Source organism: Diabrotica undecimpunctata, chromosome 3 (genome assembly GCF_040954645.1).
Source record: "Diabrotica undecimpunctata isolate CICGRU chromosome 3, icDiaUnde3, whole genome shotgun sequence".
Classification (NCBI taxonomy): Eukaryota; Metazoa; Arthropoda; class Insecta; order Coleoptera; family Chrysomelidae; genus Diabrotica; species Diabrotica undecimpunctata.
In genome coordinates, this window is record NC_092805.1 from 52,822,518 (window position 1) to 52,894,606 (window position 72,089).

The 72,089-nt window shown below is 31.5% G+C and overlaps 1 protein-coding gene across 14 annotated transcripts; it reads right to left on the reverse strand.

The window, feature by feature from the left end:
- Nucleotides 1–7,043: 7,043 nt before the first annotated feature.
- Nucleotides 7,044–50,954, reverse strand: wupA (troponin wings up A). Of its 14 annotated transcripts, none has more exons than XM_072525915.1 (9): nucleotides 50,835–50,947; nucleotides 48,080–48,116; nucleotides 42,678–42,695; nucleotides 42,037–42,165; nucleotides 41,062–41,185; nucleotides 33,159–33,259; nucleotides 19,449–19,492; nucleotides 15,938–16,079; nucleotides 7,044–7,289 (listed from the first exon to the last, which is right to left on the reverse strand). In XM_072525915.1, the coding sequence occupies exons 2-9, from the start codon at nucleotides 48,092–48,094 to the stop codon at nucleotides 7,230–7,232; spliced, it is 633 nt and encodes a 210-aa protein (XP_072382016.1). In that variant the 5' UTR covers nucleotides 48,095–48,116; nucleotides 50,835–50,947; the 3' UTR covers nucleotides 7,044–7,229. The 14 variants fall into 14 exon arrangements, with proteins under 14 accessions (XP_072382016.1, XP_072382014.1, XP_072382013.1 ...); XM_072525913.1 differs by lacking the exon at nucleotides 33,159–33,259 and adding an exon at nucleotides 39,851–39,951; XM_072525912.1 differs by lacking the exon at nucleotides 33,159–33,259 and adding an exon at nucleotides 28,882–28,982 and having other exon boundaries at nucleotides 50,835–50,946.
- Between the last annotated feature and the right edge of the window lie 21,135 nt (nucleotides 50,955–72,089).

The window sequence follows — 72,089 nt, forward strand, 5'->3', positions numbered from 1 at the left end:
CAGATTCGTTGGTTTCAATAAAATATTTATTATCCCACTGTTCTGCTACCCTTTATTATATATGCTGCGTTTTAGCTATTTATTTCCTATCTTCTCTTTTAGAGTATCACTGTAACTCATTTTAACTTACGCTATATTTTTAAATCTGCGTTATTCCCCAACATTTGTTAGTAACATCTGTTTATTTTCTTCTGTCATTTTTCCTTTCCTCTCCATATATTTGGTTTGTATGCAGAGGATATTTCATATGTTTGTTTTTCGAAAGATATCAACATTTTTTTTAACTCTTTCCTTGAAATTGTTCGAAATACCAGATCATCTACGAAGCCCATGAATTTTGCTTATTTTTTAAATAGGGCCAATGTTCTGGATATTGGCAAGAATAATTATTTTTTATTACCCTCTTTAATTCCTTTGTTGATCGGAAACTGGTTTATAAAACGTTCTTGCACTATAAGCCAACTAGTTCTATTGGTTAGTGTCATTTTAACTGTTTTTCTACAGCACTGATATTCTCAGGACAACACCTTTCACTATTTAGAGTTATGTGCCCTTTAAAATTAATGAAAAGTGTAATCATAAATTTTGTTTATAACTAATATTTTGTATTAAAACCCTTTCAGTCATAGAAGAATTTTAACTTTGTTTAAGTAAATATTACAGGATGTTTATGGTATAGCAACAGTGTAGTTATCTTATAACATTCAATATTAATTAGATTTAAGATCAGTAATACAATCTTTTAAATTTCAGTTAAACTAGTAAGCAGTTTCTCTGTTTACATTCATAACGGTTTATGAAAGCTATCGAAGCTACTCAAATTATTATATTTTGTGCCCTTCTAAAACTGAGATAAGTTGTATTGGAAGCTTATAGGTGCAAATAATATAATTAAATAATAAGTAAACTTCAAAATTTACATGTCAGATTATTTTTTTGAAATTTTATGTCGTCATTTGACGACAACGTGACTCAACGACTTGAGTAATAAACATTTTCGCGGTTATTTTTAGATCTAAAAATGAGTCAAATATAGAGATTAAGGCCCTTTTCCTATTAGGATTTGGTAGCGATTGTTGACGAGATGTCTGATATAGAATATTTAAGTGATGACAATGAACAGGAAAAAAATGAAAGCGATATAAATGGTAATATTTTTGGTCCTGCTTTTTTTCATTTTATTTTCACTTCCCATTTTAGATATTCTTCGACAAAATAATGTAGACAATATAATAAGTATTGAATATAGTGCAGAAATTGTTGACGAGCTTAATGACGTAACTGTACAGTGAGGAGATACATCTATAGACACCCTGGTTTCTGAAAATGTTAATTTAGAAAATAGAATTAGCGTATCTGATTTTATGGGAGTAAATGATCTTACTTTAAAAAAGGATATAATTTGGAAGACCAATGTTACCTTTCTCACTCCTAGAATTTCTTGGCACAAAAAGAATATAGAACAACATGTAGACTTAGACAGTCTCTTGAAATTCTTTTTTAGATACTTTACCGATAAACTTTTTGAAGAAACGGTTGAGTTTACAAATACTTATGGTATTCAACAACAGAGTAAATTTAAAAGTACTACCACAGAAGAAATGAGAAATTTTGTGGGTATTCATATTCTAATGGACAATCTGCACTATCCCCGTGTCCGTTTCTACTGGGACGCAAATCTTCGAATATCCCGAATTGCTGATTGTATGCCGATAATAATAAACCGATTTTTTGCCGTTCGCCGACACATTCATTTTGTAGATATTCATAAAAAAGAGCCTAACAACAATGATCGTTTTTGGAAAGTAAGACCACTGTACACGGCAATTAGAAGTAGATGTACTGCTTTACCATTAGAAAGTGAATTATGCGTTGATGAACAGATGGTTCCTTTTAAGGGAAAGTTGAACGTCAAGCAGTATGTGAAAAATAAACCCTCTCCTTGGGGAATAAAAATTTTTGCATTATGTGGAAAAAGTGGTACCTATAGTGTACAATTTTCTCATATACCAAGGATCGACAACAGAGTTGAATGAAATAGAAAAAAAAAGTTTTTGGTCTTGGAGGAGCTGTAGTTACAAAATTGTCTGAAAGAATCGATGTCTCTAATGTTCAACTTTACTTTAATAATTTCTTTTCAAATTATAACTTATGTATTATAACAATATTTAAGAGATAAATTTATTTATGCCACATGCACTGTTCGAAAAGATAGATTTAAACAGCCCCCATTTACATCTGATAAAGAAATGGTGCGTGGATCAATGAAGGAAATTATTAGCCATGGTGGTGAGATTATTATGACAAAATGGTATGATAATAAACCATTGTATATGGTATCAAGTTTTATGGGCCTCGGATCCGTAGATAACTGCCGCCGATGGAATAAAGCGACGAAGGAATATGTTAATATTCCCAGACCAGAAGTGTTGTAAAAATATAATTTGAACATGGGCGTTGATAAACTAGACTGTATGATTTCTTTATACAGGTCTTTTATTAGTTCCAAAAAGTGGACTTTGCGAATGTTTACACATGCCATAGATCTAGCCTGCACGAATGCATGGTTTGAATACAAACAAAAAGCTTCAGACATGGGTATGTCATCTAAACAAACTTTAGATTTAGTTCATTTTAGTGCCTATATTGCGAAGCTTTATTTTCATGTACCATAGGAGCTAGAAAAAGAGGGCGCCCGTCAAATGGAACTAAATAAGAACCGTTGAAAAAGAAAAAGAACCAGGAAAACCGGCCTATTGATGATGTAAGGTTTGACACGATAGCGCATTTTCCAATGCATGAAGAAACGAAATCTGCAACACGATGTAAACTCCCAGAATGCAAAGGAACTTCCCGTATTTTTTGTCAAAAATGTAAAGTACATCTATGACAAAAAATAAAAATTGTTGTTAATATTTCATATACCTTAATATTGTTCATATAATCATTAAAACATGTTTTTTAAAGTAAATAAATGTATTTTTATCCTACTCTTTATTTGTAAAAGTATATGTAATACTTCATAAGTTTGTGACCAGTTAATCACAATGTCGTCAATTGACGACATTAAAAAAGAGCCCTATTTTAGTTAAAAATGCCAATATTCCAAAATACATTAACAATACCATAAGTGGGTAGGAATTAGTAACAAAATATTTTTAATTACACTAAAAAAAGCTTGACCGAAAGGGTTTTAACCATAGTAATAATGTAAAACTTTAATCAGTTGTTGTTCAAGTTGTCAAGTTCACTACACTAAATACAACCTAAAATTTCCATATTACCTGCGCTTTACATATTTTTTAACCTTTTTCTCATAATTTTTGCTAGCACTTTGTATATACATATACTACTCATGGTCTGGTAAAGGTTTATAAGCTTTTTTCATAAATTGGACATATTATTTCACTTCTCACAGATATCACTTATCATAATCATGAATGAAGTTACAACTCTTGGTCTTTGGCACTTTTGTGATTGCCTTCTACTCCTATCGTTTTTGGTACTATTTCAAACTCTCTTACCTATTTTTGTAAAATCTTCCGTCTAGTTTTTTCCAAAGTCCCTCTAGTTTGTCCCTACTTTGCATCACATGTACTGCTCATCTTATTAGTTTTCATGTCTTTATGGAAGAGATTATTCAATTCATTATTGTATCTGCATCTCGTGTGTCATGTTACGTTTGTAAGGGTCGTATATAACTCAAGGGATGTTGCGTTTCAACACCAGTAATTTAATAATTTTTATTTTTTGGTAGTGTCCATGTTTGACTTCTGTAAGTCACTGTGACGTATAATATGATTTTCTAGATTCTCATTTTGGCACCTGGGCTATTTCAGAAGTTTAGATCTCACTGGATGTCGAATTTTAAAGAAAAAAGTCTTTTACGTCATTAGTCGCATTTCAACTTCCCTTTCTACTTTGTCGTCGTTGGTGATTGTTGCTCCTATATATCTAAGTTATTTTACTATTTCATTGGCATGACATTTTTTTGTCATACGTTTAAATAAATGGGACTATTATTTTTTGTTGTCTTGCTCCTCCTTCATACCATATTTGAGTTGGTCCTTAGCTTTCTCCTGCGCTTTTAATGTTATTTAGTTCGTTAATTATTTTTTTAATCTTCTTCTGTTGGATATGGTATTTGTTCTTAGTAATCTTTTTCTATTAGTTGTTTTCGTGAATAATTCGCAAAAAAATATTATAAAAACGTAACAATGCCCATTGTTATTTTAGAGCTATAATTCTAAATCTTTGGCGATGTTTCAAAAATTGGATATAGGAAAAAAGATTACTGCATGTTCTATTTTGGATCTATGATTATTTTGAGGTAATTACCAAAATCTCAGTTTATATTTTTTAGCTATAATAAGATATTTTAAATCTTTTATTAAATTACAAAATTGTTATACACATTAATATACGGAGAAATATTGTAAAAACATCTTCTGGTCTTATTTTAAAGCCCTGAGTATTTTGGGCCTATTTCTAACAAATCAGGTGTTTTTTTGGAGTCGTTTATTTCCATTTTTTTAGATTACCTTTTTTATGGGTACTATTAGTAACACTTTCCAATCTTTCGGTATATCATCATTTTCCATATTTTGTTTCATTATTTTTAGTAATATTGATTATGGCTCTTCAGTTTTTAAATGTTTTGTATAATTTCTGTTGTTATCCTATTTACTACAGGACCTTTTCCACACTTCAACGTTTTTGTTGCTTCTTCTCGTTCTTCCCCGTTTATTGAGTTTTCTGCGTTATCTTCTTATATTATTTTGTTTTTAATTAATGTCGTCTGAGTTTATATCCGCTAGCAGTTCGTCGAATTGTTATTTTCATTTTTTTAGATTACTTTTTTTCTTTTTGCTACAAACTTTCCATTTTCTTCTTTTTATAGTTACATGAGCGTTATCGATAGTTGGATATTATCTTGGCTACCATATTTGCTATCGTGACTATAATAACAGTGGCTCTAAACACTGATGTAGTCAATTTTCCGTACAATGTCTTGGATCTTTCAGCCACGACGTTCTTTTTCTACTAGGACCACGTTTACTGATTCTGATGAAATGAATATGTTCATATCTTTCAGGATGTTTGATAATATGCTTAGGTATTCCAGCTTGCGTCTCTTTATAATATTGATTTCCAACTCATTTCTAACTCTGTCAACTCAGCTTATCTTTGGTATATCTACATCTGAAAGGCGTTTAAGCATGGCCTCACTTAAGAGTCCACGCTTCCAGTCCATATAGTAGCACGGGGAAGAAATAACAATGCGTCATTCGAACGCGAAGGTCAATACTAAGATCGTGGCTACAAAGTACGTTCCTTATTTTTAGACATCTCGGGCTCGTTCTACTTGACTTTTACTTTCTACGGTTGGATCCTAGTTTTTATTGATATAACTGGCAATATACATGAATGAAGCTTCTCCACTCTGTATTGTACAGCATCTTCGACTTTTATACCGTCGTTTTGTATGTAGTTTTGTTTGCTAGCTATCACATATTCAGTTTCCTTATCCTTAAGTTTTAATCCATACTCATCACAGGTATGTATACTGATCACAACGTATCGTCGGCATATCTAATATTGTTTACAGTTACACTATTAATAATATTACCTTCCGTTTTATTCATTAAGTGTCCTTTAACATTTCCTCTGAATACAATTTAAAGAGTAGGGGCGAAAGTATACAGCATTGTCTCACTTCTCGTTTTATATTTAATTCATCCGACAGTCCTTGTTTAACTTTTATCCTTATCTGTAAGTTCAGTTGGTTCAGAAGTTAAATGAATATGATCCTGATAGAAGGCAAGAATTCTGTGAAATGATGATGGAGAGAATGAAAGCAGATTTGCAGTTCATAAACAAAATAGTTTTTTATGATGAAGCGACGTGTCATTTAAATGGAACGGTTAACAAACAGACTGTAGATATTGTAGCAGAGAAAATCATCACTGGATGTGTGAGACTCACACGCAATATCCCAAAAAAGTTAACGTTTGGGCTGGTATCATTAATAATAAAATTATTGGTCTTTATTTGTTTGAGGACACAGTTGATGGTAAGGTTTATCTAGATTTTTTTATTAACTTTTTAGCGCCTACATCATGAAAAGATTTTTTCCTGATGTGAATCATCCAAACGAGATAGATCGATCTATTTACTACCAACAAGACGGAGCTCCACCGTATTTTACACATATAGTTAGAAATTATTTAAATGAAGTTTTTCCTAATAGGTGGATTCACTTCGGACTACCACACTGTCTGTTCCTTTGTTGAGTCTTCTTTACTCGTTCCACATACTTCCTTAGCTGCATCCAGTAGGAGGTTTTTGTAGATGTTTCATAGAATGTTTATATTATTATTGTTGTCTGTTTCTTTTATTGTTCTTACTGTTCTATTGATTTTAGTTTACTTTTTTTCTCAAATATTTTTGCCTTAATGTTTCTTTAGTAATTGTGACAAATTTCGACTAATTCAATTAGTTGATAATACTCCAGTGTCATAAATTCTGTTGAAGAGACCATACAATGCTTTCATCCCACTTTCTTCCAAAAACTGAAGTATTTTTCGCTAACTTTCTCGGGGCCAAGTATTTCAATTTTTTTGCAGTTTATATTGCCCATCTAATCTCACTTTGTGTTGTGACCTGATTATAAATTAACCTGTTGCGACAATCGTTGTATATTCTTTGAAGATGAAAAACTTTTTATATCTTTTCTATTATAAAATATTTATCCTTTTTGCTTATGAGAATGTCAGGCCCTTTTCTAAACCACTTCACTGAATTTGGACAGATACTTTGTCCCCCAATGATCTTCAGAATGTCACACTTTTTGATGTACATAAAATAAAAATAAATAAATAAAAAATAATAAATTAAAATAAACAAAAAATAAAAATCAAAACAGGGAGCAACTCTTTTAGGGAAGGATAAAGTTATTAAATAAAATAAAACTGAAGATTAAAAAAACAATAAAAATGCAACAAGAAAAATTATAGGGTAAATGGGTAAACAAACATAACATATACAATACTTCACATTTTTTAATAAGTTATACATAAACAAATAATATACATGCGGACAGACACTCTTTTAGTCTGGAAAGTAATGAATAAAATAAATATATTTAAAATATCGAAATCACGATGGGATCATCGAAATAACGAAATATCCCTTGATGTTGACAAAAGGGCTTTAACAAAGGAGAAAAATCATGCTTCAGCCTCTTGTACCTTCTTTTCGTCTCCCTTCTTTGACCAGTCTGGTTTCTTCTGTAAAACGAAATAAAAAGAATATTAATACTTAGTAAATACTTGACATTAAGTTGCAGTAAGTCTCAAATATAATGAGGATAAAATCGGGAAGAGGTCTGTATGGACCACTTCGTGTATGATACTCCCTAAATCTACTGGAGCTTCCTGCAACCCAATGGAGATAACATAGACTGTCATTAAGCACCAAATATCATTTATTTTGAAACAAAAGTTACTCAATTATTGAAGTTTTTGCACATTACTATTTAAGAAATTATTCAAATTGAAGAAAGCAAATTATCGATGATAAATTTATTTATTATCAGAAATATTTAAACCATATACAAAGTACAATAGGTATTTAAATGTTACATAGTCCATTTCAAAATAAAAAACGTCTTCTAAGAAAAGAGAACCGCCAACATTAAAGGATTTTAGCATAAAGGGTTTGAAGAAATTTCAGAGGCGACTATATTGGAGAATAATAAAATTATTATGGTTTAGACGAATCATCAATGGTAGAAATTAAATTTAATTGTATTTTTTTATCGAACAGACAATATTTTTCTCAAACGCCTTTTTAATAAAGTTTCAACAAGGAAATATAATTCAACCTTGAAGTTTGTTCATGATATTTTTATCTAAAATATAAATATATGGTAAGAAAGACATTAATTAAATATTAAAGATATATTGCACCAGAATTTAGATACTGATCAAATGAGATCCAAACAGCTACTTTTTTATGGTTAAATCGACATTATTTTGATTATCTCTTATTTTCTGGGATTACTTTGACATGTAAACAAAGCAAACATGTTAGAGTATAAAACATGCTTTAAAGATGATCACCGATTAGACAATGCTTATAACAGGAAAGTTCTAGATGCTTAATATACAATCAGACGCTTTATATAAATATATTGAATTTTAGTGCTTAGTGCTTGGTCCAAGTTTACACAGCATACATTAAAGTGTACTGGCCATTCCTCATGTGTGTAACAAACAAGTAAGTGTATTGGTTTATCGTCAATTGTAAGAAAAGTGCAGACAGATACAGACGGTGCAGGTATATGCTAAAGCTTAAGTGCAAGTGCAAAGAAGCTTATGTTATGCGGAAAAGTGAATTTAGCTAATAGATACAACTGTTACAGGTTAGCTGAAACAGCTGCCGAAAGAATACAGAAATCGAATTTAAAAAGTTGTATTTTTGCAGAGACACTATCAACTAGAGAACAGAAAGTTACTTTAATAAAACTATTTAATTAGTATCAAAATATAAATTAAAATATTGTAGATATGCAGATGATTTCTAGCGAAGTTATGTTTAAAATGGTATATTATTTTATTTAAACGATTATTGTATTTATTTTCTAGATCTTTAGTAATACTTTTTATTATACTCGTACTAAAATAAAAATATTTCATTCCCTAAACAGATGGCATAATAATTGTTACATCTGGTGGTCTGATAAGTAACCTCCCTTACCGACTAGGGCACCAAATTAAAAAAAAACATTCCAGAAAGTCTAACTTTGTTAGACAAAAAACGTCAAATTGACGTGTTTTAGAAATTGACGCACATAAAAAACAACGATTTTCGATCTCTCATTAAACATCATTATTTGAGAAAGAAAACGGCGAATAAAACAAAAAAAAAGGTAAATAAATATTATGGGATTAATGCTCCATCAGACTGCACTGTCAAATTTTGCTTCCATGAATTTCGCAGTATTCATATATCTACATTGCATGAACCACGTACTGGATAACCCTCCATTGCAGTAACACCAGAGAATGTAAAGAAAGTCGATAGAATTCATATTTTGAACGAAGTTTTGAATATGAAAAAATATGCCTGCCGATGGTTGCCGAGTTTGCTGCACATTAACCAAAAATAATATGAACATATGACCACTTTTTAGTAGTGTTTGGACCTAATGAAGCGCAACCCCTCGGATTTCAGGCGTCGATTGGTAACCTTTGATGAAACCTGGATCCACTACTCTACACCAAAAAATATAATGAACGCAAGACAGTGGACTGAAGCCGCAAAATTGCTCCGAAGCGGCCAAGAGTAGCTCAATGGGTTGAAAAGGTTACAGACACCGAATTTTGGGATTTTAAAGGCAGAATTTTATTTGACTATTATATTGAAAGGGTAAACACATTAATACCCAATATTACTGTGCATTATTGGACAAACTAAAGTAGGAAATCATAGAGAAACAGCCGCATATGCAAAAGAAAAAAGTGTTGTTTCTCTAACAGAATGCACCATCTCCCAAGAGCGTAATGACAATGGTATAAATAGAAAATAGCTCGAACAAAAAGATAATATATAAAACAAATGCTTATTTTGTAGAGCTTTCAGAATATTATTATTATTACGGCATAAAAAAGTTAAAAAATCGATGGAATCGTTGTATTGAGGTATGAGGAGACTATATTGAATAAAATAAAAGAATTTTCTGAGAAGAAAATGTTTTTCCTTTCAAAGGATGTTATTTATCAATCCACCTAGTAGCCCACCAGTAGCACTTTTTATTAGATTACGGTACAAAGCAAACATTAATGTGCTTTTTCAAATATCGGCATTAACTAATTAAATTCACTAAAAATGATGGGCATAAATTTGTAAATATGGATATATCTATAATTCATATCAATAAACTAGGAAAATATTTATAAAATTTTATATTTTTATAAAATATGGATATATCTATAATTCATATCACACTATAAATAAGATTTCTAAGAATCTTGGTATTGCTCAGGAGAATACTAGTACTCCTTTTATTGGAGTAAAATGTTTTATTGCAGTATACAGATACTGGAATGATGGCCTATTATTCTCTAGTAATTTCTCAGTAATTTGCTTCATGACAAATATTTCATCTCTATCTGATCGTTCAGTACAAAAACCGTGTTGATTATCAGCTAAACTTATCTTCTTATTCATTAGTTCTGTTGTAAGTTTTGGGCTAGTATTGAACAAGTTTATACATCTGTATTGGTTCTCGTTTGGTATTTCGTCTTTACCTTCAGCTTTTCTGTTCTTCAGCTTTTCAAATGTTTTTCGAACTTCTTGTGTGTTTATATTAACTTCTTAATTTGTGGTAATTTCTGGTGTTTCTAGCTTTAGATTTGTTCTTTCTCTGCATAGAGCTTTTTAATATAGTCAATCCACATATCCTTTTCTATATGTTTTGGTTCTATTAGTTTCTGTACCTTTGTTCTTTGACCTCTTATAAAGCCCCATATTTCCTTTTGCAGAAAATCACGTTCCATGTCTTTTGATGAATGTTACCAGTTAAATGTACTCATTTATTTCAGTAAAATAGTAATGCTATTGCTATTATAGCTATCAAATTTTTGACTTGGAAACAAAAATTTTGGTAGTACGGTTGTTTAGTATTATAATTTTCATTTTTATTTCTACATCTTTATGGTATAACATCTGTGTTTATTGATAATTGGTACATATTAGATATAATATAAATAAAATATTCTTTTTTCAATCTCGTGGTGGTACAAAAATCAAAATATTTAATTATAAAATATAAGACAACTGAACGCATAAGGGAATTCTTCATTTTACTTACGAGTATAACAAAAAGGTAACTACAATTGTTATAATATGAAATGGAAATATGCCAAGTGGTTATTGTTAACCATTACACTACTTTGTACTAATCTTATTTATAAAGCCTTAATATGCTTGGAACTACAACTGGTATCATTTGCTGAAGTTAGTTAAACAGGAAAACTAGAACTTATAACGTTAAAAAAGCTACAAGCAAATACTAGGGCTAGATTATTTCGATTCTTTTTAATTTTGGAAACTTTACTTTAAACATTTTTTATTTAGTTACAAAAATGGCTATGATACTTTAATAAATAAAAGTAGATTGTTCTAAAAAGGAATGTACCAAATATTTACATTTTTAGTTAAACTTATAACTAACTTTGTTATTAAAAACTATATTGCTTGCATATTAAAAGAGCCAATTTTTGTAACTTTAAACAAAAAGAAATTTGTACATTTTAACAAGATCATGCTAAGTTAAAATTTATAAAAGCTATGAACTAAATTGTAAATAATAAATAAAATACAGAAAAATCTGGAACAAAATTGCTTCACATGCTTTGTAACAAAATAAGGCGTTCCAAATAATGACCTGACGACTGGATAAAATATACAATAACGACAATAAATAATAAAGACAGATTCCTTAAATACAACATTTATAGAACTATCTCCTTTATTTCACATACCAGCAAAATAATGCTACACATAATCAATAAGAGGCTAAAAACATAAATACCTCAAGAGCAATCTAATTTACTAAAGGTAAAGGTACTCGAGTTTACTTTCTGAAAATAAGGAGTTCAATATCCCACTATTTATTTGTTTTATAGATTACCTCAAAGCATTCTAAAAGAAATAGGTGTACCACAACACTTAACTTTCTCTTATAACTTAACTATAGGAACACATTAATGGAACAGTTAAAGTCCTTGTCACACTCCCAAAAGCATTCCATTCGGAACAAGTTGTTAGACAAGGATGTATACTGTCTACATATATTATTTAATATATATGGGGAGCAAATTATTAGAAGAGCGCTTGAAGGATGGGAAAAGGGCGTTTCAATAAATAAACAACCTACGTTTTGCAGATGATATAGCCCTTCTTGCAAATAACCAAGAAGCGTTAATTGATCTCATACGACTGGTTGAAAGCGAAAGTAAAATATTTGGTCTGTAGTTAAACATATCAAAGACAAAGATCATGCTCTTGGATAGAGTGGTTGACTGGTTTAAGGTTGTGACCTCAAACTTAAATCTGGGTCATAGTTGACCCCAAAACAGGGTATCTACAGGAAAAAATTAAACGTAGCTGTGTTGTCTAGCAAAAGTCGCCGTAGAAAAGATGGCCAAAATATGGAAGGACTGATGAATGATTTTTAAAAATGACGTTGATAAAACGTCTGACGGGTCAGAACTGAAAAAAGAGACCTATAAAATAAAATGTAACGAAATAAAATGAAGCATCTACATATTGAAGATCTTAATATTGACAAGGGAATAGAATGAAGGTTATGACTCAAGGCCTATTGTCCGGTACTGTATCTGTATGGTATATGCGTGTACAACAAGCATTGTTAAGAACAGCCTCCTTTATTGGACGCTCCAGGTTCTAACAAGGACCCACAAACTAACAAAACTAGTTCAGAAAAACGTCCAGCAGATATAGGTACATATATGTACATTGTGTGCTCCTACAGAAAATACCAAGAGACTTAGATTAGTATTGCCGAGGTATTTCCGGACCTACGTGTACAGGTAAAAAGTGTAAACATGACGGAGCACAATATTGACATTACAAAGGTCGTCATACTACGGATATACTACGTATATCGTAAAAAGTAGAACTCGCATTTTTTTCCCACAGGATTACAGTGGTGAAGATTAAATACTTCTCTTATCTAGGTAGTCTGTAAAAATTAAAGTATGTAGGTATGTGTCTGTAGGTAGTCTGTGAATAATTAAAACAGCAAACTGGAAAAAATTGAGAAAAAATATGGATTTTTTAGCATGTCCAAAAGAATAATAGAACTAACAGAAATAAGAAAACAATTTAAATTAGGCAACTAAGAGATAAAGTGGTGCATTTGTAACAGATATAAATCAGAAAATGCAGAGATGGATACAATATATAGCACAACTTTTTGAAGATAAAGAGAAAATAGAAGTACCGAAAGAATTTAGATATGATACTGCACCGGGCATTACACGAGAAGAAATCGAATATGAAATGAAGCAAGCTAAAAGTCGTAAATCTCCTGGGCCTGATCCAGATCCCATCAAATTACTCAAAATTGTGGACACTGAATCTATTGACCTTTTGGATCTATTCATTATCATATAGAAAAGGTATAATACCTAAAGAATGGCTCGAAATTTATACTTCTTTCCAAAAAAAGCCAATGCAAAAGAATGCAATGAACATCGCACCATATAATGAGTCATCTCTTGAAATTGTTTTTAAAAGTAATTCACAGTAGAATACATAAGAAATTTAATGAAGGCATAAGTAATACACAAATGGGATTTAGGAATGGTCTAAAAACATGGAATATACTGTTTGCAGCAAGTGTTTTTTCGCAAAGATGTCTAGATATGAATCAGGAAGTATATGCCTGTTTCATTACTTTTGAGAAGGCGTCTGGCAGAGTGCAGCATAATCGCCTTAAAAGAAATTTGTTAAATAAAAATATAGACAGTAGAGATATTAGAATTATATGTAACCTATAATGGAATTAAACAGCGAAAGTGAAAGTTGAAAATGAACTGCCTGAGGATATCCAGATTCGCCGTGGTGTGCGCTAAGGGTGTAGTTTATTACTATTGTTGTTTAATGTATACAGTGAAGCCATCTCAGAACTAGCAATAGACGAAGTTAATGAGGATCTAATAATAAACGGTGAGCCACTTAAGATAAGATAAAATATGCTGATGATACCGTCCTTCTAGCGGAAACACTAGAAGAACTGCAACACCTTGCTCAACAACTAAATATACATTGCAACGATTATGAACCAAAAAAAATTTGAAATAAACAAAGTTTATGGATTTACAAAAGAACAAAATATCAAGCTAGCAATAGATAATACAGAAATTGATTAAATTTCTTCGTACAAATACCTTGGAGTATGGATCACAGAAGATACTGATCGAATAAAAGTAACAAGATGCCGCATTGAAATTGTGTGGTAAAGTTTTAACAAAATGAGAAAACTTTTCTGTAATCGCAATATCAATATAACGCTCTGGATAAGAATGCTTTGAAAATATAATCAATTTATCGCAAAACAACCGAACAAGTTCTCGAACAACTAGGACAACAATGCGAAGTTTTATTTTCCACAAAAATCAAGAAATTAGAGTACTTGGGGTACATCATGAGAGGTGAAAAATACGAACTATTAAGCTACGAACTATTATTATAATATAATGCAGTTCAATTAAACTATTTATGCACGTAGCCAACAAAATTATAATTGCCAGAATGATTTCCAATCTCCGATAGGAGCAGAAAGAAGAAGGTAGCAAAGCTGCATGAGGTCATCGATGTGAAGGTAGTCGACTTAGGGATAGTCAGAAGAAGTCCTTCACGACCAAGTGGCAGAGATAGCCTTGCCTAAAACTAGTTGAAAAAGGAAGGTAGCCTCACGTCTCTTGTATTTAAAATGCAACCCCTAATAGAAATACTTATAAACACCAATAAAATTTTCAGGCTCAAATATGTTATTATAACTTAAAATCGAGTTATCAAGTACATCTTTTGAAAGCGAACAGGAAGTAGAATAATATGGACACACCGAGAGTACTAGATAAAATAATATACTCAAGGGAGTATAACACGGTATAACCCAGAGTGTAAGGGAAAAAAACAGAAAAAAACTAGTGTGTTGACAAATATATACTATATTAAACTATGACAGTTACTGAGGTTTTAGTAATTATTATTTTTAGCAAATTTTGAAATGTACAAATTCAATATGTTTAAAGCTGTATACCTACGGGAACTGATCTAAAACTGTCGCCACAACAAAGCTAAAGCGTAGCTCACCTTGTTCTAAAGGCTTATTTCCATTAAAAAAGAAAAATTATAAAAGCCCAAAAATAAAAAAGGTACACGTGTGTGTGTCAAAAATATCAGCCGGGTGCTGTTTGAACTACTAGTAAAAATACGTAGTAGAGTTTTAAAATAAATTTTATTAGTGTAGTGTGTGTATAATCCAAAAAAGTCGAAACATGTAAAATTCAAAAAAATAACGGCGATTAACTATGTAGTTCATTTCTTCGTCTGCCACTCAGCTTTATCAGATTTCTTGGTCTGCGAAAAATAAACTCATATTCTAGCAAACTCTAGTGGTAGATATTTTTTCTGTTCATCAAGGTTAACAACTCATAACTAAAGACAGACTACTCGAGAATCCTAAGAGAATATTAATAATAAAGTGGCAACGACAGTGTTAAAGATTTCTATTAATTTTAGCTACATCTAACTTACAAGTTAGGTCGTTGGGGTACAGACTTTTCTCCCCTAGAAAATGAGTAGGTACGTTGGCCCCTTTGTTTGAAACAAAGACAGTTGATTATTAAAAATGTTAATTTGACAAGGACAATATGAAAAGTGCTGTACTTAAAATGATATTTAACAAATGCCTTATTGAGGATATTAAGTTTTCATTCCAACATTGTTATTTTATGAAACTAGCAGAACAATGAAGATCAAATACTTTTTAATTATTTTTGTTTACAATATTGTAATAGTTAAAAGTAAGTGATTAAGTAGTAATTTGTTTTATTTTTTGTTACATAATATGTAATTGGTTACTAAAATATTTTCAACAAGACATTATTTTAACAAAAAATAATGATTCGATCATATGAGTTGTAACCTAGGTGAACTATATATAATCGCATATATAATATAGAAATATCTTTTTGGTACTTTTTTTTTATTATGTTTGTTAATTTTTGTTTGAAAATTTATTTATACCAATTTTTCTACGATTATTTTAGTCATTTATACTCCAACTTTTTTTTATTTACATCCAACAAGAGAGTTTCAATAATATGTATGTACTTACTTCTTTGTCTTCTTCTTCTAAGGTGAATTCTTTCTTCTTGACAACTTTGAGTTGGTTACGGAAGTTAAATTCAGCTGCCTTCTTTTGAAGTTTGGCGAATTTGTTTTCGTATTTGGATACCTTCTTCAAGGTTGGTTTGACGCTAAAATGATAATTGACATTTATAAATACCAAGTTGACAATATCATTGTAATACAACTCTTTTGAATCTTTTTCTGAGGTTCCCTTAAATTGTGACAAAAATGCCTCATTAAGTATATGTACATATTGACATTTAATGGCCACTATTCTATTGTAATAAAAAAGACTTTAATGGCATTTGTTGCATTCGTGTAAAACGCCGTCTACACTCTCGATCTTCATACGAATCTCTGATCTGAATCTTTTATTGAAAATAGTACCATTAGCGGATAGGCGTTAGCTCGATTTTTTATCCCATATTTTCCTATGTATAAATATACTTTCTTCTTTTCTTCCTATAGGGGAGCTTTTTTTTTCTATACAGGATTTCCATAAATGCTTTTTACAAAAGAAAACTACAAATTTATTGATTTACTGACGGCATTACAAATATTTCACGTAAATTTCGTTATAGAAAAATGCTTCCTATGGTAGTGAGAGCTCTTTAATATTCAAATACTTTTAAAACGGTTGTTTTTTAAATCATAGCATTTGGTATATTTAATAAATGGAATGTGTTCAATGGTTTGGTGGGAATAATTTTTTGTAAGTGCAGTCATAAGCCACTCGTTTTGGAGGGGTATTAGATATTTTTATTTCTAACTTTTTTGCCACTAAAAATTTCATCATTTTGACATAATATTTAACACATTTATCTGTTTATAGAAAGTGATGCTAACATCTGAAGCCAATATGTCGCATCATTTTCGAGAAAAATCGATTTGTATCTTTTAAGTATCAATGCATACGTTTCCACTGACTAACAAATCCATTTCTAATTGTGAGAAATGGATATGGAAAATACACTAAATAACAATAAAATTGTGTTAATATTAGAATTTTACAAATATGTACGGGCATATAAATTGCTATATAGTATTCTGAAGTTTAAAACAACTAGGTTACGTTCAAGACTTTTGTCAAGTCACTTAATACTCCGTTGTATCGGTTCATTTAGTAGATTTGTATTACTAGTACATTAAATGTTCTTTTTATACAGGGTGGTCCCTAAGTAATTGTACAAAAAGAAACAGTATTTAAGCCAAATTGCTTTAATAAAATATTGATATTAAGAAAGATACAGGGTGTTAAAGTGCAAAATTAAAATTTTATTTTTCACTATAACTTTCATGTTTGTAAACATTTATGTATAAAAATTTACAACTGGGTACTTTTAAATATGAGAAATTATAATTTGATGCACACTGTGATGTAACTGATAGAGGGCGCTACTTATGCTACATATGTGTTATAAATTTGCACTTAACTTTTTTGCTCTTTAAGTTACCTGTATTTGGGATAAAAAATATTAAAGATACATTATTTTAACAAAAAAAAGATATACTTGTTAATAACTTCAAAACTCAACAGTTTTTGAGATAATCGCATTTTAAAAATCAGCTGCATAATTCTGATCCAAGGCAATTACTCCAGGCAACGAAAAAAAAATTGACAAAAACATTAATACTTCTGAATTTTTTTATAAAATACCTTTAACTAAAGTTAATAGTTAACGAAATATTAAATAAAATAAATATATTAGCTGGATAATTAATAATAGGATTTGACAAAATAACAGAATAATAGGATTTTACATCAAACATTTTACGTTTTATGTTAAATTAAAGTCATAATCAAAACATTTTGTTTACAAACCAAATTAAGAAATAGTTAAACTAAATAACATAACTTCTTGTCAAAGAAAGTGTTCGATATGTCCACCATTTTCTTTAATTCATTTTTCAATATATTCCATAAAAGATCGTCTCATATTAAATAGCATCATTGGTTCTAAAGAAACTGCTGCAGTATTTATTTCTTCCCATAGTTGGTCGCGAATGTTTATGGGATTCTTATAGATACGTTGTTTTAATGCGCCCCATACACCAAAATCAAGCGGATTAAATTCTGGGCTACGTGGTGGCTGTAATGTATAATGGATGAATATATTATTTTGGATACATATCCAAATCTTATGGTATATTATGGAACTACATCTTATTTGTCGCAGAAGTTAAATAATGTATTAAACTGTGATGTATCTCGTTCATTGGTTACTTATATACACACGGAATAACCTATCGATGACATTACTTATTTATATGATTACGTTACAGCTTACGAGTAACTATAATTACATCTCGAACAAATGTACTATTATAACTTACTAACGAACTAATATTATGCTGAACTAAATTGCCTGTGTGTTTACTATATTTATAACAATATCGGTTATTAGGACAACGATGATGTTTTTGTAAAAATGCTGAGTCTTTCAGGTTAGATTTGTAGCAAAAGTATTATGAAACAGGACACACATGTGTTATTCAATACCTGTGCTCTAGTTTCTATTTGTGCTAATAAAAATGGGTAAACAATTTACGTAATGAACAATAAGTATTCTTTTCGGATTTTTTATGAATTACATAATTATATCAATATCTTACCACATTGCCAAGGAATATGAATACCACGACCAATCCAACGTTCAGAAAAGTTGTATTTAACTATGTTCTAACTGCCTTCTCTCTAGAATGTGGTGGTGTACCATCTTGCATAAACCACATATTTTGGGTTTTTAGCATTTTGCAATAGAGAAAAAGTAATACAACGCCATTATAGAAACTTAAGAAGCGATAGCAAAGGGAAATTGTAAACATGATGACGGCCAACGTCTGAATACGGACACGGCACCTAAAGAAGAAGATGAAATATCTTTTCTCCAATAAGACATTTAGTACCCATAACAAAGCATTTTGTGATGTTACATTATCATCATTGAGTTATTTTAATAAGAATAAACTATGAATTATGCTTATCTACAGGTATTCAGTGCTTTACCGCACAAATATCAAACTAAGAATTATTGTGCAGCTGACTTATAAAATGCATTTATCTCGAAAACGGTTAAATTTTCAGGTTACTAACAAGTATACCTTTTCTTTGTAAAAATAATGTATCTTTAATATTTTTTAACAAAAATAGAGCTAACTTAAAGAGAAAAAAAGTTAAGCACAAATTTATGCCACACATGTGGCATATGTGGCGCCCTCTATTAGTTACAATAAAGTAAGTATAAAATTATAATTTATCCTACTCAAAAGCATCCAACTGTAAACTTTTGTCCAAAAATATTTACAAACGTAAAAATTATAGCGAAAAATAAAATTTTAAATTTCCACTTTAACACCCTGTATCTTTCTTAATATCAACATTTTATTAAAGCAAGTTGGCTTAAATCGTAATATTTTAAAGCGAAGAATCTACAGTTTCTGTTTGTACAATTACTTAAGGACCACCCTGTATATAATATTACAAAAAATATACTTACAATTTGCCTCTAAGGTCGTTTACTTGGCTGTTCAATTCGGAGATCTACAGATAAATAAACAATTAATAAATAGAAAAAGTTACAATAGTGAAATTATGCTACTTTTACTTTTTGTATATAAACTACTAGGTTGCTACCAGACTAGAGTAAAGAACTCTTCTACGAGAAAAAGTATAAGTAACAACCAGAATAAATATAGAACTAATATTAGTAAGGTGCGTATGTGATGAAACAAATAATACATTTATCAGGTAATCCACAACGAAAATACAAACGCAAAGACAGCCAGTTAGTAGAAAATATAAAAATGGAAAATTAATAAAGCTTGCACAGTCAGAACATTGACAGGAATAGTGGAGACAAAAGAGTAAGAGTTTTGATCACCCTTGAAATATATTTAAAACATGTCCATTAACTGAATCTTATAAAAAAGTACCATAATTTGTGGTGACTATGTAACAATTTTTATAATACTTTATATAACGAATACCGTTTTTATATGCTTTTTTATATAAATACTTAGTTCAAAACCAGCAATCTTATCATAAAATATTATATGACAAGGATCATTTTATTACAACAATTTTATATTGACTACAGAAACAGTACCAAAAGTTACTTCTGATGATCATAGGCTTACATGGAATACTCACATTCTAAAAACCACACAGAAAGCTACTATGTCCTTGGGCAGATGTAGGAGAATGTGCGGTAAGAATTGGGGACTTAACCCCAAAATGACTCTATGGTTATATACAAGGGTTATTAGACCCATGATAACCTATGGCTCGGTGATGTGGTGGACAAAGACGCAGCAAGTGGGAGCAATAAGGCTGCTAGGTAATACACAAAGGCTAGCATGCTTGTGTATTACGGGGGCCTTAAAAACAACTTCTACTGCATCGCTGGAAGTCCTGTTGAATCTACCACCACTTCATATCTTTATACAGGGCGGAGCCAGATCCGTGATGCACAGATTAATCCATAGTCAGCGACATATAAGCCAGATGCATAATACTGACAACAGAAAGCTAATCGAGGAGCTAAAAGCCGATATTGTGATGGGGAAACCTATCGATGCAACACTTACGAGATATAGCTTTAACAATAAGTTCACAATTAAGATACCAGGCAGGGAAGACTGGAATAAAGGTGTACCCATACAAGCTGCTGCTACCTGGTACACGGATGGCTCAAAAACATCGGAGGGTGTGGGAGCCGGCATAGTAGAGACAAATCAAGGGATAGATTTCCCGGTAAGTCTATCTAAGGATGTGACAGTTTTCCAGGCGGAAATAACTGCAATCCATCACTGCGTGGAAGAAATAGAAAGGCAGGAAAGAACGTTCTGTTCAGTTGCCATCTTCACAGATAGTCAGGCAGCGCTTAAGGCACTCAATTCTGTAGAGGTCAATTCTAAGCTAGTATGGGATTGCGTGTGTGCCCTAAATAAACTAGTAGGAGACCGTAGCAAGGTTACGGTAGCCTGGGTACCGGGGCATGAGGGTCATAAGGGCAATGAAAAAGTAGATGAAATGGCCAAACAAGGCTCATTAAAGCCATTCATTGGACCGAAACCCTTCTGCAGCGTTGCATAGTCAGTAACAAGAACGGCTACAAGGAAGTGGGTAACTCACAAATCTCTGGAATGGTGGAGAAATTCACCAGGACAAAGACAGGCGAAACAGTTCATTACAGAACATTCGCCAAAATTTACGGCAGACCTAATAAGCAAAGACAGGAAAACAGTCAAGGTCATAGTAGGTCTTCTAACAGGGCACTGTAAGCTGAATAGGCACTTGAAGTTGATGGGATTATCAGATAATGACCTGTGCAGATTCTGTCACCTCGAAGAAGAAACAGCAGAGCACATTTTATGTCAGTGTGACAGTCTGGCAAATGTGCGGTTCTTTGCATTAGGAGAAGAAAATCTACCGGCAAATAGCTACATGGAAGGTACAGTCTCGAAGCTACTAGACTTTATAAAAAGGGTCAGGCTAGAGAATGTTATCTAGGACTAGAGGACCACAATAGATCTGAAAAGGACGCAGTGGAATAGGCCGAAAGGCCACCTCTCTTAATCTAATCTAATCTACTTCTGGCACATCTGTGATAAGATACACAGAAGAAAAGTAGGTACAGTAGAAGCAATGAAACAAATAACAAAATAGATTTAAATAGATTACCTAGATTTACATAGATTAATTTAAATATTAAAGTTGGTCTGTAGTTAATTGATAATTACTCTAAATATATATGTAAAAAATGTAAAAAAAGTCGACTTATGGATTTGTACATTATAGAATACAGATGGAAAAAATCTACGCAGGCTATGAATCCAATAAACCAAAGCATACGACCTCGACTTTCATGTATAAGATCAAAGAGGAATCCAAACAGACGGAAGAAACGTCACAGAGAAAATAACCTATTTATCAAAATTGGGGCATTAGCAATTTTTGGAGATGAAAGTTGCTTGCTTTCATTTAAAATACCAGACTTAACGAAGAAGTTTAATGAAATGACAGGGTTTTATACAAATATCTCATAACTAATAAGTGCAAGGGACAAGTAATGCCTTACCTGAGTAGATGAATAAAATCAATAAGAGGAATATAAAGTGTGGAAGGCCAGAAATAGATAACAAAAAATTAACTGCAGAGAGTCAAGCTGAATAAACCGAATGCTATTATTGTCAAAGAATACTTTGTTAATAATTTACAATTGCAATTTATCTTGATCTTTGAGGATGTCGTCCTATTAAGATAAAGTTTATCTGACCCTCATACTGTTTTGTTAGACTACCAGTTTTTCAAATTATTTTCGTATTTATTATCTTAAACAAACATAATATTCGTTATATTTGTAGTATTGCTAATAGTTTGTATTAAAACATGTTTTAAATACATTCTTATAGTGAAACATAGGAAGCCTCTTTTTCAGAAAAGGCCCAAGGATTGTATAAGTCATTGTAGGATTCGACAATACACAGGGGAAAATATAATCGTACTGCTTCTACAAAAATATACACAATATACAGGTGGAGAAACATCAAAAATATTACTATTTCTCTCAAAAATGTAAAATCGGTCTAAGGAGCTACAAAAATTCGCCTCCTTCCTTCAAAACGGGATGCGTTGATCGGGAACCAGGATCTAAACTAAGACAAACCTCTGGCTGGTTTCGTCCAGTTGTTGGGTTGTTCTATAAGCTAATATACAGAGAGCTACCATCCAATATGTGCTGTCCATTTGGATAATACTTCTTAAGAAAAAATTTAGTTTCTGAAAATTATATTGATTGATTCCATTAAAAAATATTTTTTTATAAATAAGTTTTTTAGTAAATAATCTTTCAGTAACTAAAAATTTTTCTTTTATAAATTATATTATTAATATTTTATTTATGTCCATCTTATTGCCCTTCCTATGATGTCTACTAATCTAGAGCTGAGTTGAATCATTACGGTTTATTTTAAATATTAATTAGAGAAACATAGAGAAACATAACAGATTAAACTCTACTATTTGATTTTGTTAATGTAAATTTAATGAAAGTAGTTTTTAAATTAAAAATATCGTGTGTCAAATTAATTATTTGTCCATTTTTACCTATAAAAAACTAGCTTGTTACATTTACGGATGGTATAATGCTGCTTTTCCGATAGCTATTGTAAAAATATTCTAAGGAGTACAGATCTTTTTATACCAAATTAAATGGAAAATTTTATTTCACGAGAAACCGTCTGTTGCATAATACGAAAAAAACATAATACGAAATAAAAATGTCACGTTGATTGCTGATCGATAATTGTACATCCGATTTACCACGATGAATCATTGTAAAAGTTCAATTGTCTTTATTTAAAGACAATTAAATTAAATTTAAAATTTAAAACCTTTGACGGTTCAGTATTAGAATATATCGTATAGAGTTTTTTATAGTCCTGCCTGCGTCTGCGAAGACAGCATTTTCAGCATCCCCTATAATAAATTGTGTCTGGGTTAGAATATTTATTCTTTCCCATAAATACGTGCACATTCCCTTATTAAACTATAATACTCAATTGTTAATCCTACCCATAATCTCTCTCAAGATTTAATTAGTTCTGGCACAATTAAGATAAAAATTGTAAATTTTCTTATGGAAACAAACCTCCACTTTGAACACAACTCTACACCCCTTTTAAAATTTATTTAGCTTTTCCCCAAGTTAAAAAGGAAATAATACGACTTATCTTCGGTCAGTCAGCTTTTAGTCTTCCATCGAAATTCATTGTGACGTTATAAATATTAGTTGTTTAATTGTAGTGAAACTAACATTTTTGTGCTAAGAAATATCAACTTTTATTTATTCAAATAATCCCAATATTAAGAAATAATTTCTTTCCGCCCTTTAGCTACCATCTGGCTATTGACGACAACGAGGTATGAAGAGATTGTGAGAGCATCAATCCTCATCCCTTTTCGATACATTTGTTTCAGACAAACCTCGTTCCTGTTTTTGGCTGTCAGGGGACACTTTCTTCGAATGCCATTGAACTGTTAAAGTGAGTGTTTATGCGTTATTGACTATTGTTTTGGTTTTATATTTAGTTAAGGAATATTTTTAATAATAATTACATATAGTTTTTTATATATCATTAAATCAAAGATGTATGTATATAAATAAATTTATATCAAACTTATTTCTTTCGAGAGTTACAGAGTCCTATTAATTACTATATTCGGTGTAAAATTTAACGATAGGATTTATAAATATCCCTTTTTTGTACTATAGTACAGTATACTCCCTCTATAACGAACACGGTTATTACGAGGTTTCGCTTATAACGAGATACATTAGATGTCCCGTGAAATTTCTATTGAACTATAACCGTCTATAGCGAGGCAAATTTGGTTATAACGAGAGAGAATAATTTATATTTAAATGGAAATAAGCCACAATTAAAGGTTAAAATACATAAAATTAAAATATAAATTAATTTAAAATGCCACAAGAAAATAGCTTCAGAACAATAGAGAGAGAATAAGATTCAAAAACGTGTTTTTTACGTTTTTGGTCGGGTCGTGGCTATAAATAAATACCTTTTCAAACAGCCCCTCAATAAACTTAACTGCAGCCCGCAATAAACTTCTTTGCAATGAATAAATACAACTGTTTCACATCTTTAGAAAATATGATAGAATGATACTGGACCATTTAAAGCAGTTAAAAATGACAGAGTTCTTAAAATTGCAGAAGCAATAGTTTATGTTATCCTTGAAAATACGCTTTATACATTATGTAGTTGGAAACAAATATAAGTACAGATTTTTTGTTTTAACGTATATCATTGATAATAAAAGTAAACAACTCTTTTATGTTTTAATATATTTCATTGACAATAAAAGTAAATAACTTTTTTTCAAAAACGCCATTCAAACAATATGTATTAGCATCTTATATTGCTCCGAATGGCTTCACTATAGGAAGTTAATGGTTTAGAAAACTACAGATTTATATGTATGCACAGTATTATTATTGTCTGATATAACAAGATCGGCTTATAACGAGGTAATTAGTCTGTCATTTCAGTTCTCGTTATAGAGGGAGTCTACTGTATTAGGTATGAACCAAAAGCTTTTGGTAAAACCAAAAAATTGAGGTCTCCTTTTCAACTTTAAAATTTTAAATAATGACTCATTTGTTTCTTTAAGAATCACCCGTTCTTTCAACTAATAGTGTGACCATACTTTATTTAGATAAGTTCATTGATGATATTATATTATGTCTATATTTAATAACGACTAATAAATGCGTTTTTTTGAGGTTTATTGCTTTTTTATGATCTTCTTTTAATTAAGTTGAATAATATTATTTTAAAGACGACATAACTTATTCGAAATATTTTATTGAAGATATAATTTTTCTTTTAGTTTATATGTAAATATGTAGATTCTTATAGTTTTTTATTGATTATTCTCTAATATTTTCTGACGTGTTTTTCCTGTCTTCGAACGAAATGTCGATCTAATATAATTGATATAATTTCGAGTCTCTCTATAAGTCTCAGGTTAAGGCTTATTGGCATCCTAATTTTTGCAGTTTAGCTGCATTTAATATTTCTTTTTTTCCTAATGTCAAATTATTTTCTTTTTTCTATCTACCTTTTATTTAGCTACCTGTTATCTACCAATTAAAATTTATGTGCCACTTCTATATCAACTATATCCTTACCCATTCCCAATAGATATCCCGATTTGAGCAACGTGATCTCCGTAAAGTTTTTGGAAACGAGCGTAATAAACACGCAGGTTACGAACGAATCGTAGACGCTCCTAGAAAAATTATACCCAACGATTTCCTTACACGAGTTTACGTTTAATAATAATCATCGCTCATATATAATTGTTACAATCGACCCAACAAAAAGTAAGCTTTGCACACTTTCAAGTTGTAAAGATATGGTGTATAAAAATAAGTCCCATCGGAAGGGACTTATTTATATAGAGAAGATCCAGAGAGCGGCGATAGAGCGAAGGACGATAGATAGAACAAACAAGTGCTGTACTGGAGACCCTGGCACACCAATCTGGGAATCAAAACGACTCAAAGCAAGACCACAGATGAGGTGGACAGATGATTTAAAGAGACTGCAAGTCCAATGTCGATGGAAATCGCAATGGACAGAGAACAATGGAAGTCATAGGGGACGGTTTATATGTGAACTTGGATATAAAAAGGACTTTAGATAGAGACATATATATTGAGTTATTATGTATATATCCCTTATAACTATTATTATATGTAAATGTTTTTATAATATTCTCTATTAATGATTCAACTTAGCTGATAAGTGACATATTCAACGTAAATTATTCCATGTCGTTTAATTTACCACAAAATAAGTGAAAAAGTATTTAACGCCAAAAACCATTTTAAAAAAATAAATTAACTTCAATACTTGGAGGTTCTTTAAAAATACAAAAATAAAACCAGACCTGAAACGGTTCTAAAGTTTGAATACGGATTTATGATCCTTCTTAAATATTTAGGATCTATTTACTCAATCAAACAGAACAAAATATTAGTTTTTTAATAGTTCTGCCAAAGTTCTGCTAATATATATATATATAATTAGTATATTTTGTATTTGGGCGAATATTGAAACTGATATTTGTTATTTATCGTGAAATTGCCTGTGATAGTTTTGTGAAAAAACTTTATTATAAATTCAAAACTCCCATCGATTTAATAAAAAGTTAGTTGGCAAAGACTTATTTTCTATTAGTAGTGAATTGTGTCAAATATTAAATTAGAATCAATGACATTTCTTTAAAAAACTGTTCACGTTGCAGGCTGGTTTTCGCTCGTAAAAAACTGATCTGCGTTTCGAGAAAGGAAGAGCAGGGTAGATAGAGCATGGCACTTCTGAACTGACAGGTTCCGTTTTCCTTGCGATATTTTTCCGGTACTTTTGGTGATTTGGAATGGTCAAACAAATTAAAAATATAAATCTTGTAAAAAAGGTAAAAAAAAAGGAAAAAAGCATGAAGGGCCATGCCGTATCCCATGGAGAGTTGCTGGGGGTAAGCATTATGCTTTTTTAGTGCTGCTTAAGTTCTACATTATTTACTAATATAAACTATAGTTAGTAGTGTTAGCTTTTGTATTCTGCTTGGAGAAAAGTTCAAAATGTTTTCATTACTTAATAATTTAATACACAATTTTGTATTTGTTACATAATTTGTAAGATTAAAAAAACTTACAATAGAATTAAACAATGGGAAAGACAAAATAAAATAATAATATATATTATGAATCAAGTCTCAAATCTAGAAGTGACGTCTAGATCAGTAAAACACCTCAGAAAAGAAAAAAAAATGATTTCTGGTTTAGGCACCAACTTTAATATTTATGAAACTACCCTCCTAAGCCTTTATCTTAATGTACATATTTAAAAATAGAAATAATTCGCCCTCAAGTAATCTTAAAAATTCTGTTTTAATACTTGCATTGCTTTTTTCACATTAATAAATTATCGAATAGATATGCAATGCAATAACTTCTTTACTTTTTTTTTATTTGTGCTGTTTTTGAACTTTTCACCTTAAAAATATTTTATATACTTTAAAAACACTATTTATGTCATTTTGTAGGTTAGAAATTTAAATATACAATACAATAACTGCTTGATTATACAAACCAATAGTGTTACTAAATGACATATCTAGTGATACAGATTTTATTTCAAAATTAATTACACCTACATAAAAATATATATTAAACAACAGAAAGTGAGAAGCAGATGAAAAGCATTGCGGGGAAGCACAAGCATCAGGTATAGTGGGGGTTGACTTGCAAGCTTTTTTTCGACATTTACTTTGATAGAACTGTGACATGTGATGATTGTCAGAACTGAGGCTGCTGAGAGCTGACAAAATGGATCAGGAGAGGGACACTACGGCTTAACACTTCATGTATTTACTATTAAATAATATTTAGTATACACAACATAAGAATCAGTTGGATTGTGAATATGTATAGGTATGTTTTGCATGGTTGACGATTCACGTTCATTCCATATTTATACACATATTATTCATTAACGTAGTTTTGTTGATATTCATTGTAATAGGAAAAATAGCCCATTGATAGAGGAGTTCTATTAAAACTGTAGATATAACCTAACTAACCTAACCTAACCTAACCTAAAGAAAAAATATGGAAACAAACAAAAATTGGAACTCGGATGCAAATAACTGTGTGCAACAAAAATCTAGGTGTAACAATATATTTAATACTACATATTAATATTGACATAGGAAGTGTTTTAGGCCAAATACTATAAAAATAATATCGAACATGATAATGTGAAATTGGCAGCTTACTGTTAAAGGAAGATATCAGAGAACAGGATAATCAGTTATACTGTTGTACATAAAGACAAAATATCTAAAAAAGAAAAGCGATTAAATGTGGAAAACCGTTGTCGAAGCTATATAAAAATAAAGACATTAGGTTGTAGTAAAATTAAAAAGTAACATGATTAAGAGATAATGGACTCAAGCAGGAATATTGTAAAATACTACATCGATGTAACTAGCAGTGACTTAGCATATTAGATCAAATAGACTAAATAGACTGGGAAACTAAACAAAATAAATGAAATGAGCTTTTACTGTTTACATTTACTGGAAAGACACTTAGTGCAAGAAGAGAACAACGAAAGGCTGCATAATAATTGTGGAAAAATTGAGCTGATGCCAGCTTTTGTATATTAGCTATTTTGATTGTGATCATTTAAATTTTTCTTATATATAACTGTATGTTATGGGAATTTTTGAGCAAATCGTCAACAGCTACCATTTTATTTTTAATATGTATATAATGTATGATATGAAGCACAAAACAAGTGGAATTATAACAGATGGTGTGAGTGTTAAGATACCTCCCAATCCCGTTTTCTAACTTCACGTTCCAAATCCCACTTCTGTTCTTCACATATATACATGCGGTCATAATAGTCTTTGCAAATCTTCTTAAGTGTCCCTAGAAATCGGAAACGGAACCAGCAGTCAGCAAAAATAGATACGAACTACACTTTTTTTGGCCCGGATATTTTACCTTCATACCTGTTATTCTTATTTCAACGTTACTCAAAAATTTTACTTGTTATAAAACCATTTACGGTTTATTAAATTGTGTTATGTTTATACAATCGCAAAAGGTGGTATGTACTCAAAAACACTAAAAATGGACTGAATCAAAATCTTGATATTTTATACAAAAGACATCTGGAATTCATGTGATTTGCAGTCCAGAAATTAAATAAAAGAGTATGAATTCCTGCAAGTCTATAGACAAAAGAGTTGCTACTAATGACAAAAGAGTCGAACTAATGCAAAATCTTGTTATATTTCATACAACAAAAATATTTGGAATGTATGTGATATATAGTCCAGAGCTGATGACACAGACGTTCATTTCGCAAAACCTTCACAGGGCCATTGTAGAGAACGCTCTGTGTTCGAACAGGCACAAGCACAATTCGACTCCATAGTTAAGTAGCGCAACAACTGGAGAGTAAACCTCAATCCAGCTAACATTCAACTGATCTTACTACCCAGAAGTGAAACACATTATTCTTTATGGAGAACGGCTCGATTTCAGACCATTAGTATTGGGTGTCGAATTTTCAGAGAACATTGAGCTAAGAAACACCCTTAACAGGGTAACAAACAGAACCAACTTCATAAAAGTATTTAGTGGGAACACCAACCATGTTACTTTTCTTCACACATAAAAATCTTTTACAAGACCAATTATCAAATACAGAGCCAGAATCTACATAACTTAAACACAACGTTAAATTAACCAAATCATGGCAATAGAAAGAGAAAAATGCTGAGGAGAATTATGGGCAAAAAACTACGGAGACGACGTATGTCTTGGTTGAAAAATTTAAACCTAACCTAACCCTTCAGAACTGTTGCAGACAGAGTAAAATGGACCGTGATGATTGCCAGTGTCCTTAAAGATGGGAAACACGAAGAAGAAGATTCTCTCATCCCCGTAAGACCGTAATGGACAAACTATTAAAAATATTAAACACATGACTTTAAGAAAGTTCCAAAAACTAATAAAATTACTTTCAAAATGAACGCTTTAAATAAAAAACCAATATTTGAGTACGACTCGAGTATTCGTCCAGAAGACATCGAAGCATTTGAGTATTTCGAAAATACTTATTAAGAGTTTAAACAATAAATCTCAAAAACATGAGATAGCATGATGTTGACAATTATCATAACGTATGGTCCTAAAGTTTTGGGAAAAATTTCAAAAGCATATAACTCTTAGACCACAATAGCAATAAAGACCACAATAATCTTATATTTTTATTAAATTATTCAACAATTTAACTTAACTATCCTTATTATAAATCAAAATTCAAATGACAGACAAGGGACCATTATTTTCGATTTGCCTAATAATTCCCTGACACGTTGCATCATCCTTTGGACGACCTCGGCGTCAATTTCTCTAATTTTTGTATATATGCGGCGTCTTAACTGTTCCTGATTTTGTGCTTCCCATCCGTTATTATAGACTTTCCGACTTAATATTGCCCAGAACTCTTCAATTGGACGAGCCTGAGGTAGGTTGGGCGGATTGTTTGCTTTCGGTACAAAGGTAATGTTGTTAGTTTCGTACCAGTCCCTTGTGATCCTCGCGTAATGACATGAAGCAAGATCTGGCCAAAAGACTATTTGATCATTTGCATGATGTGTGTTCACAAACTAAAGCAATTTAGAGAGACATTTTTGAATATAAATATTTGCGTTTAAGGCTTCGCCTCGAACACCACCAATGTAGGGCTGTAAGATAAAGCCAGCCTCAGAAATTGCACACCATACAAAAATTTTGTCCTCAAATTTTTTCTTACTTTTGAATTTTATTTGATCAGGTACATTTTCGTAATCGTTCGTGTAAAATTCATCGTTACCCTTCATCTCAGAGTTGGACAAAGTAAAATACTTTTCATCGTCCATCACGATCAACTTGTTGACGAAATGCACTCGCTTTAACGCGCGGCAACATCTCGGAATTCTCTCTAATTGATCCTCTGTGTATTTTGGAGCTTTCCTTCTTTTCCGGTAGATAATATTGTTACTCGATAGGGTCCTGTATACTGTGGTCTTTCCAACATGAAATCTTCTGGCCAGTTTTTGCTGTGAGACCCCAATTTTGTTCTTAGCTGCTTCAATCAGTCTTGCCTCTCTTATATGGTTCAAAATCCGCTGTCGGCCACTTTTACGCAAGTTAACACATGGTATCCCTTCTTCACATTCTCTGATTGTGCGATAAATTGTCGATTTGCTTATGTTTTGATCTCAATAAATATTAACAATATCTCGTTTTGACATTCGCCCAACCATATTATAAACACCTCGACGAATATCAATTTTATAAGACATTTTGCAGAGCACAAACCAAAATATTCTACTTTGTTTATTAAATGTCACTATCTGATGACATTTCAATTCCATGGTCGTCTTTGTTAAATGCATTTTGCTTCTCAATCAGACCAGGTGAAATTTTCCCCAAAACTTTAGGACCATACGTTATCATGGAAACTTCCAACTACATCTTAAGTGAGACCTAATATGTCCTAGGCTGCTAAGCGGACAAAAGAACAGAAGAATTTCCAAACACAAGTTACAAAGAAGCAAACCCGTACCTAACTTCCTTTCCAAAAACTTGAGGTGCTGGAAATTACAAAACTGTTCCCAAGTGTTTGCTGAGGATTTTATAGTAGTAATTTAATATCCCAAAAAACATTTAAAAACAAAAAACGCAGTGGAAAGTTGTTAAGGTTGAAAAAGCCTTGCCTTTAAAACATTGGTTCGTCTTGTAAATAAAAAGAAGATTCAGGTTGGACCGCCGGGCAATACTATGATCCAAGGTAGTAGTCGATGTGGTACATGTGTCTCTGTGTTAGGTCGCGGAGAGATTAAATAGGCTGCACTGGTAGCCTAATGATCAAGTCCATCATGATAGTTTTATGTAATTTTAAGAAAATAAATCTATGCAGGCTGGGCACACTAATGAACCAAAAGTTCATTAGTGAAAACGGCAATTATGTCCACGCAGGAGACCGAAGAGAAATCCATGCATACGGTTGAAACGTCAACCGTGTGTATGTAACGTCAGGAAAAAGTGCTTAGTTACACAAAAAGAGTCAAACTATATTCAAAATAGATAAAATTGGTAAAATTGGTTGCTGCAACTATTAATATTCCTTTATTATATTTTCGATGGTAAACAATACATTTAAATGGGATTAGTGATTATTAGACCAAAATATAACTTAAATTTAATACAAAATGGCCGATGAAAGTGTGATATTTTTGTAACCGGCATAAACAAGTAAAATTATACCTGTTACAAAAAATTTCTGTGTGACGTTATTAAAAATTTATGTTATAAAAGCCAAGTTCTACCATCTACTTTGTTGGACTTTGTCCAGTTTTACTCTTTTAAAATAGAGGCACATAATAAACAATAAATCGTGGACAGAAAATAGATGTTATTATTTGTTTCAATTTAAAGTAAAATTTCAATTAAAAAGGTTTCTTAATTATTTTTGAGTAATGTGAAATAAGAAAATATGTACACATGTGTAGAAGAATCGGTGTAATTTTTTTATCGTCGGAAACAGCCCTAAATATAAATAGCTTGGCAAAATATATACATTGCAATTCACAACAGTGGTAATTCAAAAAATAATAACCTCTATGCTTTGTCACGTCCAATCCATATGAAGACAGTTAATTTTTATATTGGTAAAGAGATAAAGAAAATCATAAACATTATAATTTTTAGTAAATTAGACACTACCGACAATATCGAAATATTTAATTTAGTCAGATTTCAGTTAATTTTATAGAAAATAGATCCTTCCATGATATTCTGTAATGTTTAATATACATATATAAACTGATTTGTTCCAAGTCTAGTAAAACTTAAAAAATATTTTGTTTTATTTCATAAAATATATGAAAAAAATATTCAATGACAAAATACAGTAAATAATAGGTTATTATTGTTTGATATTGCCACTATCAATTTTAAAAAATGCCATTCCTTAATTGCGACCTAAATAATTGAAAAGAAAAAGAAAGAAAAACGCAACAAGGCCTGTGTATCGTGTATAATTTGTACCTCCTGGGCTTTGATACGTTCGATAACTTCTAAATCATATTTATCCCCTTCGAGTTTGGCAATTTTCTCATGATAACCTCTACAAACCGTTTGTAGCTCAGCTAGAAGAGACAGTCGATATTATCAGTTTGTCGAGACCATGTTGAAGTGGTACCAGTAAGCGTGTGTTTGTGTAAAGCCCAAATGAACTTTTGCTATATCAAGAATATTCATAACCAGAAGAACGCACAAAATACTACATTTTCTAACTTTAAAAAAAGATTTCTGAGATATCTGTCATTTTTTATTGGCGAATCCTAAATATTTGCTTGTTTTTTAGCATAAAATCGTGTGGATAGATAAATATAGATCTTCTACACAGCTTTTGGTTTTGGACTATATTTTTCCAAACGAATCTAATTTCATTATAAATGAAAGTGGAGTTGAAATATACTTAAAACAAGCAGGTTTTTTTATGGACACAAACATATTAAGTAAAGTAAGATATTTATGAAGAATTTAATAAACATTTTTTTATTAAAAAAAATGTTTAAACAGATATCTTTATACGAATAAATTAACTCATGGAATGATAGGTATTTTTGTCTAAACCTGGGTTTATGAAGTTAGATTGTATATAGAATACTTTGTGCTTTATTCTGAATATAGAATATCTGTGACGTATAGAGGAAACAATTATTGTAAACCTACAACCTGATCTACAACAACTATTTCCCTATATTTGCATTTCTGATTACAAAAATTATTTATTATTTTCAGAATAAACAAAAAATTGAAAATAACGTATTTTTGATTACGTCCGAAGAAATAATATTTCAGTAGGAAATGGCTGGACTAAGCGAAAAGCAAGAAGCAAAATTCTGAAAAATTTTCGGAGAAAAAATACATAAAGAGTATTTACAAAAATCTCGAAGTATAAGTATAAAAAAGTCCAAAAATTGAGCGAAAGTTAACATGTATGTTTAAAAATGTGTTTTGTGCTTTAGATTATAACAAAATGGTTGCAAAGAATGCTTCTAATATAAAGATTTTTTTTTGGTAAATAGAATCAAGTAAATAAATTAATAAATGAAATCGGTATGAAAACAAAAAAAGCTGTAAAGCTTATGTAGTAGCACAAGTATACCTTATATAATTTATATATATATATATATATATATATATATATATATATATATATTGAGAATTATTTCTTGTATGCCTAACTAACTTACCATAAAAAGAGCATTTAAGAGAACGAAAACCATTGATCGAAAAAAATTATAAGAAATATAGTGAATACCAGTTAAAGCTTTTTTAAGGTCTAAATACAAAAGAAGACCGAGAAAAAGATAAAGAACTTAATAAAAACTGCTTCGGAATTTAACGGACTAAATTACGTATATAAGAAGGAAAGAAGAGGGAAAGAGAAAGAAGAAGGCAGACAATACCATAAGGACCTCTCGAATTTTTTAAAAATATTTTATCCAAACAAATAATGCTTTCAATTTTGTTGCTTAATGTAAATATGTGCTTAATGTAAATATATGTATTATATTTATGCAGATGATATTATACTTATATCTAAGGAAAATATATAAATAAATATCAAGCCTATAAAAAAAGTTTTTTCGCAATATGAATGATGAGAAAAATTGATGAATTAGAACAGTTTTAAGCAAAAATATAATTTTAAAATTTTAAATAATAATATGTATTTAATAATTAACCATTTTGTTATAAGCATGGTAAAATGTGAGGAAAAATGTCCGAAAATTTCAAAAACATTATAAATGTTAACTTTCTTTGTCACCAGTGAGTACACAAAATGTTATTTAAAGTGTGTTTTATAGAACGGCCATTCATTCAAAAATTAAAAATTCCATCTTCGATACTTAACACCTTTGTGCAAAAAGCTCTAAAAATAAGACGTGTGATGTTATATTACTCTACGCTTGTGCAAATAAATGTCATCATGCCCTCCATTTTCTACCTGAAAATCTCTGAATTCCACTTCCTTTTCGAGGTCAAATTTCTTATTTTCTAGGTCTACAATACGTCTGTGATATCCCTCACATACTTGTTTTAATGAGGCTAGAATGAAATGATTGGTGATTTTTGGTTTTTCGTAAAGTTTTCGACATCAATCTTTCAAATCAGCATATTTGGTTACATTTTGAAAAGTATAAAAAAGTAAAATAATAAAAAAAATAATATCCTTGACATTCCTTTTACCTAAAAATATTCCGAATACGTGTAAACAGTAGCTTGTGGTAGCTTGTGGCAAAGTTAATACTGCTGGCATATATTTCAAATAAATAGGAACATGTTTACCTTTAAGGAATTGGAAAAAATAAATAAAAGCACAAAAAAAAGGAAAAAAATAAATGAAATCAATATACGCTAGGATTGATTTAGAAAACTCAACTAAAATAAATATAGTAAACATAAACATAAGACACTATTTATAGGGTCGAGGCGAATCTCCAAAAAGATAACTATGATCTATAACTCATTAGCTACCAAGCCAATTTAGAAACAAATCTGCACAAATTTCTTAATTTAAACATTTTTTGATTGTTCTGAAAAAAAATAGGGCTAAAAGGACCTACAACGTTTAAGTGATTTTAATATTTCATATAGTCAGTGGACCCCCAAAATATGAAACAACTGCGTAGTTTTACCATTTAAAGGGGTGGGTTTTTGACAAAGGGGCCAATTTGTCTTTAAGCACTAGGGTGCATTTGGGTGAATTCTATGCAGTTTTCGTACATCTACAGAAAAAGTGTTTAAAATGAAATTTCCTATCAAAATGTCACCTTTTAAAGTCAAAAATAATTATTTTTTGACTTTAATAATATCTGAAAACATTCATATTTCTTCTTTAAAATAACGTCTGGTAAACCCATTTTCCCTATGTTTTCGCAAACATTGTTCTATAATTTTTTTTCTACTTAGTTTTAAGTAAATAAAGTGGTACATTTAATTAAAAGAAAATTAATTACCTTGGAAATGGTCTATAGTAAAAGGATCTAGAACTAATTTTAAGCAAGATACGGTTCTTCAAAATGTTCTACTTTTAACGATTTTTACGGCTATTTTTTAAATTTCTCATTACAACTTTTTTTCTTGTATATTTAAGTATATGCAAGATAATATAAGACAATATAATATTAAGAATAGTCGAAGAGTTCTACACAGAGTTATATAGATCAAGAAAAAAAGATAACAATACGGAACCTCCAATTACACTAAAAACTGGGGTATTAAACCAAGGATCAGATTTAATGCCCGATATAACAAAATCAGAAATCAAAGACGCCCTGAAGAAAATGAAAAATAATCAGCTACCAAACTGAGACTCACGCAGAGAAGAATGTAGCGGTCCATGTTAGGAATAATTCTGCGAGACAGAATAACCAACGAAGACATCAGGAGAAGAACCGGAGTGACTGATATCATCGAGAAGATAGCCAGACTAAAATGGAGATGGGCAGGACACATAGCCAGAATGACAGATGGACGATGGACAAAGAGGTTATTGGAATGAAAGGCAAGGGAAGACAAGAGAAGCGTCATTCGACCACCTACAAGATGGACTGACGATTTAAGAAGACTCAATAAAAACTGGATAAGAGCGGCGCAAGATAGACGGGGTTGGAAACATGATGAAGAGGCCTATGTTCAGCAGTGGACTCTTGAGGCTGGATGATGATGATGATGATTTAAGTATATGCACTACTAAATAAAAAAGAAAGCATATTTAAAATAGGCTAGCACTAACACTAACCAAGATGTGGTTGGTCAAATTGTGATGCTTGTAACATTTGTATGTATCTAAGCTTACAAGGAAAGAATACTCCAATCGCAGTCGTCAGGGATGAAAATACTACTGAACCTTTAAAAACCATACGAATAAGCTGAATTTTGCTGGGAATGTCAATTTTAGGACTCCAAAAAGATGCAAGAAAGTTTGCCACTCCTAGCCCCGGGCTTCCCACTAAAACCGCCCCTTGGAAGAGGAGGGGGGCGAAAAACATTGATTTACCAAGAATCTGTACACCGTAGAAAAAAATGTTTCAAACAAGAAATGTAGATGAAATAATGCTGAACAAAAATGTTTATTGACACTTTTTCTGTAGAATGAACCGTTCTCTCAGAAACAACGCTTGAAGTGACCGATGATTTTAAATGTGTTACGCGTGCGAAATTAAGTTTTTTAAATAAAATTTGTATCACTATTTTGCCATAAATAGCAAAAATCGTTAAAAGTAGAAAACTTTGAAAAACCGTATGTTGTTTAAAATTAGCACTAGACCCTTCTACAATACACCATTTTAAATGTAATTATTTTTATTTTTATTTAATGTACCATTGAATATACCTAAAACTGCGTAGAAAAGAGTTATAGAACAATTATTGCGAAAATGTCTCAAAAATTATGTGAGTGGCAAAGTTTGAAAAATTCTAAAAATGTGATTTTGAATTCGTGTTTTGAATATATTTATGCCAAAAAAAAATTATTTATAACATTGAAAGGTGAATTGACCAAAATGCACCCTTGTGCATAGAGACAAATTCATCTCTTTCTTAAAAACGCATCCCTTGAAAGGTAGCACTCCACGATTTTTTCATATTTGGGGGTTCATTGACCGTATAAAACAATAAAACTCTTTTAACGTTGTAGTTCCTTTCTAAAGTACATAATGACTAGCCTAGGGAACATGACTTATATTATACTAACAAAAATTATAAATTTCTAATACAATTAACTTCAATAGTATAATATAGTAGAAATACATTAGCATTTCCTGGTAAAAGGCAGATGTTTCCTAAAATGAAAAACAGCAAACCAGAAGAAAATGAATAAGAAAAAAAAACAATTAAAAAAAACAGAAAAGCTAAAATAATGAATCATTTAGAATATTTTGTATCATGTACTATCATGTATCATCGCTATTTACAAGCTACCACACTGTTCAAAAATCCATCCAAATATTTCGACCTATTTAGGTAACCAAATTAGTGATGATCTAATTTTGAGATTGTTTGGATGTTCAAATCAACTATCTAAGTCAAATTGTTCAGTCATGACAGCTATATCTATCTAAATAATTGTATGCGGGTATTGGTTGAAAAAAAAATTCGTATCATCGTCTCACAAATACGAACATGTGTACCTGTCGTAAAAATACAAGAGTTAAATTTAGCTTTGGCAGGCTTCAGAGAAAAAATACAAAAAGCAATAGAAGGAGGGTTTACATTACAAAATTCTGCTGTTTTGGTTTGTTCTTGTCTCAAGAAACAAAAAATGTAAACCCTTGCAAAGTCCTATAGAACATCAAAAGAAAATTCTTGCTGCACTATTTAAAAATACAAGATATACCTTCTAAAAATTCAAAAAGCAAAAAGCAGATATATCTGTCTACCAAGGACAAAAGTATTGAGACCAATTTAAAAAAAAACGTATTTTATAATTTATTTAATATATTTAGTACCAGTATAATAATGCGGACACAAGGTCAAATAACGAAAAAAAAAATCAATATAGAGGTTAGAAAAAAAAACGAAAGTAGAGTTTTATAGTGAGTTTGTATACAGTAAAAATAAAGGTGTTCCAACTAGAAAACGATCTTCGCTGACATACTATATTTAACAAAAATATGTGATATTTAATAATATATTTAGTATTTTCAAGTGAATCAGATTTAAATGCATGCCTGTACGGCATATAATATCTTTAAAACAAAAACAAAATAGTTAATTGGGCAATTATAGAACTAATTAATCAGAAGTTACAAATAAGAATCTTTACATTACTGGAAATCCTTTATAAGAGAAAGTTTCTGTTAAAATAATGCTTTAATTAACTTAAAAAATAAATGGTAAATTCTTAGTGGTTGGCTGTACACTATAGTTTAAAAAAACCTAGAAGAAAGTGATAAACTTCTAGTGTAATTATTATATTAAATTAATAAGAAAAATATCAAAAGATTACATTTTTCACAACGTTTTTGTTCTCATGGGACCATCATCAGTGATACCTAGCTGAAAGTAAGTAATTCCACTTTAATTTATTACAAAGCGTAACATTTTGGCTCTTAATAAGAAACATATGGCATGATAACCTACTTGTAAAATTTGCAAAAACACGCTTACAAACGGTTTAAAAGCCTTTAATTTACACATAAAATGATACTTAAACTTAAAATTAAATGACACAATGGGTCGGGGCAAAGCTACCAAAGATCAGGAAGTGATATTAAATCAAACTGTTAAAATGTCAAAAAGGGAATGTCGTTTTAAGATTATGGTTATTAAATAATTTAGTAATTTTTAAGCATTATTTGAAAATATTGTGTGAGATCGAAGATATTAAGATGAAAGAGCAAACATAAAAAGATCTACCTAATGTAGATCTTTGTGTAAGTAGAGTTCAATTTTAAGACAAGTATTTGTGGAAATCGAGGGTGATGAGGACGTTATATTTAATCGTCGTCATTATTAATTTAATATAACAATTTTACACTTTATTATGAGTTTTTATTCCTTTACTTCTTTTAAATTTGTACGAACACCACATTTATTTTTAAATAAAAGTACTGGCCTCAATAGCTTTGTTTAGCGGGTAAACAGTCAAAAACATAGTGCAGCATTATTGTCTCTAGCCTGTAAAAAACATCGTGCAACAATCGCCGTTTACTACGTCTAACCTCCATGTCTTTTCTTTTAACTTGATATTCCAAATCATACTTTTCACCTTCCAACTTGTATAGTCTGTCATAATATGATTGGCATATACTGGTAAGTTGTTCTATACAAAAAATTAAGTTAAAATAGGAACTTTTCGTAGGTGTTATCGTACGTAATTTGTGTAGTATAAACCCAAAAATAAATAATATATTCTATTTAAGGATTGTTATCACGAATGACTTAAAAATAGAGAGGTTCATTTAACGATACGTAGCTACATACTCTGCCAATTGTTTTCACTTTGAGTGTGAACTTAACAAACTTTCCTAAAGTATAAACATTGTAGAAATGTTTTTGTTTTATTGGTGACTTACAAACTAGTTTTAAATAAACCAATATTGTGTGTACTTAGACATAATACTTCAAATATCTTTCTTCAAATATCCTAATAATTGATTAATTACTATTAGTTCATGGTAATTTTGTGACAAAAGGATCATAAAAAGAAGTTAAAGTACATGGAGAACAGTCCGAAAGTTTTTTAGCCAATGAGTTTGGATTATCGAAACTGTCAACAAATAGACGGATCTTCATTGGTGGTAACATAAATAGGAAAACAGGGAGAATGACTACGTTATATCTTGATAACGATTAATATATTAAAGAAGATCTAAAAAAGGAGAAAGCTGGATGTAATGGAATCATTGGATATATATATATATATATATAAATAAATATATTATATATAAATATATATATATATATATATATATATATATATATATATATATATATATATATATATATATATATATATATATATATATATATATATATATATATATATATATATATATATATATATATATATATAGGTCTATATGAAGAAGATATTGCGATAGCGATAATCGACAAAAATTACAATTAACAGCTAGCAATCCGCAGAAGTACAATAAAAATAGGAAATAATATTGACAGGTAATTTAAAGATACGATTGTTACATATTTTAATAGGTTCTAACTAATGAAATGAATTTTAAAGGGATTTGAAATATAACAAATGAAAAAATTGCAAGATTCTCGTGTTGTTTTTTAGTAAACCTTGCCTATCTGTGTTTTGTAAAATTTCATAAATAGTTCTACAAATAATACATATCTGAAAGTGGAAGTACATAAAGTATAGTATTGTAAAATTTTCCATATCAGTATAGAAGAAAACAAAAATCTTTACCTTCATTTGCATCATCGACAAGTTTGGGTTTACCGCACCTTTCTTCAATAATACGCCTCCTTTCAGCTGCTTTGCGTTCTTGTTCTTTCTTTAATTCTTCAGCGGCTTTCTTTCTCAACAGTAACTAAAAAAGACACAAACATTAAAACACCATGCGAAATAAAAATTAGTTGAAAGTTAATAAGAAATTATCAACTAAAGTAGGCTGCACATTAGTGCGGAAGCGAATGTATTGGAATGGAGTGGAAACGAACGAATCGAAATTTAAATTATGAATCTGAGTCTATTAGAACGAAAGTGTATTAGATATTATTTATATAATAACATCCCTGACACTAGGCGTACACAAAAGTGGTAAGTTGGGAATCCTAAAGATTCCATCACGTTACGAACCATTCACGTTGTTCTGATTGAAGTTGGTGTATGATTTGTTAATGTATGTAAAAATGTAAAATGTCAAATGGCAAAGAATATAAAACAGTGAGCCTGTGCAAATAAATACAAACCAGTACCACGAAAATGAGCATCGCTACGTTAGTAATATTTAAACAACGTTGTAATAATAAGAGAAATAACAAGAGATGTAATATTTTACATATCACAAGATAATTGACGTAAACCAATTAAAGGGAAGATAAATCGTCGGAAAATTGAGCAACTGGGGAAAAAAATTACAATAGCTAAAAAAAAGTGTTTAATAAGATCACCAATATATAATTTATTAGGCAGAGTTAGAATGTAGAAAAAGATATTCCCAAGAGATACAGGCAGTACACCTTAATATAAAAAATTTTCAATACAGATGAATAAGCAAAATACCTTTGAACAAAGTCATTTACTATTTGGATGGCAGTTCGTCAACATCAGCAATATTTCAAAAATAAAGTACCTTTCCAAATCTTAAATTGTGCTGTAGCTAACATTTATTTCAAAATCAACAATCAAATTCATCATAAATTATAAATAGATACTCACCCTAAGTTTCTTCTTTCTCTCAGGGGTCATGAAACCTTTCTTGGCCTTCTTTGCTTTTGAGGCCTCTTCCATACGAGCCCTGACCTCGGCCCTTTTGCGTTCAATTTCGGCCTGTTTCCTCTTCTTTTCCTATTTAGGTATTTAAACAGTTCGATCAATAAATGCATTTTGGGCATAAATATTTAAAATAGAAAACAGAACAAAATTCAGATCTGCTGATCAAAAAGGAAAATTAAATTTTCAGTTCTTAAAGAACAATATTTACAAGACTTGCAATAAAAGCTTCGGAGAAAGGTTATTTATTAGCAATAGTGAATTTTAGATTATTCCTTGACTTTTGTCTACAAATGCCAAAAATTATAAATAAAACTAATAATATCGGAAATTGTAATTTCTGATATTATTAGTAGTTGACTATCGTGCATATTGATAATCGTCACAAATTATTCGATCGAGACAATAATAGTTTCTAATTACTGTTGTCTTTCTCACTGTTTCTAATTTCTTTGTTAGCAAGACCTACTTGTATTTAGATATATACCATAGTTATTCTATAAATATCAATAATGAACTTAAATATAAGAAAATGCTCTAAAACTTCTAGTTTTGTTTTCTATTTTTCTTTTCGGTTGTTTACGTGCCTCCTCCAGTTTCTTTCTCTGAAAAGTAAAACAAAACGATAATTAGTAAAGATGTAAGTACTTGGACACAGTTGTGATAGTATTAACAGTAACGTAAACATGATACATTTGTGACAGTTTTTAATTAATATGAAACAAGTTAATTATACTTTTCTAACTCATAATTTAAATATTTTTATTGCGCGTTAATTAAAAAGTTTGTATTATTTAAAACTATTACCAAAAAAAGAAAGAATAAAGAAAAGTTACTTCGAAAGGCAAAATAAATTTACAGTTATAGCATCAAAACCGAACGAATGTTTAAAATAAACGTAATGAAGAAAAAAAATAAAATAAAAATAAAAGTAAAAATATTTCATAATACGTGATGCATTCGACCGTTACTTGATGGCAGTTTTGGCAGAGTGCCTTTCTCAATTCATCTATTTTTGGTATACGTTTACACTTTATAGTCTTCAACTTAATAAGTTAAGAAGAGGAAAAATGTTTGTCTTAAGTTGGTCATTCAGAATTATGTCTGATTTTTTGTTAATTTCCACAGATTATAATAAATATAGCTAAGGGCTTTATTTTGAATGTGAAGAATTTGAAATTGGACAATAAAATAATGATTATGGTTTACAAAGTGAAATGCGTATGCAGAATCTGTTTTTCAATTATTGAAAGCCTGTTTGTGTTCTGCTATACGTTTGTTAAAATTTCTACCAGTTTGACCAATATAAGTTTTTGGGCAGTCGCCACATTTAAGCTTATATACACCACTGTGTAATTGCGTTTTCTTTTGGGTCTTGTAAATCGTTGTTTGCTCTGAAAACTGGTATTATTCATTTCTTTTATGTGTTTGGCTAGTTTTGTTGATATCTTGCCTCTATATATGTAAAACCCAGTACCTTCTGCTCGATAACGTATACAGGCAAGAGATCAATACAACTAGCCAAGTCCATAAAAATAAAGGAATAACACCAGCTTTCAGGTCAAACAACAACTAAGGCCAATATATTAAGAACAACAAGAGCCAAAAGAAAAATCACTTAGTCAGTGGTTTATACAAACTTAAATGTGACGACTGCCCAAAAACTTACATTGGTCAAACTGGTAGTAATTTTAACAAACGTATAATAGAACACGAAAGGGCTTTCAATAATAGAAAAATATAGTTTACGTACGCACTTCACCTTATAGACCATGATAATTCTTTTAATGATCAATTTCCAATTCTTCACATTCTACATAAAAAACTTAAGATATCTTTATTATAATCTATGAAAATTAACAAAGTAAAAAATATAGACAAAATTCTGATTGTAAAACTTCAGAAAATCAGTTCTCCCCTCCTCAACTTATTAAGTTGAAGACCATAAAGTGTAAACGCATTTTAAAAATAGATTACTTGATAAAGGTGCTCTGCCGAAACAGATGTAGTAATAATTATAATAAATTTTGTGGAAGTGTTGAAAACAAAAGTTTTCAGTAATTTATTGTTACATTCCAAAACATACTTAAGCTACAAAAATTAGGATTTTAAAAACTCACGAATATATTATTGTCAGTAACAGGGATCAAAGAAGTAGAATAGGTTAAATAATATTAAAAAATAATAATTGGTTTTACAAAGAAACCTAATATAACTAACGTTAAAGTTTAAATTTCAAGATTTTTATTGAAGTACATACATACATAAGTATATATGTACCGTTAGTTATATAACCAATTATTATGGCAAGCTCCTTTTCGAAAGTATCTTTTAAAGTGAAAATTATAACTAACTATTTATTTTTTTACATTTCGTTTAGATGATATTTTTAATATGTAAATACAAATGTAATATTTTTATCAAAACGACTTAAAACAAAACAAATAAAAGTTAAAAAACAAGTGAACTAATGATTTTTTGGTGTTATTCTTTCTATACTACCATCTACAGCTACAGACTAACAACAAACCAAATGCACATTTATAAATGATACAGATATTACAAAGCAAATACGGAAACTCTTGTTAGCACATACCAAATCTACTTACACTAAAATACTTTATAACATTCTAAGTATAAATAATACTACAGCCCCTTTCTCTAAGATGCTTTTACAGCAAAAACTGAGGCAAAAGACAGCTCAAGAAGCGTTTCTAACTATAGTAGAAATATATGTTTTTTTTATTTATAGTTTAAGCGCTTTCTATTATCTACTTGTCTTTTAAGTAGATTCCTTAAATATAAACTACAAGTTCAAATTAATTGTTATAGTTTTGTTTAGCCATGCAATGGATAATTACCTTTTAAACTCGAGAAAGGTGACTGCACATGATGTAATACTGAAAGAATAAAAGAAGTACATTAAAAAAAAAATATAAAAGTTTACGAGGTTTGATTATATAAAAATATATCTTCTAGTAATCAGTGTTAAATATGATTTGTTATATATTAATGGACCCTTTAAACTCAAGTAAAAACGCAACTGACTTACTGAACGTGTTTTCAAAATGATAGCTTATATACAATACAATGCTGTGAAAAAACACAAACCATAAGTCTAAAATAATTAAACGTAAAAAAGAATTTTTTATTATTGTAAGTTGCATTTGAAAAATTAGGTAACAGGATTTGGAAAATAAGGAACCCTACTCTTGATAGCCTCTTTGAAAAACGATAAAGAAGAAAATGTCATACAGAATTTTAGGAGAAAAAGTTTAACCTTAAATTAGTAAACATTATGAACCAAAAATATCCAATATTACCGGACATGTTAAGTTTAATGGTGTATAAAGTATGGAAACATAAAATCAAAAGAGATGTACTTAGTCTTTCCCATACTTTTCCATGAGAAGGAGAGAAAGAAAGAGATTGAAACAGAAAAATCCTATGAAAAATCTTCGGACATGCTAATGAAGAAATATACATATTAAATGGTTAAATGGCGCATGCTTTACAGATATCAAAGAAAAGAACTGCCTAAATAATATTACAGGTCGAAAACAGAAAATAGAAGACTCTCTCCCTGTCTATAATATATATATATATATATATATATATATATATATATATGTATATATATTTATAATATATATTATATATATATATATATATATATATATATATATATATATATATATATATATATATGTATATATATTTATAATATATATTATATATATATATATATATATTATATATATATATATATAATATATATTTATAATATATATTATATATATATATATATTATATATATATATATATATATATATATATATATATATATATATACTTATATGCACATAACGTTAAACGTTATACCTATGCATCTACGTTGGACAACACATAGAAAAGAGATATCAATGCTTGTAAATAGCTTGAAAAATATACTAAGAAACGAAGAAGTTCATAGGCGAACCGGAGTGAAAGACAAACAAGGAGATGGACGGAACATGTTGTAAAAATTGAGCGGAGACGATGGGAGAAAAAAGAAGCCAGGTAAGATCCTCAACGCGATTAACCGATGGCCTCAAGAGAATTGTGACCAATTGGAAGGCAGAAACGCATAACAGAAATATATAAAAATATGTAAACGAGGCCTATGTTTAACAATAAACAAATTAGGGTTAATTGATGATGAATGATGAATGGCATTTTTACTTATTTATATTATTATTCTTCAAAGTTATTGCGTCAGTAAAAATAGACATTACAATTTTTAGTGAATTATAATTATTTAATATTGCAATGAAAAGGTTTAGATTTAAGTTTTACGAAAAACTGAAAATTAAACATCTCCCAACTTCAAAAAACAAATAAAAAGTTTAGTTAAAACAAAAATGATGGACCCTGATACAGCATAAATCATTCGAGCATAACCGCTTGCATTCGCATAAATCGATTATTCCGTTCTGGATATAAATTCTGGAATATTTTGCAACTCTAAATCCAAATTAATCAGCTGCACATGAGGGCTAGTTCTGTGACTGCTTCCATCAACTTCTTGCCCAGAACCTTTTTGATCTATTAACAAATGATTCCATTAAAGGGATAATGCAAATCGCAATACCTCTTTGCCTTACTTTATTGTGGACATCTGGCTATTTTAGATTTACTTTTGGTAAATCCATGAGTAAAACTCTCGTCCTGTCCGTCCACTGACGAATCTGAATCTGTATTATTTTTATTATAATGTATGCAAATAACCAATGACAGGTCTTTTACTAGCTAACTAGGATTGTTTTATTGTTCTTTAACCGTTACATTAGAAATTATGATATTTGAGACAGTTGCGTGATGACTACTTAGCTCTTTATTGTGAAATTTTCGATTTAATTAATACCTGTTGTCAGAGAAAGAGACCAAGCCTTTGACTTATGACTTGTTAATGTACTAACTATGCTTTCAGACGTGTGATAAATATATATTAAAAAAGAAATTTTAAAAATCATCAATGAATATATAAGCCACTACTTGATAGCAAACTTTCCAAGGAAGAAGTGCTTCAGATTTAGGAAAGAACAATACAATTCAACTCCCATTTCTACTAATTTTCTTCAATTGACTTCGTGTCCTAGATTTCTCTAAATTTTTGGTATCTGATTGTAATGTCATATTTCTGTACTTCGCGTATGGTACTTATTTGTGTTTAATTTTAATTTTACGTCCTTTTTGGTTGTTACAAACTTTTAATGCTTTCATTGTGTTTACCTCCGTTTGTGTCAACATTAAAGATCTTTATAATTAGTTACATTTATTTATATGGATACAGAGCATAGTGTTTAAGAAGAAAATCCACAATATCTGCACTACACTAATAGAAGAAAACATATCAGCTGCTGAAATCAACAATGCAGAATAACCGAAAGAATAATTCAAATAAAAAATACAAATATTAATGAAAATATACGAGAATTAAAATAATTTATAAAAAAAGAGGAACTATTTAAAAACTACAATATTGGCAATGGTTTCTTATTCTTTCTTCTTTATTTTAGGCGAATCACATGTTAAAACTTGATACACCTGCATGGATGTACAGGTTGTCTGAAGAAGTTAGGCAACGTTTTAACATATAAAATCCTAATTACTACATACTGTAACTTTATATGAAAACGAACGAAGACATAATATAGAAAGACGGCTAAAAAATAAAAGTAGCAAAATGAAATAATGAAAGGTGGTGTAGGATAATCAAATAAACTGGAACATATTACCGGTAGAAATTTTCTCGTTGTGGATGAATTTGAGGTTTAAAATAAAAGTAGGACAATTAGGAATAAAAAGAAATTCTTTCAAAAGATAAATATATAAATAGTTATTAAAAATGTCAAAATTTTATCTATGCTGACTAAAATGATGTAAATTGTTTAAATATTTACAAAATATTTTCCGATCATATACAAAATATTTTGAATACATACCTAACCTCATCGTCCGCCATGTTGGAAGTTTTTGTAGTTGTTCTGAAAAACCGTACAAAATTCAATTAGTAAAATTACTAAATAAAAATGCAAATAAAATAATAGAATTAAATCAAAAGAGCACGACACTGGATTATTTTTATACAATCTATTTTTATACAATGGCGTGCGCGTATCATTTGAGTTAAAAATAGCAAGTTTTGGCCCAAATCCAAAATAGCTGTACTCTGTTTTCCCATCGCCGAATTTGGTTTCTCGTATGCAAGACGTTTACTATCGAATTACTTAATAATTCTCAAAAAATTTATATTTTATAATATAATAAAACTTTAATTATTTCTTGATTAGCAGATAATATATTTAAAACCTTAAAATCAATCTGAAGCCTCAAGTTTTTTATAAAATATCTTACAATTTTATGATATTCCTATTACTAATAGGTATTTCTTCTTGTTATATTCTTTACTAACGGTCATTGTTCACTTCCCTAAAAATCTTTACATTTTCAGAATGACTTAAGCGAAACTATTAACAAATACTTTTACTTAACGTTTTTTGTGTGTGATTTTGATTATTATACAGAGTACCATTAACATTCTAATTTGTTTCTGAATTATTTAAAAAAATTGTATCCTTTTAGTTATTTTGTTTGAATATATTTTATTATTGAGTTATTTTATTAAGTTATACAGATATTCTTCTGGTAAAACTTTTAATTTTCTTAATTTGTGCCTCGAAAATCAATACATTCATCAATAACTTTCTTTTTAAAGTAGTTACCCCAATTTAATTTCCAATATAGTAGTCTCTTCAGAAATTAGACGATTATAATGACGATATAAAGACGATTATTATCTACATATATGGAGTGAGTTTATAAAAGATTTTTAATAATTCATATTTGAACGAGTTCTTGTTTTGAAAGAGTTTGAAAGAGTTATTGAAAAAAAAAAGAGGACAGAATATAATAAGGATTGGAATAAACTATAAAGGTAATCTATACAGTGATGTACCAACAAATGGAGTCTACATGTTCCAGTAAATATGCAAGAGAAGTTAAAAGAGCGTATCTCTATTTTAAATGTATAAGAGCCAAAATTTATCGGAATCTTGGCCTTTAAATTACCATCATAATAAAAGACAAAAAAAAAAAATAAGAAATCAAAACAAATTGGAATGTAATGGAATACCTGTTCAAATTAACTCCCCTAAAGAAACCGAAATTCCCGTTTTGTTTTCTATAACTTTGTCATCAATCGTAATGTTAAACAAAATACCAAAAACCGAATCAGAGTTGTATAAAATAGAATGGAATAGAAGAAATTGTATCAATAAAGAACAAGGCTTTTGGAATAATAATATAATATAACGGTGAAATTTCAAAAAAGAGGATCAGAAGAGGCCTTATATATTGGTTCTTAAGTTTATACATACATACCTACGTGTAAAATAACTATTTAAATTTTTTGTAATAAAACAAAAAACAAAAATTTCATAATGGAAATTGGGAAATTCAGTAACAAATAAAATAAGTGTTTCTTCTTCTTCGAGTGCTGTTTCCACAATTGAAGATTACCAATTACCCTGAAGAACGTCTTCTGCTACTTGTAAGCTTTTAAAAGTGTAGAATAGATGTCTGTGTTTTTTTTTTTAATTGTAGGGTTTACATTAAAGCTATTTTCATTTTACTTTCTGTAATTAATATCGACATGTATTATTTTTCGTATCTCAAAACATGTCCCAAGTAACTTATTTTTTGTGTTTTATATAGATGATTGATAAAACCAGATCTCAAAGGCTTCTAGTTTATTTAAGCTCATGGTATTTAGCGTTCATGTCTCGACTCCATAAAGAAATATTGACCGTATATACATATATACTTTACCTAAGGTAACTGTTGATGTAAATACGATGATAGATGTAAATAAGAAAGACACTTGACTAGAAATGCCTCAATCGTCGTGACTATTGTTTAAAAAATATGCCATGCGTTTAAAAGTAATGATTCTTAGTGTCATTTACAAACATCTAGGCAAATCTTCAAAGATAGAAATAAAAAGCATAAATACACGAGAGGTAATTTAAATGTATTATAAATGTAAACGAATTTTATAAACCTCCTACGCTATTCTAAAAAAAGTTTAAAATTCCGGCATTGCTTCACCTCTTAGTTAGATTTAAAAGTGGGCATGGTTATTCGATTACAAAAATAGTTATCTATTTTTAGCAGTTTCTAAAATAAGGTGGCTACACCTACTAAAGGGTAGCCATCTTTACTATACTAATCAAATCATTAAAAGAAAACGTAGAAAGAACTATAAGAAGAAGAAATAACCGTATTAAACTCTACAATTGCAGAAATAAAAAAAATGTAATAAATCTACGCATTAATGTTGACATTAAAAAATTATAATTTGGAAAAAATCCAAAGGAATAAATTATTTTAGGATGCTCTGAAATACCTAATACTTTATTCAAATTGAATTATTTTTTGTGCCCAATAGTCTATAAAGTGAATATTTCTATATTGCCATTAATAAAGTTAAAACTAGAGCTTTAATTGTTATTGGCGTGTAGGTTTTTATGTAACTCATTGGTGATCCGTAAAGTGTACACTATATATTAGAGTTTTCTTACAGACTCCTTTCCTCGGGTAATGGATTTTACACAAAAATTAGCACTTTAAATGTTCACTCTAGTAATCACAACACCGTAATCCACTAAATGCTTAACATAGCAAAATAATAAATTGAAAAATACCTGGTCTCAACGATGGAATATGTGAGCAGTCAACAAGGACTCAGTGCTGACTGTTGCAAATTTTTCTCTCAGATACTGAGAGTTCCCTTCCCTGCTACCCCTACCTCGCCGAGGAAATTTGTATCCAGCTTTTTGCTGTCGTCTATTTTTGAGAGTGCCTGACGCCAAAATTAGAATTTTCAGAAACTCGATATCCCGTCAGTAATGATCGAACTCTGTAGGTTGATGTGTAGACGGGACGAAAGCAACAAATTTATTGTTTTCCATGGAATTATGTCTTAAAAAATTTCCGTTTGCTTATAGAATCTGCTCTGGTTATTTTTCTTACGATATTGCAGTACAACTATTCAAATACCACGCTTGGGTTAAAAATATAAGATACATTTTTAAAAGAGACGCAGTCTTAATTAGAAAATAGATAAACAAAAGGTATTTTTAGCTCTGGATGTACACATACTGACTAATTTAATGAATGGAGTTAACCACTCACTTTTGTAAAAGAGCAATTGTTTCTCTAGAAAGAAATTTTACCAGAGTAAAAAGGAGAAATAGTTTTATTTTTTAAATATGTTATAAAACGCTGGTTTCTCATCTCTCCCAGTTGTGGGTTGTTTTACATGTTTATTTTTCTGTCTATCAAATCTTGTAATACCTTTTAGTCTTCTAACAAATCTAATTATGTTAGCATGGATTCTAAAGTTATCTTGTTATTTATTCTGATTTTGTTTTCATAAGCTTTAAGCCGCTTTAATTTAACTTATTATTATTTTTATTATTATAACAATTAATTAACCAATTTAATATAACAAATTAGAAATATGTTTCTGTGAAAAACAGTCATACTGTAATGGGAATTAAGTTACCGCGACAGATCAATGGCTAGGTACTGACATAATAAGTCAGCGAGCCCAGGTTCGATCCCAGCAGACACCAGAAAATTTTCAATTTATAGTCTAACTGAGCCGTTAACGTACTTTGGGGGAAAGCCATCGATCCGGGTACGTAAATAGTCATTAACACTTAAATCTAAGCCAGAAGTTTACACCAAAGGAAGATGTGCAATATGCCAATTGGCTGCAGTACGACCGGTTATATTAACAAACGGCTTCCGAATTAAAAACCAGAATCAAAGTCACAGTATAATTTATTAACAGTGTGTAATATAAAATGCAGCTTAGGACTGATCCATTCAATAACAAAAATCTGGTTTATATAGAAAATAAATAACTAATAAATCAGTTATAAGCTTCACTCTGTACTCAGAGAGAGAGAGAGTGATAATGGTTCAAACATACAACAAATTAACTTAATTCAAATATGCGCAGCAACAGCGGATAAGGATGAAGAGGAGATAGAACATTTTTACATGGAGTTAGACGCAATTTTAAGATCTATTAAAATAGAAAACATTACAGTAGTAATGGGGACTTTAAAGTCGAGAGAGGAAAAGTTGGCGAATATGTTGGGGAATTTGGACTAGGTTATAGAAACAAAAGAGGAAATAGACTTGTGGATTTTTGTCAAAATTAACATTTTGCAATAATGAACACAATGTTCCAACTACCTGACAGAAGATGATACACTTGGAGATCTCCTACATACAACAAAGACCGCATAGTCAAAAATCAAATAGACTATATATTAGTCAAAAATAGATACAAAAACTCAATTAAAACAGTAAAAGCATATCCCGGAGCAGATGCCAACTCAGACCATAACCCGCTGATAGCTAGAATGCACGTAAAACTCAAAAATATTGTAATACCTAAAAATAAAGCAACGTTTGATTATACAAAATTAATAAAAAGAGAAATACATCAAAAAGTGATCCAACAAGTCAACTCAAATCTAACAGAAGTACGAGAAGAAATCTTAACATCAGAAGATGTCAATGAAAAGTGGAGCAATATTCAGAAGGCATTACTAAAGAAAAAAATTTAAAGCTTGAAAAGAAAAATAGAAAACAGAAGTGGATGACTTCAGAAATTCTAGAATTAATGGGAAAGAGGAGAAAAGCCAAAGGGAGAAATGAACCAAAATATCAAGAACTACAAAGCAGAATTAAAGTAGAGATAAAAAAGGCCAAGGAAAAGTGGTTAACAGATCAATGCATAGAAATAGAAGAGTATAACAAAAAATACGACAGCTTCAATATGCATAAAAAATAAAAGAATTAACACATACGAAAAAGCAAGAACACTGTGGGATACTCAAAGATGATAATGATAAACTCATTGCAGACATCAAAGATAAACTAAGATTTTGGCAAGAATATGCAAGAAATGCAAAGACCGCAAAATCAGTAGGCACAGATCAGATACCCATTGAGCTAATTAAATGAATTGACGAAGAAATGCTGCATATACTTTTAGATCTGTTCAACAAAGTATATACAACAGGAATAATACCCGAAGATTGGTTGCTGTCTACGTTTGTAACACTACCAAAGTCAGTACATGCGACATAATGCTCCCAGTATAGAACAATTTACATAATAAGTCACACACTTAAGATATTTCTCAAAATAATAAATGGAAGACTATACAAAAAAATAGAAAAAGATGTAGATGACATCCAGTTTTTATTCAGAAAAGGAATAGGAACAAGAGAGGCTTTTAACGTTCTCGCGCAAAGACCACTAAATATGAACCAGGATCTCTATCAGTGGCGCACCCAGAATTTGTCTTAGGGGGGGGGTTTGAAATTTTTTTAAGCTACCTCTATTTTGAGTCCCTAAAATTTAGGTTTTAGTTTAATTTAAAGTACTAAAGATAGCAGTGCCAAACCGCTACGCATTCGGGTATCTATTATCCTGCCTACCAACTAAAACCACCCTCTCTTACTTGTACGCAGTTGACTGTCGCACGTACCATACTTCGAAAGAAAGTAGGATGGCCACTGTAAGGCTGACGACATCCTGGAGACAAGTGTCTGCAGACCTTCAAGACTGTCTGCAAAAATGACAGTATCATCAGCGTATATTATGTTGTTCAATCGTTCTCCGTTTATAAGTATTCCCTCGTCTTTTTTGTCCGCTAGCGCTAGGTTCATAATGTGCGCTTGTAACGATGCTTTGATCGTTTAACAGTTCGAACCGTGGGAGTGTCAATATTTGCGCATCCACTTCTACAACGTGAGGGCCGAGTGGGATTCAGAACGGCTATTTAAGGCGTGTGAATAGCGGAATTAGACAGTCTTGTAGCTAGCGCTCTAGGCTCCCTGACTCGCCGGTGTAGTGAACCTGCGAGCCATTTCGGACAGAGACATTTCCGTATTGAGGATCATACTCTGTCCCTAACCAAGCGGAACCCATCGATATTGCGTATTGAGCATTACCGTGGATCTGCACAGAACCAACCGGGACGGAGAGATTTCCGTATTGAGGATCGTACTCTCTGTCCTTAGCCAGGCGGAACCCGTCGGCATTGTGTATTGAACATTGCCGTGGGTCTGCACAGCTAAATATTTTGTTTGCGAGCATATTCGGAGCTTTCGCTGAATTGAAGCGAAAACGAGTATAAATCTGCGCGCGATCGATTTCCCCCATTTTGTTTCTTTTTAATACTAATTAATTTCTTTTCTTTTATAGACATTCGCCGGGGACTTCGTTCATCGTGGGATCCAGTATACAACGTAGAATTCCTTTTTATTTTTATTTATTGTGTATACTAAATTAATAGATTTATTTTTATTTCAAACCTGTGTTTTACTGAGTCTGTCGCCCCGAAAGAGCTACCCATCACACGCTGAATATGTATTGAACATTAATGGGGACAATATACATCACTGTCGCACACCTCTTTTTATCTTTATGTCGTCTGTTAACTGATCTCCAACTCTAACAACTGCAGTTTGTTCGTAATAGATATTGTTTATTATACGGCGATCTCTGCTGTCTAGACCAAATTGAATTTAATATTTTCATCAGTTCGTCATGTTTTATTCTATCGAACGCTTTCTGGTAATCAATAAAACACACATATATGTCACAATTCACGTCTTTACATCTTTGAAAGAGAACTTGTATTGCAAAAAGTGCCTCTCGAGTACCCAATGCATCCCTGAAACCGAATTGTGTGTTTGTCATGTGTTCTTCACACTTTTTATATATTCTTTTATGTATAATTTTTAAAAAAGTTTTCAGGAGATGGCTCATAAGGCTTATTATTCGATAATCTTCACATTTTTTGGCATTAGATTTTTTAGGGATTGTTATAAAAGTTGATCTTAGCCACTGTTAAGGTATTTTTCCACTTTGGTATATATTGTTGAAGATCAAGGTAAGTCTTTTTACTTCGTCTTTATCCATAATTTTCAAAAATTCTAAGTAGAACTCGTCTGGTCCTGCGGCTTTTCCCTCCTTAATGTTATTTATAGCAGCTTCTACTTCCGCTTCAAGAATAGGTGGTCCGGTATCGTCATTTTTATTTTGTGTGATGGTGAAATTTCTATCGTCTTCAAATGTTGTTGTCACATAGTTCATCCATGTTGTTTTTGTTTCTTCAATATCAACTATTGGATTTACTTGACCGTCTATTAAGTGTCCCGGCCTTTTTGATTTATAGATGCCTGCTGCTTCTTTGATCTTTTTGTGGAGGTTAAAGGAATCGTGTTTACGTTCCAGTATTTCGATTTCTTCACACTGTTCTTCCAGATTTCTATATTAAGCTTCTCTAACAGCTTTTTTATCTCTTTGTGTAGAAATTGATATGCAACGTAGTCTTTCTGCTTGGATTCTCTTCTTCTGTTCATCATCTGTAATATACCGTCGGTCATCCATGGTTTTTTCTTTTCTGTCTTTTTCGGTCGCAGGTATTGATCTAATATTTCCTTCTCAACGTTTTCTGAGTGGCTTATTTCTGTGTCAACATCATTAACTACTTCTGACTTAGATACGTTGTTCTTCAGATATTCCCGTACTTCTTGCTTTATGTCATCATTTCTTAGTTATTTGAGATCGTATCTTATACGATTAGGTTTGTGGATTTTTTTAAATTTCAGACGGAACTTAGCGACAAGTGGGTTATGGTCTGACTTAATATCTGCACCAGGGTAGGTTTTCACTGATGTTATTGAGTTTTTGAATCTTTTATTTATTAAAATATAGTCAATCTGGTTTCTTATGAGATTTTCTGGCGTGTCACTGAGTGAGCGCCATGTGTACAACCTTCTGTATGGTAATTTGAAGAGTGTATTGGTGATTACCAACTCTTTTTCCGTAGCAAATGTGAGTAGGCGTTCTCCTCTCTCATTTCGCTCACCCAGACCCCATGAACCTACTACTTCACCATAACTACCCTTACCGATTTTGGCGTTAAAGTCACCCATAACTAGCGTTACTTCATTGGTTTTTAACTTACTTAGGCCTTTCCCTAAATCGTAATAAAAAGCCTCTATTACTTCGTTTGATTTGTCTGCTGTGGGTGCGTATATTTGGATTATGTTGGTTTTTGCTGGGAATAAATTTAATTGAATGAGCATGATTCTCTCCGATATTGGAACAAAATTCGTAACGTATTTGTTTATTTGTTTATTTAAAATTATTCCGACGCCATGCTTAGGACGCTGGACCATATCTCCAATAATTTCTTTAGCTTCGTTTCGTTTTTTTTTAAATGCCAGTATTTTCGATTGCTGTCTAATCAGCTGAGCATCTAAAGTATTTATTTTATGGGTTGCTATGCTGGTTTCATCCCCATCCTTTTTTTCTATGAGTGAAACATCTTGAAGTTGTACAGGCATATTTGTTACTTTTTGTGCATATTTGGGCACCAGTTATCGAACCAAGGTCTTCTACGTTATCGTGGAGCACTCTACCGGTTGATTTATCTAACCGCAATTTAAAAACACACTAACAAAAATATATTAACAGAAATACATCCCGTTAACTCTATCAGAATTTAAAATATTTATTGAAAAACAGATCCTCTGCATCTCTTTTTTGAGCTGCCGTCAACATTAGTGTAGTCAATTTAATAGACAACGCACGATAATAGAGTAGGGCACATTAAGAAGAAAATTGGTATTAATGAATGCATATTAAAGAAAAATATTGATTTTTGCTAGTCTCTCTCAATAGTTCCGTAATATTAAATTATACAACATATTATTACAAGATTGATGTTCTATGCATTTTTGTCTGTAGGTGTAAATATAATCAAATTCTGATATTCGAGATACCTGTTGTTGAGACCGGCTATTAGTAGGTGTGTTAACCAGTATTTATTAACAAATAACACATCTAGAAATAGGTAGGCGGTTCATTACAATTAAAGCATCAAATTTTCGGATTTGTTGACCGGTTAATTTGATTTCTTATTGGAAGGTATTGAAATCCAATATAAGTCAGTCAGTTTTTTATATCCAGAGAAAAGAAACCAGTTATTTAAATAGATGTATTGGCGGATGTCATGTTTGATATATTATGGAACAAAATACTTACCAAATAAGTATATAAGTATTTTCGCATTTTTAAAATCTAAGTAGAGAAATATGTTCTTAAAATATTGAAGTATTGTATTATTACGCTTATATTATTAAACTGTTTTACTTCATACACTATATTTACCAATATATTTTTTTCTAAAACTATCTTTTTTTTTAAATTAAGAATGCGACTCTTGTTAAAAATATAATTTTTTAATTATACAATAAGTTATTTTATTAAATAGGAATCAGTCGAAGGAATAGAGATGGAAGGGACCAATCAACACTCAGTCTGGCAAGAAGCGAACGGCGACTAATCAGTACTTAATCACAGGAAAGAATAGATCTGTCTCAAATGAATACTATAAGACCAGGTACGAGAACTGGCTACAGTCAAAATTTATTACAATCCCGAAGAAACCATATGCCCAGATCTGTAATGACTACCGGCTTATAAGCTTGATCAATAATGTCACTAAAGCGTTCACTAAGATCATTTATAGAAGAATATATGATAAATGTGAATCAAATATCGATATATCGCAGTTTGGTTTTCGGAAAGCACTTGGAACTAGAGAAGTTTCCGCTCAGTTTTCAGTTCAGTTTTCGCTCTCCAGGTGCTTATAAAGCGGTGTAGAGACGTTGATAAGGACGTATATTTAATGCTTTGTGGATTCTAGAAAAGCATTTGACAATGCCAATCATGAACAATTGATGGATATTCTACGAAAGACAGGTATTGACGACAAGGACATTCGAATTGTGGCAAACCTATACTGGGGTCAAACAGCAAGAGCAAAAATTAGCAACAAACTCACTGAAAGGGTGCAGATCAAAAGAGGTGTCCGTCAGGGGCGTATCTTATCCCCACTCCTATTCAATATTTATTCCGAGGAAATATTTAACAAATGTATGGAAAATGCAAATGAAAGCATAAAAATAAACGGCGAGTTAACGAACAATATAAGATATGCTGATGACACGGTGATCCTCGCCAGTACCATAGACGAATTACAACAGGTAATGGAAAGAGTTTATGCAGTTAGTGAGGAATACGGCCTGAGCCTCAACTTCGAGAAGACAAAGTGAATGCTGATAAGCAAAAAGCAACAACCTGCTTGACAATTACGGATAAGTAACATACTAATCGACCATGTAGAATCTTATGTGTACCTTGGCACCAACGGAAATGCAAAATGGGAACAGGCTACAGAAATTAGGGCGAGAATAAAACGAGCTAGAGCCAGCATTTAATAATATGAAAAAGCTCCTCATAAGCAGGGGTTTGTCTCTTCCCTTAAAACTACGTCTAGTTAAATGCTACATCTTTCCGATCTTACTATATGGCATGGAGGCCTGGACGCTGACAGAGACGCTCACGAGAAAACTAGAAGCATTCGAAATGTGGGTGTACCGACGCATTCTTCGTGTATCCTGGACCGAACATGTTACCAACATAGGGGTACTCCAAAGAATCGGAAAGGAGAAAGAAATCGTGAGCACAATCAAACAATGAAAGCTTGAATACCTAGGCCACATATTGAGACACGATAAGTACTGTCTACTGCAATTGATTGTCCAGGGGAAAGTAGACAGTAAGCGAGGGCCAGGCAGGAGAAGACACTCGTGGCTCCAAAATCTGCGGAAGTGGTTCGGGCTCACATCGGTCGAATTATTCAGAAGCGCCGCAAACAAGATCAGAATTGCCATGTTGATAGCCAACGTTCGCAACGGACAGGTCACTTGAAGAATAAGAAGAAGGTCAGAGTATTATTCTGTTATCAGATTAATACTCTGACGGAACTCCGGATGGTTGGCCCCCAGTCAATATCCAGAGGCCCGGTGGAGCTCCAACTAGATCAGCACTTTAGCGGAACTCGCCTTTCTCGTGCGGCGGCTGCTGTCTTATACGGTCGTAGGCCTTCCATCTCCTCTAGCGCACATAGATGGAGGTGTAACGTGCGGTGAGATTGCATAGGTACGGAGCGCTGATGAGACGTACGCGTTGCACATGGTTACAAATTGTCAATCTGAAATTTGTCAATTTTGAAGGGGCATTTCTAGGACGATTTTATTTACTAGATGCCATAAAATAGAATAATAAAAATAAAAAGATAATAATACAAAAGTCTATGAGCCAAGTAATATTAACTTGTGGTTGTTTTTATATTATTTTAGTAGACTGGAATGAATAAATGGCTAAGTTCAGATTGGAACCCCGTTCCGTAGGGTAGAACACGGACACCTTCCCAGATATACGTGTGAAGACAACAACGGCCAGATGTTAGGAATGCTGCGTAAGAATGAAAAGCAAGCTAAAGAGGAACATTGTCAGGCAGAAAAAAAGACAGACTTACTCGTGAGTCTTATATAAAAATAAAATCATCAAAAGTGAGTAAAGAAGATATGAAAAGAGAAATCGAAGAGACAGAAGAAGATATGAAAAAAAAGCGAATAGACAAAAGAAGACATGATTAAAGAAGTTAAAGTAACCAGAGGTCTAGTAGAGAAAAGATATAATAAGGTAATGAGAACTTTTAAAAATATTCGCCTAGAAATTGAAAAGACCAGGTAGAAGGTTGAGAGTTGAAGTTAAACCAGAAGTGATTTGTTCCCCTATCACCTTAATAACTAAGCCTCCTATACTTGACGGCAAGAACTTCTGGCCAGTGTATAGGAGGTATTTTGAAGCTGTGGCACAAACTACTGGACTGACAAATGAGCAGAAGGCAACAGCTCTCATATTAGAATTTCGACGTAAAGCTGGCGAAAGCCTCCAAAACCTTCCAGATAACGCACAAAGAGCTATTAGAATATTTAAAGCAAGTCTATCAGGGTAAACTGAAAGTGCGTATCCAAGGCTCCAACGAATCTTGTCAAGAATATGGAGCGGAGGTAGAAAAGATGGGAGTCATGCCAATGCCTTGATCCAAAGACCCGAAAAAGTTTCTAAAAGAATCCAAAGACCCGAAACTAAATATTAAAGAACACTATTGTCGCCGCCTTAAAGTATTAAGCTCTGAAAAATGTAGATTATTGCTGAAGTGGAAGAAAAGAATCTAAATAGGCTGCCCCGGATATTGACCGGCCAATTTGGGAAATATCTCGGCCCAATAGTTTATTCTTTGAAACCTAAACGTCAAGGACGAAAAAGTGTTATAATTGTGGATTTGTAGGCCACCCTAATCGTGTTTGCAGACAACGTAAAAGATCAGAGGACAGAAAATTGATCAAGCGGCAATCCTCATAACAGCAACGCAGAAAACTAGAAGAAGTTAACATCAAGGGCCGCACGTGGGCTACTCTACCCGAAGATGCCAGATTTTTAATATCTATACTACGACGAAGTAGCGATAGTTTAGTTGCCGATGGACTTCTTAATGTCTACAGATGCAGTTTTACCATCGATACTAGGACAACAAGGTCAGTGATGAGTAAATGTTACCTGGACCAGTTACTTGTAAGGACAATATCGAGACCTTCCATACTGGAGACAGCGATGAGAAAAACCTAACTAAAAATGAAAAGACAGTTATGATTTGATTTCACGTACAGGGCGCTTGCGCATCCGCTTATACGTATTTCGGCTAAATTCAGAATTTCGCTTTAATCTGTGCCTTCTAAGAATTGCAAGGCAAAACAGACGTTGATAAAGATGTTATGAGAGACATAGGGAATCTAAAAATTGCATTCCACAATATATCTCCTCAACTAAGCAAAATTCTTAGCGAATTGGTTTCTAGTACTCGTACAGAGTATATCGAAACAAAAAGGAAAAGACAGTTAAGATTTGATTTCACGTACAGGGCTCTTGCGCATCCGCTTATACGTATTTCGGCCTAATAGGCCTCATCAGAACGGCTTTCGCAAAAACCTAACTGTTTATGGATATGTGTAAAAATCGAACCGGGATACGTCAAGATACAAGTAGTTATCCTAATAGCCGATATTGTAGATTAGCTTATTCTGTGCGTCGCCATTATGTCCAAACATTGTTTTATTGAAGATATCACAAACAGTGTCTCACTTGTCGGCAATGAATAAATTTTACACTCCGCCTTCAGAAATCAGCAAAATAAACTCAAGATGTTGGTTGCAGAAGACGCGAAGATCCCTCCTAACGGCTAAACAATCTTGGTCGCAAAAATTGATCGATCTGGTAGCTTGTTAGCCAAGTTATTAGAACCAGAAGGATCAGGATCATAAGTAAGTCATTGTGGCCAGATGTTTGGTAGATGGGGAGAAAAAGACCATTCCAATAAGAGTAGCTAACTCAAATAACAACTAGTTCATCTTGAAAAAGGAATAAGTACTTTGAGTATGCGAGCCAGTTATCAGAGTGACCGAATAACTGGCCGCACTGACTTTGTCGATTTTGAATAAACACTAACAACTCCAAACTCACAAGGACCTCACAAAGGCAGACCCCAAGACCTTTTTAATTTGCAAAACAAAAACAAACTTTTGCTATTCTTGAATATATGCGGAAAACAATGTCATCAAAGAGTCGAGTATCCCGTGGTCTTCTCCAGTGATATTGGTAACCAAGAAAAATGGCTCTACAAGATTTTGTGTCGACTACAAAAGATTGGTTAGCGTCACCAAGAAAGGCAGCTACCCACTGTCCCGAATAGACGATACCCTTTGCTTTGGCTGGATCGAAATGGTTTTCTGCAGTCGATCTCAAAAGTGGCTATTGGCAAATTACACTCTATCATGAAAGATAGAAGCCAACAGTTGCTCTTGGAAATGGGCTCTACCAGTACAAAGTGATGCCACTCGGATTGTGTAATGCACCCGCCATGTTTGAACGATTAATGAAGACTTTCATGGAAAAGTTGTCTATTATACCTCAACATCGTAGTCATCGGAAGGGATTTGGACGAATAACTTGGCAATTTGAATGAACTTTTCACCAGACTTAGAAACGCTAAACAACAAGTCAATGCCTAGAGGTATGAGCTCTCCCAAGAAAAATTTAGTTTCCTTGGATATGTAATTTTATCCTCTGGAGTAACATCAGATGTAAAATATTTTGGAACGATTTTCAACCTTCTTCATGACCTTACTGAGAGAAAGCTGTAATCTGACCGGGTATGAAACTGCCAGTTTATTAAGCATTAACAATGGATATAATCCTGGCATATTCTAAAGAATAGAGTATTTTCGTGCTTTATATAAGTGCTTCTTAAAATAGTATAGGCGGTGCTTTTCCAAGTATAGTACAGTAAGGAGCACGTCATCAGATACTTTAAAAAACTTTGGGAAAATCATAAAGAAACTACTGCGTCATCAAGAAGGAGTTATTGGCTATCGTCAAAGTAATAAAACACTACCATATGTTCTATGGCAAAAAAATCTTAAGAAGAACCGACCGTTCCGCTTTGCAATAGCTCCTTAATTGTAATGGACCTGAAGGGCAGATAGCTCGATGGCTAGAAAAACTACAGACCCATGATTTTAAGATTCGACAGCGAGTGGGAAGTAGTAATAGGAATGCGGATCATCACTAGAGGAGATTATGCAAGGAGAGAATGTGCCCATTCTGTGAGCTCCAAGAAAAACGAGGGGGCCATATTCTAGGGTTTAAAACCATAGAAGGCGGAAGTGACAAAGAAGCTCTAACCAAAGAAAATCTTCAGGCCCAGCAAAAAAAAGATCCAGATCTATAGACAGTCCGTGAGTGTCTGGACAATGGAGCTAGGCCACAGCGGCAGGAGATTTTCAACTATGGGCAATTAGTGACGGTCTATTTCATTTAACGTTAGTCCTTGTATCTAGGAGATGACGTCATCACTCGTGAATAGGAGAATCTAAATGAAACAAGAACATTACCATAAGTTTATTCTTCCAAGGACGTGTGTTAAGGACATGCTTAAAGAAATCCATGATAGCCGTTTTAGTAGGCATTTTGAGATCAATAGGACTTTGGACAGAGTCCGCGGGAGGTACTACAAGGTTACTTGTCTGCAATATATGGAACAATGGTTAAAACGATGTGACAAGTGTACATCCAAGAAGGGATTCAAAATTAGACAGACAATAGCATAGAAATTAAACCAGCTACATTTCGGTTCTGTGAATTTCTAGTTTCAAATAAATTGAACTTTCTTAAAATTATATTTTTTTTACCGGCACTCAATTTTTGAAAATACCTTTTTTTAAAGTTACACGGATTCCCATCTCCAACGTATGGTTACGGACATGTTTTTCAACATCTCTTACACGACCAAAAGAAGTCGTGTTTTACTTAAGAAGTTTGACAACGACACATAGTCCCCATCTTTACTAGACACATTAAGAATATTTCCGAATTTGGTAACGCCCGAACGATTTCCATACACGCTTAGACACGATTAGAATTAGACTAAAAGGTAAGCAAATAAAAATAAATTAACTCCCCGCATGCATGGGCTATTGGACTGGGATCGGTTATTTGTAAATTGGGAGGACTTAGTACCTTGTACGCTTATTTTTAAACGCTAATATAAGGGACTTAGGTCCGTTTCTGAATGGAGAATTATGGGCAACATAAGTTCATATGCTAAACTATTATTTGATGTGATACCCTACTTTTTGATATTTTGGACTTTTCCCATTTGTAATCATTTTTCCCGTATGCTCTTCAATTGAAATATGTTGTGACCTTATCTTTTATTTTATGTAGTAAAACACATTTATTTGCCAAAATGCATTATCCACTAACAAACAATAAACTACTATAAATTACAGGACAGCTTTATGCAATGTCTTTATCAGTATCATTAAAAATATATATGTTCGATAAATGCAGTCCAATTAATTCTTTACTTTTTACTTATTCAAGGGCACAAATATTTTAAAGTTTGACTAAAAATGGTGTAATATTGTCCCTCTTATAATAATGGAACTAAGTGTAAGATTGCCGAATATTTCTCCGGAAGTGAACGCAAATATATTCTCCAAATTATTGTTTTGGTAAGTTATTTTTTATAATTTTTGTCCACTAATGGACGAATAAAGATAATTTTTTCTTGAAGTCCTTCTGTTAATTAGTGCTTAGGTAGGCGATCTGGAGATTTTCCATCGTCCTTAAGATAATCGACACAGACGAAGATAATGATTCTGATAGTCTTCCTATTACTTAGTGCTTACTTAGTCAACCTAGAGATTTTTCACTATATGCTATTTACTTGATTTTAATGACTCAATTTAATTTATTTGAATTTAACAGTAGTTTGATTTGAACAACCCAACAGAAAACAATCTGTCATTCAATGTAAACGTTGCCAAAAGTACAAACCTTCGAGAAATCAGTGTACACTACAATATCGATGCGTAAAATCATGATTATATCACTTGTAAAAAAACGAAGGAGAAGAAACCCAGCAAAATGTGTTCTATGTGGCGGATCCCACTCAGCAAATTTTAAGGGATGTTAAGTCTACCAGAACATCTTATATAAAAGATACCCAAAAAAAAATAATGCACCACAAACACTAAGAATCCAGCAACAAAGACCAAAAACAAATTAAGCACCGAATAAGGCAACCAGTATAGAAAACTTTCCCCAAACATCAGGTACTTATGCTAGTACCACCAAAACAACGAGACTTATGACAAAACAGCAAAAATGCACCAGACATAACCCAAAATAGTAGCTTAACATAATACCTACAACGTATAATAGAACAGCAACAAACTACAATAAACCTAGTACAGGAAATCAGAAAACTTAGAGAAGAGTTAAAACAGACCATTACAAATAATTGTAATGGTCAAGCTACTTACTATAGCACTATGGAACGCAAACGGCATAAAGCAACACAAACACTTCCTCCTTAATAAAGTAGAAAAAAAGACATGCAGTCAACCAGCGTGGTAATAGAGGATTGGAATGGACCCATTACCAAGACCCATGATCAAATTAGCAAGAAAATAAAGAAATATTTACAAAATTATTTAAAAACAAACGGCAACAGATTCATAGCAAGAGGCGACTATAACGCTAAACACACAAGCTATTGATCTCGACTAATACCTCCAGAAAGAGAAGAAAACTGTACCAAGTCATTCAAAAACTACACCTAAATCATCTGTCCGCCTATACACTAACCTACTGGCCTACAGATCCTCAAAAATACACAGATTGCCTTGATTTCTTTGTAACCAAAGGATTCTCCAACAAATACCTGACTATCAAATCTAATTATGATATTACCTCATCGTATACCAGTAATAGCTACAATTTCTACAAATATCCAACAAAAACGAAAACCATCAAGCTACCAACTGAAATCTGTTTAGAAATATTGAAAAATGAAGTAAACCTTAACATATCTTTAAAAACCCACCAAGAATTGAAAAACCAAGTACTTACAAAAATTTACAGAAATAATACTTAATTTATCTGTTTCTGTTTTATAGTATAAGAAAGATGATTAAAGAAAAACGCCACCTAAGAAAGATCTGGCAAAACAAGACAGGGTAGCCAAACGCTCAAAAGACTACCTATCAAGCATTAAAAACGAGAACTTCCAAAACTATGTCGAAATCCTAACGTCAACAGAAAATACAAATTACAGCTTATGAAAAGCAACTAAAAAATTAAAGTACCCGAAAGAACATATTACAAAGTTGAGCAAAAACAAATAAAGAGAAAGTAGAAATTTTTCTTTACACCTTGAAATAGTTTTTAAACCTCTCTCTACACGAGAAGATACAGATGACGAAATTATAGCCTTTCTTGATTCAAAAACACCATCAGATAAACACACAACATATTACATCAAATGAGGTACAGTGCATTATAAAAACAGAGATAAACCCTAAAAAGCTAGAGTACACGACTTAATCACTAAAAAAATTATGAAAGAACTAACGCGAAAAGGGATACTTATGTTAACCTACCTTACAAACGCCGTCATAAGACTTAAATAATACATCAAAATAATCTAGGGGACAAAAACAAAATGCGATATTATAGAAGGATTTTAAATAATTTATTTTAAATATTTTTAATAAAAAATTATAAACAAGTGTTCTGAATATAAAATTAACATTTTTTCTTAGAATTATCGCAACAGCTCTTAACAAAAAAAAAAAAATAAATAAATAAATAAAAAACTAATTTGTTGCCCCCTAACTCCCAACAAAGTAGTCTTTAGGTTAAGTTAGTATAGTGTAAGGCCTCCATGGTCGTTAGTTACTGTCCTACGTCTCTAAGGTGAACTTATGATCAGATGGTTAATGTCTTGCTGCGGTATTCTCCACTCGATTAAAAGATCCTCAAATAGTTGCTGTCTTGCATCATACGCAATATTTTGTTATAAAATGCCTCTGCCCAATATGCCCCAAACATGCTCAATTGGGTTTAAATCTGGCGATTGTGCAGGGCATGGTAAAACCTCAATGTCATTATCGTCGAGGAATGTTCCCATGACCCTGGCAGTATGTGAACACGCATTCTCATACATTCATTCAAATTGGGGACCAGCTTGTTATGCAAAGGGTACAACATTAGGTGCAAGAATAATATCGCGGTAGTCTGTTGAACTTAGAAACCGTTCCAGACAAACGAGATTGTTTCTTCCACCAAGAGTGATGCCGCCCCATAGCATTATACTGCCGCTTTGCTGACTATGTATCTCCTGCCAATCGTTTAGTATGTATTGCCAGATCATCTGCAAATTCTTGTTCGTCTTGTATCTGGTATAAATCCAAATCGGGACTCGTCTGTGAACAAAGTAAAGGCCCACTCACGTCTAACTCAATTTGCGTGTTCTTGTGCCCACCGAAGTCGATAAGCGCAATTTCCTCTGGATAACACAGGCACTCTCACAGGTCTTTGAGTATTTAACCCTACTTTATGCAGTCTATTTCTGCTGGTTTGACTACTTATAAATACCTGATGAGTATCTGGCAACCTCATTTGTAACTGTGATGCAGTTACAGTGCGATCTCACAAAGCCTGCAACCTAATAAAACGGTTTTCAATGTGGCTGGTTATCCTTGTACAGCCTGTATGACGTTAATCAATATCACCAGTTTCTTGACACCTTAACCAGAAACGGTTAATGACACTTCTGTTTGTGTAGAGGACCTCAGCAACGTCTCTTTAACTTTTGACAGCTTGAAGGATCCCGATAGCACACGACACCGCGTTTCACGATTTAAATGGATGTCTCTTAATTATTGGCAATTGCAAAACTAAATAAAAATGTAGTACCAATAAAGAAATATTACTTTTTACCTTATTGACAAAAAATGCATATTGAAGTTTTGTTAAATTTTGTATAGCCATTCTTATGGCTATAATGTCAGACAATAATCGACAAAACCACAAAAAAGATTAAAAACATAACTTTAATTTTGTATTTGCAGGTAACATTGATTTAAAGCTATTAATATAAGTTTCCCCAGATTATTTTGATGTGTTATTTTCCAGCACAATGGAAGGTAGCGCAAATAACTTTAATCCAAAACCTGGTAAACCTCAACATGAGACAACTTTTTACCGACCAATAAGTCTACTGCCCGTCATGTCGAAAATTATGGAAAAATTACTAGCTAAGAGGCTAATAAAAATTATTGCAGAAAAAGAACTTCTACCGACATACCAATTTGGATTTAGAGCTAAACATTCAAAAATTGAACAGATCCATCGACTGGTAGAATTATTCCAAAACTTTTTTGAAAATAAGGAATATTGCTCGAATGCATTCATCGATGTAAGTCAAGCTTTTGACTAGGTGTGGCATCAGGAAATACTGATATAAAGAAAATAGTACTTATATGGTACAATGAATTGATAAAATGGTGGCTAAAGGGAAAAATATGCACGCTGCATAAAAATAGTGAATAAGTGAACAACTTTATTACACGATATATTTAAGTTACGTTTTGTATTCCTTTTTTAATACTATGTATGTTTTTTTTTGTTTTTTTTTGACTTGCTACAAACAATATTTATATCTGTTATGTAGTTAGATAAATACTCTACTCTACTCTACTCTACACGAATTATAGAATAATATCTGAATATTATATATTCAACAATGTACTTTTTGAGAGGCTTAAACTCTACAAAATATATTGTTGGGCATTATCACTGCTGGAAAGTTCACCATATATCAAATGCACGCACATAGGAAAATTTTAGAATAGTCACTAGAATATAATATAGATACATACCATCTCTTCATCGACTTCAAAGCAGCCTATGACAATGTTAAAAGAACTGCACCATATAAAGTAATGATAGACTGTGGGATCTCACCTATTTGATACAAACAGAACAAATACGACAAGCGACGCATAGTAATAGCAAACAAAACTCTCCATGGTCTTCAGAAACATCTGAGAAATAAAAACCTAAAACGTGCAGTAAAGCTCAACATTTACAAGAACAGGAGGGACTGATATATTGAAACATGGACTCTATTCTAGAACTATGAGAGACTACTTGGTATCTTTAATAAAAAATACTTCGAAAAATTTTTGGGACCATAAATGAAAATCTATGGCGTTGCAGATATCTTTGAAAAATATCAGCTATAAATAGATCCAGATATTGTTCTTTATATATTGTACATATTATTAACGTGCAGATGTTAAGACACATTACTAGGATGTTAGATACTAAGTATATGAAGATATTGACATTCTCAAACGAAGAAAAATCTCTTGAAAAATCAGGATGGATTGATGATGTAAAAGAATACCTTAAGATTTTAAGGGTCCGAAGACGAAGGAAAGTTGGTAGAAATCGACGGAAGTGGCGGCTTCTCTGCCAACAGAACAAGATCCACAAAGGATTGTCGAGCCAATTATGACGATAAAGCTATTAGAGATATGGCCATAGAACTTCCATTTGACATATGCTTGTTGGAATATAAAAAATAGAATAGAAAATAGAATATCTTAATTCTTAGTTTCAAAGGAATGTTTTGTTTTTTCGTGGTGTATCACTGTTTTCCAGCTGCTCATATAATCCTTTGTCTGTTTATTTACCTTATTTGGTTAATTTTTCTGGTATGGTAACTTGTTTTAATTATATATATTCTTAAATATCATACTTTACCCCCCGTCGCAAGGTAAAGGGGAAAGCGAAAAACATTGATTTACCAAAAATCTGTAGAAAAAATGGTTCAAACAGGAAATATAGCTAAGATAATTTTGAACAAAAATGCTTATTAGCACTTTTGATGTAAAATGAACCGTTCTCTCAGAAACAAAGCTTGAAGTGATCGGTGATTTTGAATGTCAGTTGCGCGCATGAAATAAATTTAAAATATTGTGTATCAACTCGACAGTAAAAATTCGATATCTTTTGATCAGATTGTCCTATCGACAAAATGCGTTTTTGGTGAGGAGGTACAGGTTTCGTACGCAATCTTTGTATCTTGCCGAAAATTAAGTCAGTTGTTAATTCAAATTAAGTATAAAGCTTTTAAATAAATAAACATTTCGCGATTTTGCTATTTTTTATGATTCTCATATCAATAAAATTTAGGACTTCCATTGACCGGTCACTATGGAATTTCCATTGTTAAAGCCTAATCTTCAAAACCTATAACATAAAATTTCGATTTTGAGTTTTGGCAACAAATATGAGGCATTTGAAATATGCCTATAAACGCAGAATTTACACTTCAACATTACAAACGATCTAAAACTTTTAAAACTCCTTTTTTCGATTGCACAAATACGTTTTTTACAATTACACAACTTTAGGTACAAATTCAACCCAATCTTCGTAGAATCATTTTCCGTGACGTGAGATTTTATGTGATGTAAAAGTTTAAATTCAGCGTTTTTTATGCATATTACAAATGCCTCATATTTGCTTCCAAACCTCCAAAAGTGCAAATTTCATGTTACAGTTTTTAAAGATTGAGCTGTAACATTGAAAATCGTATAGCGAGAGTTAGGAAGGGATAAATTTTATGACTTTTATGAGAATTTTAAAAAATGTCAAAAATCGCCCAACGTTAATTTATTTAACAACTTATAAAAACTGACTTTATTTGCTTCAACATGTAAAAATCGCATATGAAAGATCCACTCTTTACCTTTAATACCCAATTTAATTTTCAACGAAAGAATACTTTTATCAAAAGATATCGAGTTTTACCGTCGAGTTGATACAAATTTTATTGATTTCACGTGCGTGACATTTAAAATCGCCGGTCGCTTCAAGCGTTCTTTCTGAGAGAACAGTATATTATACACAAAAAGTGATAATAAACATTTCTGTTTAAAATTATCTAAGCTTATATTTCTTGTTTGAAACATTTTTTTCCACGGCGTACAGATTCTTGGTAAATCTATGTTTTCCGTTTTCTCCTCGTATGAGGAGGGGGTTTAGTGCGAAACCCGGGGGTAGACGTGTTGAACTTTTTTGAATCTTTTTTGGGGTCAAAAAATTGACATTCTTAACAAAATTCAGTTTGTTCGTATGATTTTTAGAGGTCAAATATCTGACGACTGGACCAGATTTGTTCCGTATATGTTTATTTACTATATGTACTTAGTCTGCAGTTTATATTGGTTAAAATTCTTGTTTTCTTTGGTCATTTTTAGACGCTTTTGTTGTTATCAGTGGTAGATTATCATTGAACGTAAGATAATTTAAATATCTTCATTTTAACATGTACTTAGACATAATACATACATACATATGTGCCTACCATAAAAAGATAACAGAAAAAAATCTCATAAGTTCAATTTTTTAAGTTGCATAAAAACAACGTAACAAAAAAAAAAAGATTTTTACATAAATAATTATTTACACTAAGTAAGAAAAATAAAACCACGTAGGTATGGAGAATAAGCGAGATATAAAGCGGTTATATATTTTAGGTAGGTATTCACTTTGGTCACTTTGGTCTGTGCTAAAAGTTTCCATTTTTTTAATATTCCGACGTATTCTGGGTAAGTTCAAAATGTCAAAAAGGTTCGAAGTTTATCGTTGCCCAAAATAGTCTAGTAGAACATTGGCAGCTTCTTCGGCATCGTGTTATTTAGTTACTCTATTCATTGATACCATCCCATCATTTTCTTCGTCTTGACTCTCATTTTCAGAAAAATCGGGTTGTGACATATCGAGCTCAAAACTACACAAGATGATTTTATCTCCCTCTAGCGTCATTATTTTGTAAAAAGGTCTTTTGAAAGTATTCTTTTCTAAAATTCACAAGGAAAATGAATTTCTTGTAGTTGGCTGTAGCACATAAATCACAAAAATTCTATTTAAAAATCATTTATAAAAGGTATACTAATACAAAAATCTTATCAGGCTACATCACAGAACCTTTTGGAAATGACTATTCCATCATCAGTGCTTTAACTAAAATAAGTATTACCACTTTAATTGAAGCAAATGTAAAACTTAAATTTTTACTAGTGTTATAAAAAAATGTGGTTTAATACTTACTAGATTGACATATTTGAAGTCGCTAAATGCCTGGGTAAAAACGCTTTAAATATAGTTAAATTAATTTTAAGTTACATTTTTGCTAATAATAATCTAGGATGTTTAAGTTATAGACGGAATTTACTTCATGGCAACGTATGACTCCAACAGTGGGTGTTGGAACTTTGTCTAATCTCCACCAATTGTTGGGGGAAAGCTTATTAAATTCCTATTCCATCGGGTAAAGTACCAAATATTTTAGGACCATGGCCCGTTAAAGAGATTCCTTCAATATATGTAAGCAGACTTCACGGCGGTGATTCCTTATGTGTTTGGCTTTATCGGGTTGTACTTAGATAAAAATAAAGCGTAATCAATCGATATTACACATTTAATAACTAAAGAATATTTACAAAACCACTATTACTAATTAA

Excerpts from the sequence above, each read along its gene's own strand:
- wupA (XM_072525915.1), bottom strand. Across the intron at positions 19,493-33,158 it reads AACGTATCAAAGCCCAGGAG|ATCTCCGAATTGAACAGCCA; the intron begins GTACAAATTATA and ends ATTTATCTGTAG. Across the intron at positions 7,290-15,937 it reads TAGAAGAAGAAGACAAAGAA|AAGAAACCAGACTGGTCAAA; the intron begins GTAAGTACATAC and ends TTCGTTTTACAG.